We start from the raw sequence: 72089 nt of genomic DNA, 5'->3' as shown, positions 1-72089 counted from the left end.
TCAGGTTAATTACAGAGACAGCCAAGAAATAGATCAGTCAGAAGCATGGTTCCTCATGGAGGCCCTTCTGCCACTCATAGTGGGTTTTGTGTTTCTCCTGATGTCTGAACTGTAGAGAAACATTGGAAATAAATATATTTATCAGCTAGAACTGCATGCACTTGTCATGGAAGAGTGGACACCAATTTGAATTGACTAACATCCTTTTTATCCTGGGATGCAGGGGGATATATTTCCCCTAGTGACATAACATACTTTTTGCACAGCCTAAAATAAAAAGCACATGTTGCATAAAGACAAAGTGCACCAATTTCTAAGCTATCAAAGAGGAAGAGTGACCAGGCCAAATATCTTTGGCTAAATGCAGGAATTCAAAGCTAAGTACCGCGTAGAAATGAAATGCCAAATTTGTTGTTGTTGCTTGTAGTTTGTTAAAAAAGAGGAGTGTTGTAGGCCAGTCTCAGTGGGCAAATCTAACTTGGAGGTTTGCTGAGCCAGTGAGACTTGCAAACACACATGGCAGCCAGCAGAAAGGAGCTGATGGCTTTTGGAAAATCATGCCTAAGCAGGAGCATTTCAGTATCTTCTGAGACAGGTTTAAAGGGTGACCACAAGCAAAGCGTTCAGCTCCTAGTTGCTGAATGTCTTTATTTAAATTGCATTGGATGCAGTTCCTTGGATGTGATGGAAGACTGAGGTCCTAACCTCCTGTTTTAAGGATTTGGGGTTTTTTTTAAACCAATTTTGCATTTCATGATGTCCCAATCTTCTTACTAAATTACTGTCAATTATACTCAGTCAAATCCTTTGGGACTTTTTCTTTAACCACTTCTGATCCAAAGTAAACGCCCCTGGGAGAAATTAAACGCAGCAAAAATATTTGTCTAAACAAGCATGGTGGGAGAAGGTTTAAAACACACACTGCACTTGCTGGAGCTTCTCAGGATTGTGAGAGCTGTGAAAAGTAGCTAAAATGACTAAATAGGTGTTTGCAACTTAGTTTTTGTCAAAAACCACCCAGTCCTGTAAGTGGAGGTATGTACAGAGAAACTGTTGCACCCTGAAGAACAGAGAAATTAAAGGCTTTTTGTTTAGAAAAGAATTTTGAATTATACACAGAAACCTTCATATGGTATGGGTTTAATTCACGCAATTCTAATTTTAAACATAATCTATGAGCCAAGTTATAGATAGAGCTGCTGGTGCTGAAATGTTATACAGAGAAAGGTCTGAAAGAAGCTGATACTTCTGTGATAATGCAGCTTTGGATACTTGGGTATTCTTTCCATTTCTGTTTTTACTATGCTCCATTACCAGTAAAATATGCAAGTGTCATTCCAGCTTTACCGTTTTTGAAATGCTACTTGAGCATTGTAGGAATCTTTTGGCAGGAAAAATGTATCTTTCACAGGAAATTCTATAACTATCAAGATAAGTTTTTAAAATATTTTCTTTTTCAAAGAAATGTGAATCAAGCACTGCTCTGCAAGCTGACACTCTAGAGGAAGCAATGAGCCTGAGCTGCCTGAAAGCAAAGGGGAGAGGCTACAACTCTTTAAATTTGCGGTTATCTGAGTGCTTTTCTAAAAGGGACTTTAATTAATTTGTATTCTTGGAAATACCATTTTCTAGGTCAACACTGGAGGATGACGATGTTGCAAAAAAACCCCTCATTCTTCTGGGGTAAGTGGCAGTCCTGATGTGGAGATGTGCCTGACCCAAAATGAGCTGATATCCCCTCTTCTGTCTGACAGCAGCTCCCTAGAAGTTGCCAGCCTTTGGTATTCAGTTACTGCCACAGTGTATTTGACCAGGTGATCCTTAGAGACTTGGTGTTTAAACCCCTCGACCATCCATGCCTTGAGTTTTATGTTATTCCTACAAGCACCTCAGATGTAAAGCACCTCTGATATAAAAAGAAAGTTGGGGTCTCTCTCATCCATTATGGGAAATATTATCTTTCAAAGGATGGGCAGCATTTACATCCTTAAAAAATCAATTCAAGATCAGAAGCAATGACTTCCAACACTATTTTTCTTTCAAGATTTCAGTATCCTGAACCATCAGATCTCACCTAGTAACGCTACAGCACATCAACTGATTAGTCTTCTCTTCTTTGTTCCTAGGTAGCCTCCACCGAGATCTTAAGCTGTATTTGCTTTGGGTAAGGTACCATGCTATGCCAATATTGTTGTGTGGGGGACAATTTTCTGATGTTTGATTGCCTTGGGTAAGACATTTTTGGTGAATCATTATACCAAAATGCAGAGAAGGTAACTTGAGAAAGATGCTTATGTTTCTGTAGCACTTTGCAGCAGATGTCTCCTATTTACTGCTTTATTTTATTGCTTAATGACTGGATCTCAAGTAATTGAACAATTTGACAGATATTTATTTGTAAAACGTGATTCATTTAGTCAGACATTGTGAAACAGTTTCATGCCAGTTCTAGAGATTTTGGTAGAACTTTCTAAAGATGCAAACATTCAAGTAAATTGCTCATGTCAATAGCACATCCACTTTTTACTGTTCTATACTGCACACAAATATTTGAGTTGACAAAAAAGCGCTGGTGAACAGACTACAGGGACTTCTGAACTTTAATCAACCACAAGCACTGGCAGGGTTCAGAAGTAATTTCCTAACTATGAATCACCTGCAGACAATGAATCACATACTGGAGAAGATTGCCAAATAAAACAAGCCATCATGTATAGCTTGCATTGACTGGACTATGGAAAGGCCTTTGATTCACCTAGCTGAAAGAGAAGCTGTGATGAAAGCACTGAAATAAAGGCATAAAAGAATGTAGGAATCCCAAACCACATCTGCTAGCAGTGAATGGCGACATTTAAGTTCGACAAGGAAGATAAAAGAAAGCGAGACTAAGCAAAATAGCAGGCAAGGAGACACTATCTTACTGGAAAAGACTTGCCTGGAGAAGAACTTCAGAAAGCATTTCTGGGAAGAAGACCTTAACTTAACTTCAACCATATGTGTGAGCTCAGATTTCGACTGCAATGGAGCAGTTGTCTTTTCTGAAATGGCCAATGATCTCCGGGTGATTTTTAGGGGAACTGAAACGTGGGGATAACAGGGAAGACAAATGCTAGGGGAAGGCTGAGGAGGGAAGGCGCTCTCCCAGCGCCTGGTCTCGTGCTTGCTGAGGCGAACAGAAAGCTTCTCCAGGGATTTCACAGGCCAAACTCCTTCTGTGGAAGAAAAGGAGTTAGGTTTCCATCTCTCACAGAAAGGGGCCAAGAGTTTGGGTGCTAACACAAAAAAGGACGGGATCTTTTATAGCATTTTTCAGAGACAGTGCTGAATAAAGGGATAATGAAATAGGAGAAGAAACCAAAAACTTCCTGGAGACTGTAAAGAATCATGCATAAGAGTAAGTCCTACCACAAGGAAAAGAAATAGAAGAAGGAATAAAATTTACTTTTTTAATATTTTATTCCTTATGAGAGGTATTTGGCTGTGTTTTCCCAAGCAGTGAGACAATAGCTGGTAAAGCAATGACAGCGGAAGCAAAAAAACCCTGCAATTATCTAGACTTTGATGATTCCCCTCTGTTTGTGCCAATATTCAATAAACCCTCAAATTGCATGCTGTAGCAGGAGAGTGAATTTACTGCAGCCAAAATCATATGAGTGCAATGAATCAAGACAGCCTTTCCGCACTGCTCAGGTCTGGCTCATGTATTATGCTCCACATACTAACGTATAATAAGAAAAAAAAAAAAAAAAGAAGGTAAAGCAGAATTTCAAAATCATTATAGTAGCTACCAGCTAATGGAGAGAAACCTGATGCCAGCTCAAGGGTGTCATCACTGGTACCTCTGCCCAGCAAGACCTGGTTTAGCTCCTGCTTGTTTCTTGGCTAATCGAACAGGGAATAATTAGGTAAAAATCTGAATTTGCTCCCCAACACCAGCCCAGCAAGGAGCTGCAGTAGCCCAGTGCTTGGGCTGTAAAGAGTACTCTTACTTTAAAGTCATCCAAAGTTACTTCCAGTCGGCGATGGGTTCTTTTCTTTAATTTGTTTTGAAGAAAGTCTGATCTGAGCAAGAGGGACTGTGAGCACTTCCCCAAGCAGCCACGAGAGAGCACCCGGCAATTAGGGCTGGGAGGGCTTTGCACTGCTCTGCGAGGGGAAATAAACCACCAACAACGCGGAGAGAAACCCTTCGCAGGATTCCCTCCTCGCCTTACACTCTTTAAACAAAATTGGAGTCAGGAATGCAAGCCAGGGTTAACTAAACCCTCGCTACTTGTTTTGAGTTGTAAGTTGCTGCGAGGTTTAGCCATGGATTGGTGCGGCGGGGCGGTAGCTGTGAAATATTGCCCCGGTGCAGGGGAAGGGGGAGTTTGTCCCCTGGCTTATGATATTCATGTTCAGAACCAAAAGGCTGCCTAATGACTGCTGGCAACGTCGACAGCCATTTAGCGGCGGCTAGCTTTTTACCTAAGTTGTCCATTTTCCTGTGTGCTGAATAATACTCAGGCATCGGCTGATCAAAGAGCCTGCCCATGAAATGCAGCTGAAATAAGTTTTCCACACTTTATTTCTCACATGTTAGATACATTGGTACAGACAAGAACTGTTGTGCGTACAAGCAGGCACGGGGAGGGGGTCTGCAGGGAGGCAGGAGGCTTGTCCATCGCCCACCGCCGTCCCACTGGGGCACGTTTCTGATGCTCCCACAGAGAACTCCAGCAGTCCCAGCAGGCATTAAAGCCTCAGTTAAGGTTATACCTTTGTTTTCGAAGAGCTTATGCCAGTTTTTACTCTAAGGTTTGGGGTAAGCTAGAAAAAGAAGAGAAAAATATAATAAATAATGGAATATCATTTATGTAGAGGCTTCATGTTCCTGGACAGTGCTTTCAAACATGCTGAATCGTATTAAAGAAATGCAGGAAGCTCCGCTCCTAAAAGCTCAGATCACATATGAATCATGTAGTTCACGAGGCACATGTTTACTTGTGTGGTCACTGGGGTACATATTTTTGCAGACATGTAAGAGCAGATCTCAGGCTGCAGCCCGGGTGTGGGTCCGAGGCAGAGTGCCCAGCCGAAAGCTGTGATGTCCGAGGGGCTTGATCCTGTCCCGCTGGTGCTGCCAGCGCTGCTGGTGACTTGCACACCTCTAGACACATGCCTCGACTGTGCTGCAGTGGGGCTGGGATCTGTGTCCCCCCCCCTGGCTGGAAGGGGCACAGGTGACACCCTGCATGGTGCAATAAATACCCTCAGTAAAAGTGCTTCGGCTCTTTGGTTTCAGCTGTGGGATGTCCCTGAGTAAGGGCTCCAGTCCTTGATGGGAGAGATTTTTTTGCTCCCAGGATTGAGTTTGGGAATGCTTTCTGTTGAGAGGAGGAGGAGGAGGGAGAAGGTGCCTAAGGCTGAAGGGTCTGTAAAGAGAGTTTAGTACTTTGCCGCACGTCCTCAGAGGCACCTAGATCCCCATAAGAAGCCTCTGGAAACACCAGCCCTGCTCCCTGGTACTGTCGAGTTGGAACCTTTCAACTGGGATAAAAAACATTTTTAAAAACAACAAAGTAATTAAACGCCAATACAGCCCTGTGTGCTTTTTCGTATTTGGCTGCCCCTTGCAGAGACGCTCTGGCTCCAGCCATTCAAGCAGTTTCCTATGACTTGACTTCAAAACCAACAACAACAACCACCAGTTCTACCACGCGCTGGTCTGTGCTGACCCCGGTGCAGGGGACACACACCCCACCTGGGTGCAGGCACATGGACCCCCCCACACCTTTCAGCCAGGGGTAATTTGAAGTAATTTCCTTATTCCCAGGACTAATCACAGCCGCTGGGGTTGCCACCGGCCGTTTGGTGAGCAATAAACACTATCTCCAAATTGCATAAGTATATGTGCAATACTTATATATAAGTACTTATTATTATATGCAATACTCAGATATAGATATTGTAGGTATATAAAATCAGAGAGGAATGAAAAGTGGCAAAATGTGCAAAGTCACGTCTGAAACTATGTCAAGTCCACGAATATTCTCAGTCCTACCCTTGGAAGAGTCAGCCCCTAATTTTGCTGATGCTTCATTCCTGTTACTGTGTGGAGTAATACTACTTAAGTCTATACTTAGAGAAAGGATCAGAAAAAAAAAAAAAGATTCTTAATACTTAATAAAAATGTTTATGTAAATATAGTCAACTGACAGTGATCAGACTGTTGGTTCAATACCAGGTGCCACAAAGTGTACCAGAAGGTGCTTTGAAGGACTCCCATAGTGTTTAGTGGGGCAGTGGAAAAAAAAAAAAATCTCCATGTGAAGTATATAATAGGTCTATTTCTCTAAATAAATTTGGGTTTATTGATGGACAATAACAAACACCATGTGGTGGTGGCACAGGGAAAGCAGTGCCAAGCAGTCAGTGCTCAAGTCAGATTTTTCACAATGTTTTCTTGCTCCATTCATTTGATTATCCTAAAGTGTTTTCAGAAGTTAAAATTCTTCCTCTGGTATATCTTGTATCCAGTAAATGCTGTTTATATCAATGGTAAACAAATCTTAACTGAATCTATACAACTAATGTCTAAGTTCAGAGAACAAAAATAATCATTCCAAAAAGTGTTTAAGGTGAAATCAAGCTAGGATTGCAAAAGGCTGGTGGAAAACATATTTTGATGGTGTGGGCTGACAGTCAAGCTGCTAAACCCACCTTCTGGATCTGTTTTAGGAATTGCTTATTAATCACTTCAATAATAAACAGAGAGATTAAGAACATGCAATAAAAGAAAATCCAGTGGATATTTCACTTGATATCCTCAAGCACGACACATTTATTTCATTCAAAAATTCTCTGCTGTTGACTCTGTAATGTGACTCAATGTTTACTTCTGTTAATGATTTTTAGGGATCTTTCATTGGCCTTTTAATGATATAAATGCATTGAGGATCTGTGTGACATATAAGGGTTCAGTTTGTTTTTGAAATGTAAACAATATCAAAGGAATTGAAGTTATTATTATATCTTTACCAAAGACCTTCTGTATGTCCTTACACACCAAAAACATTCTACAATAACATATTAATGACACATAGCCATGGGTCTGATGCTGCAAAGGAAGCAAAGGATTTTACTTCCATACGTGGCTTCGTTTATGTGCTTCAGTGTTATCAGGAATGGTCCCAACGGTGGGTGCTGCTCTTAGAGGGTGCTGAGCAATTAATTACTTTCAGGGCTCTTCTGTAGTGGACACTGACTACTAAGTGGTTACTAGCTCAACCTCTGAAGTGTGGGCTTAGCAGTAAATATGCCTGTTTCAACTTTCCTTCTGAGGGAAATGTCATGGTGTATTTAATGTTTGCTTTAATTGCATTTTAACCCTTTCTTAAACTCATGTTACACTGGGGACTCCAGCTGCTGGGGAGAGATTAACCAGAAAAGTGCTCACGTGTCATTTGGAGAACTCACCCAACCCTGCAGAGACCAGGGGCTTAACAAGAAACAGTTGGTCCTTAAAAAGGTTCTCATTTCTGCTCTGAGCTAAAAATTACTTCTCACGGCTGAATTTTGAAGCGAGCGAATAAAACGCAAGGTAGTTAGTTATTTCTTCAGTCTTTAGAAAAGAAGTTAGAGTGGGTCCTTGCAGTTTGTAGATACTTAATGCTTCCAGGATTGTTTTAAGATACAATTGTTAGGCATGTTTTAAAAAAAAAAAAAAAAAGATCTTTCAAGAGCTCATTTCCCAGAACAGTACCAGCCAACAGCCCTAATGGGCTCACACCACACAACAATTGTTGACTAATACTATGTGCTTTGCAAAAAAAAAAAAAAAAAAAAAGAAACAAACTGTTATATGTTTTTTTGTTGAGATATATTTAGAGAGCTTTCTTATTGTTAAGAGCTTTAGGAACAATAATCAGTGGTATGTCATTCTGGTATTGTTAGCAAAGTCCTTTCTATTGAATTTTCAAGATGTTGTAAAGTGAGATTATGTGAGTAGCACCTCTGGACACTTTTTCCCATCATTGTGTTGGTATCAATCGCTGACTTCCACTGTTTCTCCTGGTATTAAATGAAAATGTTGTTTCCCACTACGCTGATTGGAGGCTGTATAATGCATGACATAACTGATAACCCTACTGAGATTACACATTGTAGGATTCGAACTGCACGAGAAATTTGGACAACAAAGTAGGTGGCCACTTGGACTGGGAGACAAAGTTTGAAAGAAAAATGTACGGGGATCATTGTTTCAGCTGAAACGAAGAAACATTATAAACGGATAATTTATGAGGCTGGTTCCTCAGGTTTTGGAAAAAATGCCTTTTTTTTTTTTTTTTTTTTTTTTTTCTGTGGGGAGAGGAGCTAGAATATATTTTCCAAGGGCAAAGTGCTGCACTAAGACACCCCAGCCTTGCTCACCCCCAGCAGAGCTGTATTAGAGCAGAAGCCCACACCCTGCTGAGACTCCTGACATTTTCCAAAGAGGAAATATTAAAAATTCAGTGGCAGAGTGGAGGAGGAGGAAGTTATGCTTTGGAACTAGCAGTGAGCTGAGAAAGCCAGATTTTTCAACTCTATAATAAAAAAAAAAAAAAAAAAGTGAAAATAATGAGAGGCTTTGAGCTAGCTTCTGTATTACACACACCACCAGTATCTGAGCAACGTAAAGAGCGACATAGGGAGTTCCCTTATGGAAGTTTTTGACTGGTGCCGTTTCCATTACACCATGGCAGGTTGGTTTGGTTTTGCACTCGTGCCTCAGAGGGCGGGTTTGCAGGGGTGACTGAGCCAGTCCCACACCTCTGTGCCATCCTGCACGATGCTTCTCCCCCGGCACCATGGCAAATTTAGGCTGGTTCAAGATTTTGTTAGGGTTTTGGGGGAGGATTTACCCCAGTCCCTGTTCCTGCTTTCCTTAGTTTTTCACACAGTGACTTTCAACTTTGCTCCTTCCTAAGCTAACAGAGGGTTGCATGTGCAGAGTTTGGCTCATGACTGACACAAGGGGGAAGGTGAGGTCACTGTGGCGTCCCCCTCTCTGGTCTTCCTTACAAGCAGTGAAGAAAAGCATAGAGATAATTCAGTGACAAGTCATGCTCCTGCCCTTCAGCATCTCTCAGCCTGGTCTGTGTGCTCAGCTGGGACAGGGACAAATTCAGACCCAATTCTGGCGTTCCTCAGCTGGTGGGGTGTTAGGTCCAAAAAGTAGTTCTTGATCGCCCAGTCAGAGTTTTTATGGACGAGTGTAAAGCTGGAGTGAGTTGCTCCATGCAGTGGTTAAGGTTTTAATAGCTCTTAAGTAATAAAAACAGCAGAACTGCTTCCAAAAAGAGTACCAGGGAATCAAGTCTAAATGTAATAAAGGTCTTTACTTCGTTACAGTGGATTGAAAAGTGTTTTGTGGCTTGTGGTTACGCAGAGCAGAGGGTCTGTGGATCCTTCAGAACTAAATTTTTATTACGGAGTTGTGATTGCAGCCAACTGGACTTCATATCTCTGGGCATCCCCTCCTGAGAAAGGATAGGTGTGTGTCGGTGTGCAAGGTCTTCATGCTGGTCCAAGGGTTTCAAAGATTATTCTCCTTTAAGATATAAGCCAGGAGAAGCTCGGTGCTAGAAAAGATCCCTGGTCGTGCTCAGACTACAGATGAGTTCAGGAGCCACACCAGACAGGTGCCCAACAGGTCTAGCATCAACACAGGAAAGGGGACAGAATTTTTAGTAGGTCCTGTTGTGACAGGACAAGGGGTAATGGTTTTAAACTTAAAGAGGGTAGATTCAGACTAGATATAAGGAAGAAATTTTTTACGACAAGAGTGGTGAAGCACTGGAGCAGGTTGCCCAGAGAGGTGGTAGATGCCCCATTCCTGGAAACATTCAAGATCAGGTTGGACAGGGCTCTGAGCAACCTGATCTAGTTGAAGATGTCCCTGCTCATTGCAGGGGAGGGGTTGAACTTGGTGACTTTTAAAGATCCCTTCCAACCCAAACTATTATATGATTCTGTGAAAGCGTTGGGTACAATAAAACACCTAGTTCCATAATTAGGAAGATCTAAATCATTAAAATATTTGTAAGAATCAGTTTTGAATGAAGACTGTTAGTCTTTGTCCGCCAATGTGTTGCTTTTGTTTGGATCATAGATGGCCTGAAACTGAGTCTGTTGCTAGGATTTTCAGACAAATCCCACTGAAATTCAGGAGGGGTCGAATGCTTAAATTCATCACCGTATCTCAGCTCAAGCCTTCATTTTTTTTTTTTTTTTTTTTTTCTCTATTCTAGTGCATTAGCACTTCAGATGTCAGAAAAAACTTTATTTGGGGAGTGGAAAAAGACCTGCAGACAAGACAAGAGAGCATCCTTGGAGGATGCTCATGCCAGGGCTTGCATTATGCGGGTAGAGGATGCAGCTCACCACCTTTGTCTCCTGTGATGATAACTTTAATGTAGGAGGCCACATGGTGAGCTGCTGGCTGGGCACCCTGAGCTGTCTTATCCACCGCTACTAAAAACTCCCAGTCCATCTGTTAACTTTTTTCCAGGCAATTTTCTAGCAGGAGTTTTTTTGCCAGCGACCCTTGTGAAGAGAGAGACTGGCCGGTGTGAGGGTGGGCGCTGGCCTGGACAAAGGGGCTGCTTTGCTAAATGACCATGTCATGCCGCTGCATACCTCAACCCAATTAGCACAAGACTGCCTGGACCTTAATTGGGCCTGACACGCGCCTGTTGAAAAAGATTCCCCAGGAATTAAAGCGCTACTTCTCTAGTTTGAGTTGGCTGGTGATGCGAAACATGACACGATTTTTGAGAATTTTCTGCGCTTACCATGAAACAAATATGCCACAGGTATCAAGCAGGCTTTGTTTGGGGGCTATAATCATATTACAAATTGAACACTTCCACATGTGCATGCTGGCACATCTACCCTCGGCTATCTCACATGTATCTGCCCCAAGGTACAGATGCTGAGGTCTTGACATAGCATAATATAGATCTAAATATATTTTCCAGATTGCCTTAGCACATGCTAATGAAAATGAGGAGTAATGGCCTGAAAGAAGCAGCTGTTTAAAATTTTCCTCAATCCCAGAAAATCAACTTCTTAATTACTGATAATTTAAGCATCAAAATGACCACTAACCCTCTTCTCCCACTAGACTCTCCCAAGCTGGGAGGCCTGCTTTAAGACTCTCAGGCAAAACTTTTTCTTAGAAGTGTAGCATTTCATCACATTTCTTTAGCCTTTCTGGAATTAATTAGTATTAAAATAAAGCAGGAAGAAGGAGGGTGCTTTCTGGAGGTGCCTTTCTTCAGACCCTCCATTCAGACAGAAGGAGCAGATACTGCTAAAGCTCCTACCCAACATGTTATACAAGACTACTTTTGTATTTCCACACTGTTCATAATAAAAGGTTCCCCAAATTTCCCCAAATGGATTTATAGATATAAATAGCTTCAACTGGCATTAAAATACAGTCACTCCTGGATATAAAAAAAAAAAAAAAAAAAAAAAAAAAAAAAAAAAAGGAGGCTCTGCTTCCAGCATGCGGTGGCAAAGGGATCTGTGTTCAGTCTGGTTTATGGCTGTACCCAGGGGAAACTGGCCCCAAACAAAATTTAAGCTGTAGTTTTGGGAAAAAGGCTTCAGTCTTGCAAGGCGTACCACAAGTTCCTGAATCACTGCATGCCAGTGAGGCCTCTCTTTGGGGATTATTTCAGTATTAGTCTGATTAAAATCTCAATTCTGGGAAAACAGTAGATTTTTCTGAAAATTGTTTTCCTCTAGCAACAAATGAATCTGATTTGGGGGAAAGAAAAAAGGAATACAGTATTTTAATATTACTTTTTAGGTTTTATTATTTGATGGTCTCCCCTTCTCCCTCTCCCCAGACTTCATTAAGTGACTCTGAATTGTAAAGCTGAGCCTTTCCTAAAGCTGGCACCATTTTTTGTCTTGAACAAAAAGGTGAATTAATTGAGCTATTGGAAGCCACACGCTAGGTATACTCCCAAACCTACACAGCCATTCACTGGGATGGTAAAGAGGATGGGTTTGGCCAGGCTGCAGAATGCATTTTTCTTATTAATTGGAGTCCTGGCAAGGTATGCAGGCTTTGACATGGATAAAGGGTCATCTGTTTGGTGCTGGATGCCTTTGTTTTGTTTAAATCATTACCGGAGACATCTTTAAAACAAACTTGCTCTTCCACTGACCAGCAAAACCAGAAACGAGACTTAATATAGCTGGAAGGCAGCAGCTGACGGCAAAACAATCCAGGAGTTTGCAGCAATTCTCTGTACATCTGAGCAAGAGGGACCTGACAGAAAGTTTTAAAGGTCAAAACATGCATGGAGCAATGGGCCAAACTGAATCGCTGAGAAAAAGCAGCCTTGCAAATGTTTTTATAATAACTTCCCTTCCATTACTCCGCAAATGTGGCTATTAACGCAGAAAAACAGCAGGGCTGACACGGGAACAGTGACTCGGACCTGCAGTGCTATTGAGGAACTGGGCCAGGGTGAAATATTGATTAATCATCTTGTCATGCTGGTGCTTTGTTAGATTCTGTAAATAGGAATTGAGGTGGTAATACGCAGCTCCTTTGTCTAGTAAGGCTGCTGCATCACATGGGAATGATTTGTTGACTTATGGAAAACTACTACAGTGGGGTGAACAGTAGGATGATGCTGAAATAAGTTGAAGGCCTTTTTTAAAAAAGTATTGACTTTTTTTTTCTAAAAAAAGAATCACTGTAGCAGAAAGTCAGAAACATCAGCCCTCACTTAGCAATCTGTTTGCCTCTGGACAAGTGCATCTGTGTGGTCCATCACAGAGGGTACGACACAAAGAAAAATGATCTGATTTTCTGTTCATTTGGGGGATGAGATGGCTAATCAAATCTGGGTTTCCTTTTCAGCTGTTCCTCTGGGTGAATAACTCTGCCACTGTGAAAAACCAGTGAAAATCAAGGTCATGGTAGAGTATGTACATGGAGTTGAAGGAACCCTTGTGATATGTTTCACCCCATCCGCTCATCACACCCCAAAGGCAGCGCTGCTGGATGGGATACTTTGACAAGAAAATACAAAGCTCAAGGCCCCAGGATTCAAGGAGGTGGTGGCAGCCGCTCCCTGATGGTCAACAGACCTGGTTATGCGCAGGTTAAATTAACCCTAGGCTCAGCTCAGGGAGTACTTTCCCTGACAGTTATATGATGGGAGTGTGCTACTGTAACCCAGAACATTAAACCCAGGAGAAACTGTCCCACCCTTTCTCCACCTCCCCAAACCCCTTTCATCTAGGGCAGGTGAGGGCAGAGCTGATAAGAACTGTCATTGCATCAAATTAAAGGGGAAAACGATCTGGAAAGTTGTTTGCAGATAAAACTTGACTTGATTAATCTATTTGTTCTCTTTATTTGGCAGAAACCTAAAACCAAGTTTCACGGTGACTTTAACGGCACTAAAAATAATAGCCTATTTATGCAATTATCTGCATGTACCTGACCATTGGCTCAGGCCAGTGAAGTGAGTACAAGAACATGCACCCAGGTTTTACTTTATCTTTTTTTCCAGGTGTGGTTTAGGCTTCCTGGATGAAAACTATCGGCCTGTAGGTCTCAGCTTGCCATCAACCTGAGCATGAGGCTCAGGAAGCACAAGCCAAAGGCCTGTCCTCACAGGGTTTGGATTCAGCCCTGCCAATGCCCCTGGTGTTATATGATGGTTATAAAACAAGTCAAACTGTAGCTGGGCTGAAGACAAGAATGACCCATAAAGGTTATTCTGAAATACGATTTAAGGATCTGGTGAGCTACAAGAGGTCTTCATCTCCTGAAAATGTCTGAGAGAGGAGAACCCCTTGCCTTTGGCCTGGAGACAACAAGGCTTACATCTTTGGAGGTACTTTTGGCTTCAGTTGAGCCAGATTTAACCAAACCTCCTGCAAATAATATTCCCTGAATGTGCCTTTTCCACTGGATTTAATATGCAGTTTGCTACTAACTGCCCTGGGTTACTGATACCCAGCACTGTGCTCCTTCATTGCTTACTCGTGCCAGCTTGCTTGCAACTGGTGATAGCAATCCTTGGTCCTACTGCAAAAAACCAAGACCCCACTGTGTGCCACATTGACTCTATCATCAAGTCACTTAAGCTTGAAGTTAAGCCCTGTGCAGTAGCTGCAGAGATCAAGCTTGGCCAGGGGTGGCAAGCAGAGACATCCCCACGGACTTTTCTCAGACCTTCTATCTCTGCTGATAGAAGGACAGTAAATTGTGCATTGCTTGGGCCAACGGTGACTTTTCCTGGACATCCCTCCTCCCACCACTCTGCTGATTGTCCAGAAGAAGCAGGGCTTTGGACCTGATTTTAAAGGGAACACTCAAACTAAAATATTCCAGTTTTTTTCTTTTAGATCCTAAAGGCTTATTTCAATGTTTGGCTATTAGCCAGCCAAGCTGGTGCTTCCCAACATTGTCCCCACAAGAAACAGGCAGGTGCATCACCAGTCCGAGCTCAAGGCTCCACAACAGCATTTGTAGGTGACTTTGCACCAATCCCTCCTGTAAAATGAATGAAATACTTCCCTTTTCCAAGGTAGCGCTTTGAAGCTTAAAGGACTGATCTAAAAGCCTCCAGTGGTTTATTTGAGAGACTCTGGACCAAGCCCAAGATGCTTCGCAGTGCCCCACCCTATGGTGACCTTTATCCTCATGACCCCACAGATACGGTCTTTGCTCCCCAGACTGTAGATGAAATACGCCATTCTTGCCCTGACCCAAACACAAGAAAATAAGAAAAAAGATCCCTTTAGTTTTGTAGTCCTTTATTTTTTTTTTTTTAAGTTGATCCTCCCATAGTAATGTACTGAAATGCGTAACAGTTACATTGTACAAAGCATTTAAAGAAAGTACCTCAACTTGCTGATTATTTCAAAATGAGATTATAAACAAAAGGAAAAATAAATCTGGTCCCTCACTAAAGGCCAAAAAAAAAAAAAAAACCCCAAAAAATAACTGAATACCTTCCGTTATTTATTTAATTTTTTTAAAACATAAATTTGGAACACTTCATCTTACAAATAGGATTAACATGAACATAACATCACACAAGCTCGCAGACAACCAGCATAAAATATTGGGTACAGTTTTTTAATCAGAAGAATCATGCTTTCATGAAGAAATTATAACTGTTTATACAATCGAATCAATTTACTGTATTACAAAAAAAACCTAAGTCGCATCTATAGTTATTTAGTTCATTAAAAGGCAAAAATAAAAGAGGAATGTAAGAAAATTTCAAACACTGTTTTGCACTCCCATATACACAGATCAGTTCACCTCACTTTTTTTTGAAGTACATGGGTGCCTTACATCTTAACGCAGTGGGGGACTGGAGCAGTGCTGTTTGTTACAGGAACAGTGCTATTTTAATCAACAAACAATCGTTTGCCAACAAATAAATACATGGTACACACAACACAAAGAAGAAATTAAAGGGTAGGGGGGAAAGGAAACAATACAACAAAATAGTGACATGATTGTCGAAAATTAAAATCTCCTTACAATGATTTGAACTAGTGGTGCTGTCGATGAACGCGGTGCTTTCACGGATTTATCTGGATGATTTAGCTTCTTGGAGTAGTGAACATTCATAGTTTACAATATACACAAGCCTCTTATGTATTGTTTCTCAGAGTTCTTTTTTTTCTTTCTTTTTTTTTTTTTTCCTTGTTTTTCCTTTTTTTTAACAATGCAGTTGAGAAGGCAAAAGAATTACGGAGAGAACAAAATATTCCCTGTTACTTCTTTCTACATTTACGATGGATAGTGTGCATTTGATAGAACTAGTTTCTTTCTTTGAAGGGCTAAAATGCATAAAGCTTTAATGAAGAGATTTGTACACAAAAGCAACTGTTCCCAATCCTGTGTCAAACTATCTTATACAAAAAGAAAATCAATTCAGTTCCTACTTTAAAGGAGTGCCCATGTGTGTATCAATGCAGTCTTAACCCTTTTGCCTCTGCCCCTCAAAGCCGGGTGAACTGGAAGACACTTTTTCCCGGCCCCAGTTTACATAATCCACTGAAACTCTTTTTTTTTTTTTTTTTTTTTTAAAGTCGCATTGATCCTCCAGAAGTCAGCAGCTGCCTTTGCTGTGCAAAACAAAATATTGAGAATAAATAGTTTCTTTCTTTTTAAAATTATTCAGTTTAAGGTCACCGGACTTTAAATGAGTGACCCTGCAGATTTATAAGGCATTCTGCTCAGCAGTCTTTTAAATAGTCATATATGAAAGAGCCATGCTACTGGTTTGGACTTGGTCCCATTCTCGGTAAGACTTCACAATGTCATACATGACTGATGGATTGAATGGCGCTGGATTCTGCAGCGGCTCTCGCCATACTGTGCCACATATTGGGAGAATTGTGGGATGCAGAATGAAGGGAGTCCTTGTCGGAGAGAGAAAGCATCATCGCATAGGCCTGGACAGGGAAAGAAGAAGGACAGAGAGGTCACAATCCTGCAGTGCAGATCTCAGCTTGGACCCGTGCCACCACGACGCGGTTGGGGGATCATTTAGGCTACAACCGCTGTTCTCAACTTATTTACAAAAAAAAATCAAAATGCATTAGGTAAAACCACTGTCAACCTTTTCACTGACACTTGACTCACTAATAGTAATAATAATTTCTGCTTTCATCTGGCTTCACGAAGCTCTAAGAAACCTTTGATAGTAGACAAGGTCCCAGAGTCTCCTTTGCCTTCAGATTCTTGGCACAGGAGGCTCTTTTCAAGAGCCTGAGGAATCACATTATCCCTTGGCTGGTCCTGTATTTCACCAACTACCACAATCTCCTTTGCTGACATTTTGTACATGCATATTCTGCAGTTTTTAAAACAGGAATTTTTTAAAGGGACTAAGAAGACCCATTTTAATTAATGGGTTTTTTTTAAAAACAATAAATAGCACTAGAATATCAGTCTAGTTACTGTTTTAAAAACATGCTGAGGACCTAGAGGCAGTAACATCGAACAGACTATAGAAAAAAATACCAAAAAGCCAAGAAAGCCAGAAAATTGAGTCATATCCCTGCAAGGCTGCAGCTAAACTCCACAGCACCAGTGTGACCACGCTGGCTGTCTGAAAGCAGAGTGGGACTATTTCTTATCATAGCATTTCTGTGAGTGGCAGACAGGAACAAAAATAGCAGAAACAAGTAAGAAAATCCTCTATTATCGGGGACCAGAGCAATCCACCATGTCTCCCGGGTGTGGTGGGAGCACAGCGGGAGGCTGGGACAGGCTGAGGTCTGTGGACATGGAGCACAGCCCTGTCTGACGAAGCTGAAACGACCCTGCCTGCCACACACTAATAGTTTAATCCTTCGGGTATTTGGCGACAATAACTTTTTAACTGAGTTAAGCTTTTACCTGGGATTTGGATTTCCTGTACAACGGTTGTTTTAGGTCCTCTGGCAGCTGGGAAGTATTGAAAGCTGCCAATTCAGCTTCACTATATTGATTTTCTTCCATTTTCCTCATTTTGAGGCTATCTGTGAAGTGCCTTATATGGTCCAAAGCTGAAAGTCCAGTCTTATTATACTCCTCCTCTTTATACCTACAAAAACACCATGGAGGTTTTAATGTCAATTAAACGAGCCTCTCTGCGTTCCCTTGTCCTCTCAGATTTATACATCTGAGCAATTTCCCCCTTTTTTATGTTCATAAATCACCTTGCCCTGTGGAACTGTGATCCTGAAATAAAACAAATTCCCCTTTCTTTTCTGAAATGGAGAGGGTGGGCAGTGGGAGCAGGGGAGGGAGAGGTCGTTTCTCTCCTGGTGTCTCCACAGCCTTTCACAAGACCATTACGGGAGATCCAGGTCGGTTTATGGAGCAGATAACGTCTCTGCCATGAATGTTTCCTGTCTCACCCAGAACCTGACAATAGCTCCCCGAGCACAGTTATTTTTCCTCTAAAGGGCTGAGGAGACTGAAAACAGGGCTGGTATTGACCCAAACAGAGACGCATGTTGCTATCGTAACTGGGAAGCTGGCTGCTTCGGACCAGTTCCCACGGCACACAGTTTGGTGCTGGCACTCTTGTATGGTTTATTGTTTTTATTCTGCATATCGGGCACACCAATACTCGGAAGGAACCAACCTGCCAGGGGAAGCTTTGCAGTTCATGTCCAAAGTACTCGTTTCCTCGTAATCCTCCTCTGGAGTCCCCTCGTGCATGTCACTTGTAACAGGCTCTTTGACGGCTTTCCCTGCAATTTCACTCTCTTCATCTTCTTCATCCATCATTACTTCATCTTCTGCCTCTTCGTCATCCAGCAAATCTGAGTTCTGGCTGGCTACCATGGCTTTTTCATCCTTAAAGTGGCTGCCATTCATTCTGAAAGTACCAAAAACAAACCCAAGCAATAACCACCAGTTAGGAAAGCTCCTCACCAGCAGATTGTTGGAGGTAGATCTGAAAAGAATCTGTCCCAGTAGAATAAAGTGATTTCTGTATTTATATCTTGTTTAACTTCAGATATTTCGGCAGCATTGGAGAAATTCCACTCAAAAATCAGTGGGACATTACAGTACCATCAGCATGGGATTTTCCCGTTATCCTGCTAAAACTACTGTTCTAGCTAAACTAATGCTCAGATATCTATTCCAAATTTTCTCACGCATTATTTCATCTCATGTTTCCAATCATATGTGTAGTCTGGGCGAAACAACTCATTGCCTTTTAACAGAAGTTGTAGGGGCCAAGAAACTCTGAAAATCAGATCCGGCATTTTCAAAAATGACATCCAATACCACATTCAGAGTTTTACAATCAAAATTACACGCATAATTAATTTTGCACACTACCACCCATTTGGAAGCCATACTACTTCACTGAACGTATGGATTACATACATGGGAACCTAAGGGACTTCAGCTGAAGACCTGAAGAGTGGTCTGCAATATTGCCTCCACGCTGAACTACTTTATTGACTGATTTGAAGGGTAAGAAGTAATGAAAAGAAAGGTCATATAGCATTTTAAGTGCATTTATTCTTATTAAATGAGTAATTATAGCAATACGCACACGGAAAACCATTTGGTCTACCCACTGGTATTGCGTTGTCCTTTGCTTTCAGACAATGACTGCTCTTAACTACTTCCTATGGGATTTTATCAAGGACGTAGTACCCATGCTGAAGCAGGGGCTCATTTGCTAATGGCCTTAACCCTGTAGGGTTCTGAGCATCCGCAGGTACATCGTATTAAATGAGAACTAAAGAAATTTGGCACCGCCGCATCAACAAATGCATGGCCAGAGGTACTAGTGGTGTAAACGGGCTGAACTCGGTGGAGCCGCGTGAATTCACGCTACCAGTGTATCTCCTCCACTGCGTTACGTAGCACGGAGGCCTTGATTCATCTATTGTTCTCATTGTGCAAAAGGTCCTTACTCTTCCAGGAATACAGTTATAAAAATGGAAACTTTATTGTCTGTCTGCAGTTTGGTTTAGACTCTGTGTGCTTCAAACTGTGCAGGACAATATGGAATATACCAAAAGTTTGAGCAAGATAAGGATGAGCCCTAGCAGCGTACTTGGCATTTAGCATTTGACTCGCTGTTGTAACAGATGTACTCTCTTATGGAGCATACACAAGTGAAAGGTAGTTTCTTGTACATAATAGAGTTCCATCTATTTTCCAAGCAAATTCCAGCTGTTCGTCACAAGGTTACTATTGCATTAGTAAAAAAAGCCAGGAATGGTCTGTTTAGATCACAGTATCAAAAAATCTGAGGCCGTGCAGAGATCGAGAGAGCTGAAGCAGCCACCCCCCTCTAAGATAATCAGAGCAATATCTCTTTATCATCTTTTATTTAAATAGGCAGAAATAAGAAATTGTTGAGCACAGTTTGGGCTGCCAACTTGCTTGTTATGCTCAATTGAGGCTGCTAGAAATGAAAGGGAGATGGACTACAACCAAAGTAACAAAAGCCATGTGATTAAGAAAACAGATTCTCTAATTATGCTTTCAAATGCAGCAATTTGCCAGGGATAAAATATCCATCAAGAGCAGTCTGAAGTGCCAAATTTAGAAAGGAAACACTGCACAACCCAGCAACCTTTCCACTTTGCTGACTTCCTGTCAGAGGACATGTTGAGACCAGATGTGCAAAGAAAAAATCCCAAGTCCTCATTGCCAATCAAGATGGAATGAAATTTGAATATGCATGTAATCACTTAATCCAATACTTTTGTGGAAATTATGTTATGTCCACCATTTTCATCCCTTCACAAAGGCATCTGGAAATTGAGCAGACAATGAAGGTTGTCACCAACAGTAAGAAATGTTTGATGCTGATAATGTAATGCCAATTTAAAAGTGCAAATAATGCATAATGCAAAAGCAGTTTCAAAGAAATATGTATAGCTGATGTATGTATCCATGCTACAGACTTTTGTGCTTAGCTGTATTTTTATTAGCTGAAAATATTTAGAAGTGGTCTCTCTTCTGTTAGTTCAGAAAAATTGAAACACTCATATACTTAATAAATCTTAACAGGAAAAAAATTCTCACTGTGGACTACCAACGCCTACCCATGGCCTCACGGGCTTTTTGCTAGTCAGCATCTTTCATGAGATTGAGTTACTTATGGGAAAGGACTTCCCGTTAGAAACTTTCACTTGATCCAAGAATTCAGCTTAGTCTACTTTATTAATTACACATTTATATTGGATTTAAATCGTAAGGCATTCTACATTTAGCCACAGGATGTAGAATTCACCTGTTCTGCTGTGAATGTTAAAATGAGGGAGTTTTTCAATAGACTTAAATCAATGACGAGAACTTGAAACTGAGAGCTCCTGATACAAGGAGAAATGTGTTCATAGATGAACCTTCTGTCCAGCATCTGTCACTGGAAATATGGTTATGCACAAAGGGGAGGGAATCAACACATTTCTTTTCATAAGACACCGAGATGAACACCGAAGCAATCAGATTTCTAAAATAACTCTGGCTCCAGACTTCATCAAAAGTGAAAAATCGGGCTTAATCTGGAAAAAGAAGAATGTCACCTTTTGAAGTCAGATCAGTTGCAACTCACCTCTCCTCTGAGTTTCGGGGGGACTGATTGTTGTGGTTGCTGTTTCCAATAAAATTCCTAATTTCTGTGAAGTAAGAGTCTTCCTTGTCGTCTAGGATTGCCCCTGTGCTTTCCAGTTCTGAGTGAGGTGAAGATGTTGCAGTACCTTAAAGCAAAACAGAGGACTTCTGTTGTTGTTCCTTTACATTTTTTATAGTTAACCATTTATATAAAATTGAAATTGAAACAATGGTTAAAATGAGTGAGAGCCAGAAAAAGTTGGTCAGTTATCCATTGGCTTTTGGCCATAAAACCAGGAATTAGAAGGGAAGTATTATCCATGGGCTAAGGTGGTTTCCAACCAGAACAACTGCTTGCATGCTGGGTGCCATTTCCATGGTTTATGATCACTTTTGCCAAGTATCTTTTACAACATCTCCCTCTTGTTCCCTTCAGAATTCAAGCCTGTCGGTCAATAACTGTGTTAGACCCATGGCTAAACTGAGCAAACGGAACTTCATTTTAGCTACTAATTATGTAGTTTTGCTTAAAATATGGGGCAGCCATTGATGTAATCACCCAGGTTCGTTAGCACTGAGAGAGCAATGACAGACGTCTCTGAGCACTGAGGAAAAGACAGCTCTGCACTCCCTTCAAGTACCTGGTTACTCCCAGTGAAGCAAAACGTAGACTGAAAGGACTGCAGACAGGGTTTTCATTAAATCCGGAAGATACCTAAACCAGACCAATGACATCCACTACCTGCCACTGCCTTTGCTGCTGCTGTGCAGTGACTGATTTGCTCTGGGGCTTGGGAGGCACCATTACCTCCATAATAGCTAGCGCTTTTCAGCTCCTGACAGTGGGAATATTTTAGAAGGTGCCAAGAAAATCTTTTAGAGTGCCCCCTGAGACTCTAAATCTAGGACTCCTATTGAGAGCCAAGTGATTGCGGAGATGGGATTAAACCAATTTTCCCAGTCTGTTCTCAAAATGCTATGGTTGGCTTAATTAAAGCCAAAAGAAAAGACATCATCCAGTAGTATTAAGATGTACAAGGGTAGAGTTTACGCTGGGATTTTCAAAGCACTTTAAATGTCAGCAGAGCTTAGGCACTTACATATTTTCCAAAAACCCACCCATCAGAGCAGACGGTGCAGAGCAACGTGTGCCTGTTGACACCCGGTAGCATCGAAAGTGAACGTGCAGTCCCTGTGTATGAACGCTGGTGGTACATAGGGCACACACTGGGCAGGGAAAAGGCATACATACCAGACATGTTCCCATTCTCGTGCTTTTTTAGATGTCTGTCAAGATTGGTTTGTTGGCCAAAACACCTGTCACACAAGTGACACTTGAATGGCTTCTCTTTATTGTGGATGTTACGGACATGCCTCTGCAGGTTAGAAGATATGCTAAAGGATCTGTCACAGTATTTGCATCTAAAAAAAAAAAAAACCAAACACAAAACATGTGGGTAGCAAAGGGTTTGTTAGTAGTTGGAAAAGTAAGATTTGCCCTAAGATTCACGAAGCACCTTCTAGGTCCCGCCTCAGTACCCAGCTGCAGTTCCTTGGTCCCTACTGGGGCAAAACCCTCCCTGAAATAAAGACGAGTAACTGGAGAGCTATACTCTTGGAATGGAGTTGTCACTTCTACGGTGGGTTTTTTAGCTTTAATTCAAGTTAGGCTTTATATTTTAAATACTGCCATTAGGAATAAGCATAGTATTTCAGAGTTAATGGCATCAAATTAGCTAAGGTAATTGATTCCCATGTTTTCAAAACTGTTGCACGCAAAGTTAGGAAGTTTGAAAACAGTAGAGCAATAACTCTATTGTTTCATGTGCTGCCAATACAATACAATTAAACACTTTTGGAAAAAACATGAAACAGACCTCTTCTAATGCTCAAATAAGGTAAAAATGGCTATTTCTTTTCCTATTCTAAATTATACTCTGTGATTAAATCTTTTCTTGAGGAATTAGCTTGCTCGATTGCTAATCCCAGAGGAAATTCGGTTATCTTGCAAAAACCAGCAATAAACAATCCCAACCTTTAATACTGTGCCAATGTGAGTAGTTTAGTCTATCACTCTGGTACCAGAGGCATCAATTTTCATACTCTGTAGTGATTTGGAGTCCCTAAAGCCTTTACTGTATTGCTCTTTAAGCCATTACTAAGTCATACTATAACTATTCCAAATTCTCTGCCTGGCAACTAGCCAACAGTCTTCACCACTTTAGTTTTTCAATCTTTTACTTATCCCATGCTTCTCTTACACTTGTCAATGATGTCAATTTTTTATTTTTTTTTTTTTTTAGTGCTGAAATCGTCTATTATGCTACTAATTGCTCATGGCTTCTATGTAGTGGACGGGTATAACACGTATCAAGAACTGCCTTCAATAAAATTAGATGTGATTCTCATTTTCTAAAGAGACTAAAGGCAAAAACTATATTGTTTCCTCACAAACAACAAGCTTACTCTGCTCTTTACAGCTCATAAAACGCAGAAATCAGTGCATTTGTTTTACTGGAACATGAACTGGCTTCTTTCCAGTTGATTTAAATGAGTCTTTCATTTTCAATAAGGTAAAACTTCTACACACATTTCTGCATGCAACTGTCCTGGATACAAAATCACATACATATTCTTATCAACAAGAGAGTACACCCACATGGGCTTCGGTTAAGCAGACCTCAGAATGGATCCAGTTTAGACAGGAAACAAATAAAAACAGTAATGCCTTTGCAACCAGGACCCTTCAGAAATCAGACGATTGATGAAACACCCAAATTCAGGCTGCAGAAAAATTTAGGCTGCTCTTACAAAAAAAAAAAAAAATTTTTGCAAGGGAAAATATGACCATAAACCCTATGGAAAATCACTTCAGCCATGCTGGTTCAGAAGTGCCAGCTATCCTGCAAGGCAAAGGTAAGACTTGCAGATGGCACGCGGGCTAACTAGGATCAAAACCTTTCCCCATCTCTGCTGCTCCAATGCTGAATATCACTATCGAATGCAAAAAGCCCTATTTGAGACCAAAATACAATGGTGCATCATCATTGCCAAGGAGCGAGCGCTGGAGCTGGTAAGCAAGGTTGTTGAACACCCATTCCCTTGCTTTATTCACTTGATGACACCGCAGACAAGGGTAAGGGGTTGAGGTACCTATAGGGCTGCTCTCCAGTGTGCGTCCTCAGGTGACGTGTTAGGTTTGCAGATCTCGGGAAAATCTTGCCGCAGTATCTAGGATAAGAAAAGGTTCGATAAGACAATGCAATCTTCAATGGCTTCATCCCAGTTTGAGCTGCACTGGATGCACAGCCCAAATTGAATCATTAATATATGGTACTATTGGCATCGCTTTGGTGTAACAACTTTTCAATAAAAGCATTCAGCAAATGTGATTGACACACACACACACACAGATAAGAACGGGACTGAAAATGCTAGCACTGACCAGCTCTTCTTGTGCACAAGAAAGAGATAGGTGATAACATACCAGTTTTAAAGATCACCCCAAATTCCTAAACTCCCTAGGTGATTACTGGTCACATTCGGATTTGGAATCAGGAGAATCTGTTATTAAAGCCTTGGATTTCTGCCTCCATGTAAGCAAATTTCAAACCTTTCAACCAATTCTACGTGTCAGCAAATGTGGCATCATTCTGTGCATTGAATAGGATCAGAGCAGACAAGACTCAAAGACCTAATCCATCAAGGTATGTTTCTATAACAACATGTCTTGAAAGAAGGTGACATGTTTTCAAAAAGATCAGATAAACCGATACGCCAGTGTCAAATGCCTGCGCATTCTGGAGATGATATAGAGACCTAAATAACGCAATTTAAAAACCATTCTGCAAACTCGATAATATGTCACAGGAAAAATAATGGCAAAAAAATATATTATTATGACCCTCCCCCTTTGTTCAAGTAACAGATTAATATTCAGTTTGTAATTGGCCCAGTTCTATTAATGACATTCAGCCCATTTTTGCATGGGGACGGTGCACGCACAGCACTCTCTTAAGTGAATGAGGATGGTGGCTGCTCCACGTGACAACTTTGAAGATTGCATCCCTTCACTTTTAACATCCCATTTATTTTTTCACAACGTGATGTATAAGCCTTCAAAATACCCACACAGCTAATTCTGCTCTCCTCGACAAAGCTCCCATTCATTTTGGTTGCACGTACAATGACTATCTTCATTGTATTCATTGTAATTTTTTTTAAGTCTGTACACATAAGTCCTAATAAGTCATATATTTTATCACTGATCCTTTTGGATATTAAAACCAGAAGCCTGAGAAAAAAAATATGTCTGTAGTTTATGATCAAAAAAATCAATAATGAAAGCACATTTGTGCATATGAAAGTGATGAGAAAATTTGGAAGAAAGAACTGTTTATATAATAGTTTCCACCTCATTTATCAAACTGGTACAGGGCAAACTCTTTGTTTCATAACACCAGTAATTTAATAAATAAAGCCCAAACCAAAACACTTCCCATGTTTCACTGGGCACAGAGAGCCCTGAAAGACCCACCACGGTCCCCATCAACCGTCCGAGCAGGGGGGATTTTGGAAGCCCAGGAGGGCAACGTGGGGTGACCTTGGGGCTACCTGCAGGTGTAGCGCTCCTTGCCCTTGCGCAGCAGGGTCTCGGGCAGGGCGCTCGGTGGCGCGCGGAAGTTGAACATGGATGGCACCGATTGGATCAGCTCGTTGGCCTCTGGTTTCAGGGCGCTAAAGCTCTCCAGCTTTTCGGCCATGTTTTCTATAGCTGACATCTGCAACAGAAGATAGCAGAGAACCCGTCATGGTGAATACTGCTTCGGCTTTCTGACCTCACTGGAAACCCAAAAAACAAAGAACATACAGAGCCAAGAGGAAAAAAAAAAAAAAAAAAAAAAAAAAAAAGGAAAAAAAGAAGAAAAGCAAATGTAGAGTTGCAGTCTCAAGAATTATGGGGCAAATTAGGCAAGGTGGTGGTCACGATGTTGTCTCACTTGGAATAATGCCCATAACTGTTTATCTGCAAGGTCAGCACACAGCAGAACTCCTGTCCTTATTGCTATAAGGGAAAGCTGCTTCCACACAATCTAAATCAGCTCATGTTCATTTCTTCTTATTTTTAAGACTCAGCTTCTATAAAATTCCAGTTTATGCTGTCATGCTCTCTGAGAGTATGCATCCCATGTACTGAAACAACTGCCTGTTTTTGACCAAATCAACAGAAAAAATAGAGATCCCAACAATAACTGAATTCCTACAGTTTGGGGTTTTTAAGGACTTGCAGAGGACAAATATTGCAGAGGAAACCTTACAAACACTCTAGCTCAATCAAGGGCTTCGGTAAGCCAGATCCAGACAGGCTCCATCAATATCCCAGCCACATCCAACCATCCAGTCCAGTCTTCTTGCCCAACACAGTCAAAGATTATGAGATAAATCCATGAGAAGTGAAGCTTTGGTGCTATATATTTACACTACCTGTTAGATGCCTATCCTATTTTTCTACAACCTCTTAATATTCCTGCTCTACCTTTAGTTGCTTGTAAACCCTGTGTACTTTGGGATGCCTTCACTCTTGGTTAGCTGCCTGTAATTTTCAGGGAGTGAGGATTAAATAGTTTCTGGAGAATGGTTTCCTTTAAGGTGTCTGGAACTGACCATAAAAAACCCCTGCTCCCTCCAAAACCTCAAACATTGTCACTTTGGAGAGTTCAAGACTGCTGCTGAGCCTACTGACAGGTGAGAGTAACCATCTGCCTCTTCGTAACACCACAGACAAGTGGAAAAAAAGAAACTCAAGATCTCACCTACAGAGCATGAAACCCACAGCTTGAGCCCTGTTCAATATCTTATTTGTAACAAAGGAGGAAATTATACAAAAGACAAGATGTTGAATGCTCCTTAGCTAATAATACCTTTACAGTCCATTCTTGAAAATCCACAGAAGACTGCTCTGATTGTTGGGATTTTAAAATTGTATTTTAAAGGGAAGAACTGCATATTTGTTGGGATTTTTAAAATCTTATTTTAATGGGCAGAACTGCACGTTTGTCTCCTGGAATGACTATTCACATGCTGGTTAGCTCTGGCTTTGGGCTGGGTTTTTTATCCCTTTAGCCTGTAGCCTGCCCTCTCATTTCATGCTCAGATTCCTAATGCTGAGTACAAATTGCAATGTACAGGGTACCACTGCCAATTTGCCAAATGTCTTTCATCAAACACAGTGGAAAAAAAAAAAAATCTCAGAGGGAAGTCAAGATACATTTACTTGTCAGACAACAAATGTGAAAGCATTGCGAGGCAGTAGGGGCTGTAAGCTCTGGGGTTTGATTCATAATCACTCAGCTGCTAAAACATTCTCCACAGATGCAAGTGGACAGCACATTTGTCAATATGAAGGATTTTGACATGTACTGATCACAGGCATGAGATATGTAATGATGATGCTGCTGGGAGAGGAGGTAATTCTATCTCAGCACCGAGATGTCATTATCAACCCATACAACTCAACATTACCATATATTTCTTTTTCTATGACTTCATCTTTTTCTTTAGTCAGAATTGATTCTTAAAGCTTTTACAATAGTCTTTCCACTGCCTTTAATTCCTTCTAATTGTTCCCTGAAAGAATTCATTCATCTGTTCTGCAATTGCGGAAAATAAATTGTTTGAATGAATAATGACCTTTGGCCTCCAGGCTGATTAGCAGCGACAAGACAGTGCATGGGTTATGATAGCACATATTTATGGTGAAGAATAATAAGGGCATTGAGAAGTATAATAAATGTTTTATTTATGTATATTTAATATTCAAGTCAGTTTCATTATCTAGTGGTTTTAAATCATTTTTGGATCACCATTTCTCATGTACATGGTCCTTTATGGTAATATATTAAAGCAACTATTTTCCCTTTTACATTTAAAATGGCTTAGTCATGCTTTTTTTTTTTTAGTTCTTATTTCCAGGATTTTGCAGAAGAGAAATTGAGACTGATTCTTCTCTACTGTACGGTGCTGCAGATCAGCACTACCTCCAACACTGCCTCCAGGATTACACCAGTCCCAAAATAGGTATGAAATCAGCATCTAATCTTAAATCCCTCATTCAGAGGAAACACAAGCACTTCCAATTATTTTAGAGTATTACTCGCTTTCCAAAAATATGTTTCTCGCCATAGGAATGACTATTGCGGGGTTTGTTGGTTTTGTTTTGGTTTTTTTTTTAAAGATTGATCTACGTAGTTACCTGGTATGATTTAGATTTTCCAAGAAATACACCGACAACAACGGGAAGTGCTCATCCCTAAGCCTTTGCTGATATGAGGTGGTGTCATCCACCACTGTTAGGATAATTATAGTCGTTACTATCTGCTGGACATAGGGCTCACAAGAACCGAACTGGGGTCTTTTCTTAAGAAGTCCTGGAGCTTCTGGTGCTTGAGGCCTTCAGGAAGCAATTCCCTATCATGAGATGGACACCTGGGCTGAACGGGCTTGTTCCAGCCTATAAAATCCTGTCAGCTCAGACCCATAACAAGCTCTCAACTACCTTATACGCAGGCAGACAGCCCCTGCTCATGAGTCTACTTGCAAAATATTGAGTAATATGAAACCCGGGGTTTGTCACACTGAGGACTAAGGCATCAAAACCAAGCAGGAATTATAAACCTGGGACACACTTTCGGGAAGCCAGTAGCCTGGTCTCGAGCAGTGGCCCCAGGGGATGCGCAGGAGGGCGGGCAAAGGACAGACCTTCTCCCCAGTGTCTTCTCTCACACACCAGCAATGAGAGGTGCAAGAGCCTTAATTGGAGGTTGCATCTCGATTGTGGTGTTGAACAGCCATTGGTGGCTGCTGCTCCCATTCATTTGGCTAAACCCTTTTCAAATCCATTTATATTTTTGTCAAGGAGAGTTCACCAATTTAATTAGGTGCATATGAAAAGATACTCTTTTGTTCCTTCTAAGCCTTTTGCCTCATAATTCAGCTGGGTGCCTCTCATTTTTTTTTTGTATTGTTAAAACTAATGAATAACCATTTCTCATTCAGGTTCTGCTCACCATTCATGGTCTCACAGAGCTGGGGCACAGCTCCCTCGGGCATTTCTTTTCCAAGCTGAAAAAATCTAAATCTACTTAGTCTCTTTGTATGGAAGCTGTTCCCTACCTCTGATCATTATTGTTGCACTTTTCTGTGTCTTTTCTAATTCTACTATGTCCTTTTTGAGAGGGACTTCAGCTGTATTCAAGACCTGAAGGCAGCATAACATAATGATATTTTCAATTCCTTTCTACTAAGCACTCAGATGATATTTTCATAAAACTATCAACTTCAAGATCTTTTTCCCGAATGACATGACTTAAGAGTCACACTTTCCCCTCAGTATTACCGGGTACTTACTGACATTGAGTTTTACTGCTATTTTAATCCCTGGTGACTCAGCTTTCTGTGAATCTTCTGCAAAATCTTCATAGTCATCTTTGGATTTAGCTATTCCCAATAAAGAGTTGCAAACTTTGTTCTCTGCCTGGTCACACTTCTTCATATGTCATTTACAGACATAGGTCATAGTTCAGATCTCAGTGACACCCCAAGGTGGACTCACTGATAAACTTTGATGATTGTAAAAATCACTAATTTATTCTTAACCTTTTTTTCCAAGGTTTCTTTTTTTGGACTAATTATTAACCCAGGGGATGACTTTCCCTCTTCCACAATGAAACTCCCTCTTTCAGCTGAAATAGAACTGAAGTAGCTCTTACTCCTTCAAAACACCATTACGGCTGATTGAAAAGCAAGACTTGCCTCTGTAGGAGCTGTGTTGACCATGGAGATGCTACTGGTCAGAAATCCACCAAATTCCTGGAGCAAGCTGTTGGGAGCAAGCTCTTGGGAGGTTAGGTGGGTGCTTGTGGTCACCTCCTCCTCTCCAGGAATGATCCCTGGGGAGCACCAGTGAGGCAGGAGTGCGGCTCGAGCTGCTGAGCAGCACTTCTGGGGGGGGTCTGCACCCCGGCTGAGCACCCAAGGGCTGTGGCAATCCCTGAATGGGGATAGGGAGGAAGGCACAGCTTGACCCCAAGGATGGGATTAGTGTAATTGCCATGTCCATAGAGAAAGCCCTCCGTGGAGGTAGGAGAATGAGAAGATCCTATTACATATTTTACATACAGCTATTGCCTTATGGACAAATCATGTCTGCTCCTAATCTGAGGTCAGTGAATGACACTATTTTATATAGAACAGTAACTTTTGATTTACATATATAAGAGTTGTTGATTCTATCTGCGTCCAGATGTCTGGAAAAGGAAGCAGCTTTCCCCCACCTCCCTCCCGCTCCCTGAGAGGCTATTAACCTCCTACTGACGCAAACTAATATGCAGTCACAATTCCCCAGCTCCGACTCAAAAATGCAGACATTACCATAATCGGCTAAAACAAGTATTTATAAACATTTCAACGGGCAAGATATCATCAGCAGGGGCCTTGAACATTTGTCTTAAAATTTATTAACCAACAGGAGAAAAAGTGGCATAAATAAAGCAAAGGTTTGCTGTTGCTGCTTTTTAAGAATAACCTGATGATATGAAATAATCTAGCAGACAATGTCATGAATTACATGACCTCATGTTTTACAAACGCGACTCCTTTATTGCTATTATCGCAAAAACAACTGACTTTATGGCCGTAACTCATGGGAAAAAAAACTGTTCAAATGTTTGCTTTCTATTTTTACTAGTGTTATTTAGAGAAATCTTGAAAACCCAACTACTAAAGCTCAGGATTTCTTCTTCCCCATAGTTCAAATTAGAATGCTTTCTCTAGAAATCTACAACTTGTGAATTTGTTGTCTTGAAACTGTGTGTATTGGGACATCCAGCGATGGAACTTGGCTGAGCTATATTCACGTCCAAGAGACCTATCACACGTGGCTGAACTTTATGAAGCAGTAGCGAGAAAACTCCTGCTGATCTGCAGTATAGTTCCAGAATAACTCTATTTGTATTAATGCAGTTGGTGGGGATTTAGCCAGTCTAACAGAATGGATCATGTTCTAAAACAAGCCCCGTTAAAAAAAAAAACAACAAAAAAAACCAACAAAAAACCCCACCTCTGTTAATGCACTCACCAGATTTCATTTATTTGTAAAATTATTTTAATTATTTACAATGTTTTCCCATAAAGCTAATGTAAATAGTGTCTGACTATAATTACAGAACCTCTTTATAGCAAACCTCTCTTGATGGGACCAGAAGTGGATGAAAGAGTCTACAGACTAAATAAATCGTGATCCGTTCATGAAAGAGTGTTGCCCATTGATTTGCCCTATAGGGTTCCTGCCAAACAATGAAAAACAATCTCAAATAATATTGAAATATATGGCACATGCAACTGTGAATTGAGATAGAAAGGCTCGTGTGACATATTCAGACGCCTCAAGATGAAGATTCATCCACGAATCACCATCCTGCTCTAGGCACTTCATGTTTTAAATACCTATTTCTGCTGCAGCCACTCAAAGCACTAGCATGGCCAGGAGACATAGACTCACAAAAAAAAAAGCAGGATGATGGAAATTTGAGGACCAAGCCAATGTCAAGGAAAGCAGACAGAAGAAACAGGCTGCACTAGGTTTTTCAACTTCCCAAATATGCCCAAGAGCAGCCACTTTTCCGAGAGCAGAGGATTCAGGGTGCCTGGGCCAAAATGACAAATCCTACCATGTGCTACACTGAATTCCCTCTACTGCAAAGAAAATGTTTGGGAACCACGTTTTGGGCTCTCCAAGTCTGGCATCAAAGCCTACCTCCTATCTGCTGAGCTCATTCAGCGCCTATGGGTGCTCACAGGAGTCCTTTGGCGCCTGCTTAGCTCCTTCCATCTCAGGATGCTAGTGCACCTTTTGCAGCTGCATAAATTATCGCTTTACAGGAATAAAATGGGATTAAAAGCCACATGTACACAAAGCAAACGTTCATCGCTGCTTTTGAAGCGTGCCATGGAGGCACACGGAGCAGAGCAGGGCTACGGCCCTGTCTGCAGGGGCAGCACCTCTGAGGGCTCCTGCGCTAGCCCCGTGCAGAGACACACGTGGGAAAGAGTACATGAAGATCTCCGATCTCATTTTGTGAAATTCTGGCTTTGTCTTGTGAAATGAGTCCACGTCGCACTGCGAGGGATAAGCGAGAGTGAGTCAGGACCCGAGCCACAGCCGCTGGCTCCAGCTCTCTCCTCTGAAGCCCGAAGGTTGGGAAAAATCTGGGACAAGTATTTATGGGTTCAGCGCTGCAGCTGAGGAGCCAGCAATGTAAGAGCAAAACACGGTGTTATTTGAGTTGCATCTGCAAAAGCAGTTGCTGTGGCTCTTTTATTTTCATGAACAATTTAGATGTATTAAAAATAACATTTTTTAAAAATAGAAGAGCAAGCTCCAATTTATCCCATGGTATGAAAAGCACAATTCCCATTCGCATAAGGGGGAGGATGTAAGTATACACACAGGAGAAATTTTACCCAAACAGAGCAAATAAATGGGTATTTTATTTCTGCTTTAAGTACAGCAATGAGCAATTAAGCTCAAAACTTCAAAGCTATTAAAGTGACTAACTCCCACTGAAGTCAATGTGAGATAGAAACGTGAAGTCCTCTGAGGCTCTGTATTTTAATGTCTTGAATGCTGATTAAATATTTATAACCATTGCAATCTAACAAGATTTCAGCCTGAAAATTTCACTGTAATCTCTGAAGGAAACATCTTGGAACAATTTCAGTTAAATATAAACAAAGACTGTGTTCTGAAACCCTCACTCAGGTAAAGCTCCCATTGCCTTCACCAAATAAAACCAGCAGGATTAGGTAGGTAAAAATAAAGCCAATTTGACATAAGAAGATATTTATCTGCTACAGCTACAACACTCTGTAGGAAAGCATGGCATGCTCCATAATTGAGTGGTAAGTTATCTTTCATATTATATTTTTCTTAGGCAATTTATTTCACAATGATTAAATCAAAAATATAAGCAATGAACTTACCCAAATTCTTTGATCAGGCAATTGGAACTGGGAGCAAAATTGAAACAAAAACAACACATTATTCCTGCACTGGAACCCTCATTGCAATCAATCTACTAATTAAGATTTTATTTAAAGATACTAACTAAAATGTTATTCTGATGTGTTGCATCGGGATAGTCTCTCCCTAAAAATGCAATCCTTGTAATGGCAAATTATTGTGAAATACAATTAAATGATCGAATTTTCATAGCTTTTAGGCCACTGGCACTGGGAAGAATTTTGCCCAGGCAGAGACAAGGTAAGGACTGCAGGGTTTATGTCTTTAATCTCTACTTCAAAAACCTATTTTAAAGATCCATCTGTTAGCTGTCGTATTAGCCAGTTAAAAAAATTTAATTCTTGCTTCATCAGATGGCAAGTTTCAGAAATAAATTCATCTACAGAAACATAAACTTGTTGGACACAAACAATAATTTTGTTCATATTTTATATATAAATCCTGCAGCAGAAAATTAAAACTTGTGGTGCACTCCACACTTGTACTTTTACAGGGGTGAACAGGACTATAAAGGAAAAACAGCTTTTCTGCAAGCCGTTCCCCAGTCCTCTATAAACACTGCCAAATTCTGCCCTTGCAAACAGAAGACTCCTTTCTATTAAAGTCAGCGAGAAAGCAGATTTTGGCATTTACTCTTTTGACAGGACATGTGATGGTGGTTTAGGGCTTTTTTTTTACAATGTATTAAGAATGCATGTTACACCCATGACCTTTGTATCCATCCATCTCACACCAAGCTAAAGACGTTAGCCCTAGAACCTAGGTAAGAGATAAAATGAAAGCCAGTCTTCACCATGGATTTTTCTTTTCTATTGCACAATGAGAAATGTGGAGGAAAGGGTTTGGCAACGAGGGCACACAACTAGCCTTCCCTCCTGACAGAGGGTGCTGGCTCTGCCCCACCTTGGCTGACAGAGCAGTAGGGAGGTGGCATCCGACACCTCCTGCTCATGCTGATGGTCTTGGTGACAGCACTGGGACCTCCCTCGGGCACCAACAATAGATTTAACCAACTCTCTGTGAAAAAAGATGAAGGGTGAAATCCCAACACCCTGCCTTCTAATGGCAAAATGTCCAATGTCTCCATTCCACCTGCATGCCTACAGCATCCTCACCTAACTCCCAGTAACCCTCCTTCAGTTCCCCATGTAACTCAGAGCCATACAACACTACAGAGAAGAGTATCCAACTCCTTCCCTGCCCACTACAGCCAAACTCCTAACAGTGCATTTTGCCCAAATAGCCTCCTTTCCCACTCACCATGTCACCAACCAGACCAACCTGTGGCAACACCTTCAGAGCATCTTGAATCCAGCTTCACTAATCGACATCAATTGACAACTTTCTGAAAAGCCAGCTACCACTAAGCAAAATAATAGCTTCTACTGTCGATACAGTACCTAAAATGCCCTCATTTAAATATTTTACTATTACTTTACAGCACCTTAGCTGCTAATAGAATCACTCCCTCAATGGAGAGGAACCAGCCTGGTTTTACACCAAGGGGACGCAAAGAGGATCGAGCCCATTTGTGTGTTTGTGCATTAGTACCATCTGCTGTGAAATGGGAATTTTTACTTGTTGCTTTCTAACTTGGGCAAATAAGGTAACTCAGCAAGAGATGCTGAGCTGCTATGAAATCTTGTACATAAATAGTAATTTCAATACTTCATGGTTCTGTCGCTTCCTTCAGGCACTGGAACTGGGTGATTTTCTGCACTGTCCATCCATACAACAGCATTATGTTTCTGTGTCTGCAACTACATATGCCACCAGCTGCTCTTCCTAGTTCTCCAGAAGTCCCATATTTCAGAATATATTCCATACAATTTAGGATATAACAACTGTTGACTTCACTGAGAGAAAAAAAAAAAAAAAAAAAAGGCAAATGGTGGCAGATTATTGACATGATTTGCCCAGGAATTCAGAGGAAGCTGAATCAGAGACAGCAGCTCCTGGCTGTGCACTTAAAATAGATGTATGGGGTGTCATTATTTGGATGAGCCTACAGTCAACAAGGGGTACAAATTTGAAAATACCATAGAGCATTCTATTTCAGGTATCAGATTTAACCCAAATTTTTAGCAAAATCTTCTTAGCAAAGAGGATGAAGATAAAATGAGGCTGCGCACAGTTTGCACACAGGTCCTCTTTCGGTACTACATATACGTTGCAGTTGTTACACCATTTTAGTGACACCCTCCTAAATTTGTGTTATTCCACAAATAAGTAGCAGGATTATGGCCTATAAACAAGACAGCAGCCCTCTCATATAGCACGTCTTCAGGTATGAAGGAGCAGGGATCCTACAAAGTCACTGCACACTCTATGGCCCACAAAACTCTATGGCTACCCAAAAAGATGGAGCATTTGCATTATGAGACTTGAAAGCACTGCATGGAAGGTTTTATCTCTTTTCTAGGACTCCTTAAATATTGATAGCTAGGATGCTCAGCTTTGCTGGCCCAACTCTGAATCTACATCATCTCCTTGTAGTCGAAATATTGATTCCACTATAACGGCCCAGAGCATGGGAGAGTGCTGAAGAAGACACGAATAGCTGCAAGTGTTGGTAGCTACACTACGGTTTTGGAGGAACACGATTCTAAAACATACATGTAGTTTGAATCTGGCTTCCTCTATAATCAAAACATGTTGTTTCATCTGCAAAACATCAAGAAGCTCAGAACAATGCTTATGCTTTTCCACCACAATGGTACAGCAAAAACTGTGTGGTTTAGGAAATACAAAAATGACTAAGACTGCATTCATTTCTCTGCACCTGCTTTGAAGGATCAACAGGCTTGTTTACAACATCAAAATTCCCAAAATACTTACTTGTGGATGAAACAAGAATCCCGGGGAAGGTCTCAAGTATTTCTCTTTTAAAGCTTCCAGTGGGTCAGTTAACTTTCTTTTTTCTACTCTGTAAATGTTAAAATTAGATTTGCTTGTGATGAACCAGTCTCAGATATTAATAATTATACAGCTAATCATGTTTAAAATAATCAATTATACATCAAGTAATCAGAGATAATGGTAAAAGATAAGGAAGTACAGTCAATTCATGATTCCTGTATACAACTGTGGGAAGAAATCAGGCAACCGAGTGTGCTCTCCACTCAGAGGAGAGGAATTCAAAGCAACAGGATCCTTGAGCAATGGGTTCCTTCTCATCTGCTCGTGTGAGATATTGCAGCCACCATCCTGGAAACCTCCCCACATGCACAGCAGTGTACAAGCAGGGCAAGAAATGCGGGCTTGTAGGAATGCACTGAATCTGATAGGCCAGCAACAGACTGCGATCAACTCGTGGGCATTTAGGCAGCGAAACACAGAGCAAATTAATTTAGAAGCAGTGTGGAAATTTGAGGTTTTTGCTTCTTCCGTTACTGATGTGTAGTGTTTAAGGGACAGATCCTGTTGTCTATATGTAGATGTAACTCACGGCAGAGGAAGGCTCAGTATCAACCGGCCTTGTGTAACGCTGACATAATTTGTATTAGTTTGTAATGCCAAACTAATTGCTAGATTTCACTAGTTTGTCATTCAGGACCATAAAACACAGATCATTATTGCCAGTGCTTCAGGCATTTAAAATGAATATGACGCAAAGAAAACCTCTGGTCTAATAAAGATATCAATCTGGCATGAATAAAACTATCTCAGTAAACAGCATCACATCCTGTTTCTTCATAATGCATGCTTGTTGTCTTATGTGAGAGCATTCTACAAAAACTTTGCCCATAGCATTTCTTTTTCAGATATAGTAAGAAATTAACATCATTTACATGGCAGTAACTTCTTTTTTTTTTTTTTTTTTAACAATAGGCTTTAAAATCAGTCATTTATATTACAGACAAATATTTTTATGGCTAATATTTCTCTAAGCTAATTTAGATGCATTTGGCTGGTCACAGATATATGAGCAGAAAGGCGAAGGGCAAAGAAGGGCTGACATACACAGGCCACAGGTGAAATTCAGATCCCAGTGAGAACCATCTCGGCACTACTGGGAAACACAGAGGGATCAGGATTTTACCACGGGTTTTTAAAACCTCAGCTCACTGACAGTGTCTGCTTGTGCACCTGTCAAAGTCAACGACAAGGCTCCCATTGATTTTATAAGGTAGATCAGATTAACTAGCCCACTGGTTAGGCTTTGTACATGCAAGGACATTCCACCTTCAATTATATTAATGAAACGCCCAGCTAAATCAATCCAAATCAGTGCAAGAAAAAGGCAGAAATCACTCTCAATTTACATACTGTTTATACACCTTGGGACAAACTTGCTTCTTTGTTGTACTTATGAGATATTCCCATTTAATTCAGGTCTACTAGAAAGGTGGTGTCCAGCTGGCACCCTGGTGAGATGCTCACTAATTTCCAGGGTGAGGCAGAGGCCAGTAAAGGCGAGTGGGCAACATTTTGGAAGAAAAAGAATTTGGGGCAAACCAGTGATGTCAAATACACAGTAAATATATATATATATATATATATATATATATTCAATACTGATGCCAGTTTGTTTCTGGGTAAGAGAATATGTTCAACTTCTGTATGTCAAGCTACACAGGTTAAACTAACCACTCACTGCAATGAGGGCAGCCATGAAGACTCACTAATTGCAGCATTACCAGATTCAGGGTTTGCCCTGAGCAGCTTGGATTTGAGGTGGGGTGCACAGGTTAGCATGTAGCCTGGGCCACCCCATGTCCCAGTGGTGGGATGACACCTCCAGGGACGGTGGGAAGGGGACGGGGTTGTCCTGCATCTGCAGGCAGGTAGCCCTGGCAGACCTAGATGACCGTAGCAAAGGATGCCCAAAGGCAGCAGACAGCCCATTACCTGTAAATGGGATCCATAAAGAACGGGGTGGGCCTGGCGTGCTGTAAGGAGGACTCCGAAGCTTTCCTTTGCTCGAGGTCGCCTCCTTTCTTTTCTCCAAAGACGTGGTTTTTCCGAGGCTCAACTTGTTTTGTGCCACTGGCTCGACTTCTGCTGCCCATGCTGAGATCTAGAGGCTGGTCCTGGCTTGCCGCAGAGGGGGCTGCTGGCTTTGAGGGTATGGGAGTAAGTGGCTTCTCCTCCTTACGCTTTATGGTGAGGTCAAAGGGAGACTCAGAGCTTCCCTTTGGGATCTTCTTTATTTCACTGGGTGATTGGGGCTCCACTTTCAAGGGTAACGGTCTCAAGTCTCTATCAGGAAATGGATACATTGATTGAGAGAATGCTGGAAAAAACGGGAGGGGAAACATGGAAGGGTAAGGTAAGGCTCCGACTTTTTTGTCTTGCAGCCCCACAAGTCCTGTTGAACCAAAGTACTTTTCAGCAATAGAAGCAATAGCCTTTATAGAATCATTCACCGCTCCTGACACCGCAGTCTGCTCCTCTAAGGATGGTGAGAAAATGGAATGATTGCTGTGGTCTTTCTTATTATTTATTGAAGCCAGGCTCTGCAGAGAGCTTACTTTGTCTTTGAACATTTTACCATTTTCTTTAAATTTCTCTTTCTCACTTTCAATGTCACTTTCCAGATCAGAGCCCGAGGTGGTTTCCAGGTCACTGCCACTGGGGGTACTGACATCGTCAAGGTCAAGGTCACTACTCTCTGACTGGTCACTGAGTTTCTCATGCGGCCTCTCTTCAGAGGACCTCTCTGGTTGAAGCTCCACTGGCTTATTCTCCCCTACTGATGGTTGCTTATTTAGTGCCTTCAAAATATCCTGGGTGGCTGGCAGTATCTGAGGATTTGTCATGAGGGGACTTTGGCTTTTGTTTGTCTGATCTGCGCTTGGTAGTCCTTTAACAGGAGAACTAGTAGGTAGCAAAGGTGGCCTGTGGTACAAGCCTGAAGGAAACAGACCGGGGAAGCTAAAAGAAAATCCAGGAGCTGTTGGAAAGGTAAGACCAGCAGGATGCCTATTGGCTCCAAAATAGTCAGCAAGGCCCGGATTTGCATGATTCATATTAACCATGGACGTTTTATCCATAGCTGGGGTTCCAGGAAGTGAAATGCCTTGGCCAAAAAATCCTCCTGCTGCAAAATGGTTCTTGCCCTCACAAAATCTCCTGTGTTTATTTAAGGAAGACGTAGTGCTGAACATTTGTCCACAGTCTTTGCACTTGATTTGGGTTCTGCAATCAGCATGCATGCGCTTATGACGACAAAGGTTTGAAAATTGAGTATAGGATTTATGGCAGACCTCACCTGTATGTAAACAACAACAACAACACATCTCAGGCTTTATGATAATCGCCCCCACCCTCAAAATTTTGCAAATAACACAATTTTTTTACCCGCCAAATGTCAATTAGGAAGCCGTAAGGAGAAGTCTGGGTGCACAAATGTACAAAAAGCTATTGTACTCTTCCAAAGCAAGGCATCCAAGCAGACAAATGTCTAAAGACAGCACCAAAACCCACTCCAACAAACCAGAAAAGGTCTGAAAACACTAAAAGACAAAGTTTCCTTGTTTGCTCTTTGTATTGCAGTGCTGCACAGCCGGTACTGTTATTCTGTGTTGCATTAGCACCCAGAACCCCGCCAAGCGCCGGGAACCCGCAGTGCTCCTGCACAAGCGAGCACTCGTGTCTTCAAATGACATCCGTTTATGTCACTATTCACACATGGAAAGTTAGTCATTAAAATAAATATTTGCAGGACCAGACAGGAGATAGACAGATCTGCCTCACAGAGCTTTCATTCTGCAAGACCACAAGGATATGAAAGAGGTGAAGGAGAAGACAACCAGGTATTTCCAAGTGCATAACCTTATTAATAAACAACTTTTTTTTCCCACTTACAATTAAGAATTTAATCTCATGAAAGTCCAGGCTAGAGCCTGAGTAACCTCAGTCCAGTACTCCCATATGTCCAAAGTATTTCTATTTGTGTAATGCATACAGTCCCTACAGGTGCCTGGGATGCTGTAACTCTAAATTCCACATCTTAATAACTTTACTAGTCTTAATATTGCTTATTTGTCTCTTGCACATGGAAAAATTTACTGTATTTCAACAACAACTTCCTTTAAGAATGCAGCAGAATTTATTTGCCTGTCTGATGCTCAAAACAGCTTGATGGATTTCCTTTCAAACTCCTGTGGGATGAGAATAGCTTCAGCCTCACAAAAGCATCACTTGGAGAAAGTCTGAAACCCCAAGGGGGAGGAGATCTACCTTCAGCTCATGGGCCTGATCTAACCTGTGACACTTGGCAGGTCGGAGCACAGCTTCCAGCAACCATTTGCAGGAGGAGGAGGCTGAGAGCAGTTCCAGTGGTGCAGAGCGAGACACTATGAAGAGTGAATCACATCAATTAAGCAAACGCGATTTTGCAGGTCCCTGATTTTCTGGCTGCTACAAACCTTAGGGAGCAAATTGGGGCAGCAACCAAATCACAGGTCTGTAAGTTACAATGTGGTTTGGAAGAGAGTAACGCTCAGCTTCCCAAGACCTTCCTATGTCCCCTTTTGGCATCCTTCAGATGAGCAGGGGCATCGGGCAAGTCCCAAGGCTGTACTGTGTCTTGTGCTCTTCATTACACTAAAATTTGTCCATACCTCTGCACTACCTTGCTTCTAACAGTATCAGCTTCAGCCTTGTTTAGAAACAAGGCAGCAGCATTATCAGTAAGCAGTATTATCCCGCTGTAATAAATCCTTTTTTTTTTTTTTTCCCCCAACCAGGAAAAAGCATGTGGCCACTTTATTTTTATTTAATTTGTGTTATATCATAAGCTCTCATCTTTCACACATCAAAGCCACGCAACAATACACATTGTGTATTCTGAGGCCTTTTTAACAATCATTTTCATGATTTGAGACAGACTGACATAATTTACAATGGCTCTATTTTAAGCCTGCAAAGGAAACTGAATTGAATGTATCCCATCCTGCACTCTTGGTTCCCATGAACTGCAATCACGTCCTCTAACTTCCACTCGCACCGGGGCCCGCGCTAACCTTCCTGCTCCTCTAAATCTCTGCCCTTGAGAAACTTGACCACTTGTTGTCATCTCTTAACTGTTTACCTCTTCAGCAGGCTGCTTCATATCTCAGCAACAATGCTCCTATTGTTTGAGGTCCTGATCCTGCCTGATCCACCCGTTTTCCCTGTTCACGTCCCGTTGACATCCCCGGGACAATTCGTGGGGTAAAGAGTGCAGAATTGGGCCCAAACACAGGAAATTTGCAATGTGGTAATTCAGGAAGAATGTTTGTTGCTGTGTATCAGTTACTGTTCCTGCTGGAAATCTTCATTCACAAGGAAAAATAAGAAAGAAAAGAAAAAAATAAAATTAAAAATAAAGAAGAAAAAAGATGGAAGAGAAAGTAAAAAGACAGACAAGAAGGGAGAAGGGAGGAGAGAGGAGAGATGCTTCACTCAAGTAGGCTAGAGTGGCAAGCAGGTGAAAAGGGGTGGATCAGCACGGATTTGGTCTTCCTAAAGTTTTGGAAATTCTCCCTCAAAAACTCAATACATTATTAAATTATTATTCTCCATTAATATATTCAAAAAATCAACAGAACCAAGAAATATTCTACTCTGGAGAAAAGCAAAAATATGCACTTACAATTGAGAGATATCCTTACAAACTATGAAGTGAGATGCAAATTAACCATTTGACTAAGTATATTTTATCTCAGTTTTAAACTAAACTAAACCAATAATGGCAATGCCATTAAAAAAGGTAAATATTTATTATAACCTCAATCAAACGATTAGCAGTTCTACTGAGGACTTTACCTTTTTGAGCATAAAAGTTATTTTAAACTATTTAATGAGGCGCTACTTGCTTAAGGTGCCTCTTGCATTTAATAGGTAGCCTATTCAATTTATGGGATCTCAAGGCTGTCAAAGAAATTTTGGGCCCAGGTTCCAAGTCCTTACTCCCCAGAGCAGTCTTACTCTTGAGGACTGCCACCTGAAGCCTGGGTGTCACAGGGCATCAGTGAAGTGCAGAGGAGACTCTGTAAATCGATTGTGCCACCTCAACCTCTGTGGATATTCCCAGGAGACGGGACTCCTCAGTTCATGTTATAAGATCTACCTCTTTTTCATCACATGACTTTTATTTCCAAGTAAAGTTTTGCTTAAACTTTAGTTGATGGGGGATGGTTATCAGCTTTAATTGCTTCCACATATCAAAGCAACAGAAGCTGGGTTTGATTTCTCCTATTACACCTTATTACAACTTTTAAACCTCAGTGCCGTACTTTTAAGCAACTAACTTGTAAGAGAAGCTTTCCTCCTTGCAGCTTTTATTGCTCTACAGACCCAGGTTTAACACAGACTCCCAATCTGGCTCCCAAATTGCAAAAATTCATCTCATGCCTCTGCACACTCTGTACCGCGATTATCTCTGGACCCCAAATTAGCCAGCAGTTAAGCTTGCATATTTTCTGCTTATTAAAAAAATTACTGTAAGTACTATTTTGAATATGTTCAGTCTATTATGGCATGTGGTTTCTATTTGGAGAGGCTGGAGATTTTGTGAAGGCAGTGAGTAATTACCTTAGTGTTGGTGAGTTTTCACTCAAGCTTGGGCGGTGTACTGTAATAAGAGACAGTTGTCATAAACAGACTGGTACGAGTAAATCATGGTGTGTGGCCTTCTGGTGGAAAACAGATATCTCCTTTAGGTGACCCTACCTCCCTTCCATCGCTCGGCAAAGCCTACCAAACATGTGGTCTCCAAACTCTTTTGTTCTGCAATTACACGGCTGTTATTTGTAGGTTGCTCAATGGGTTTTCATCCCTCGCACTGTACATATGAAGAATGCCAGTTGCTGTTTTGATTTATCAGAATAAATAGTAACAAGGAGCATTTGAGAGATTATTTCATTTGAGAGGTGCCACTTACAGACTTTTAGATAGGGAATTGCAACAGGACCATCTCAAGACTCCCTACCTAGCCAGAAGTTACTGTTTTCTGATCATTATAATCTTTAAGTGTAACTATTTAACCTGTAATCAGGTTTAAAAATTATTAGTGCTATTTAATATTGGATCTAGTTACACATTTTCTCATTGAAGAAGCCCAAATCAAAAGTATTCTCTAACCCAATGGCAGGTATGCAGATTTCGCACAAATTAATCTTTCAAGCCAATACTCCTCCTCTGGAGGAATTATCTTAGCATGTGGCCGCCACTTTGTCCAGCTGTGGTGTTGATACTTTGGTAAATTATTGCTGAGAGCAGCAAAAGATTGGGAAGTTTAGCAGACAAGTAGGGGAGATGGTCACAAGATGCCTTTTAAGCCATAGCAGGTGCCTGGAAAGAGTGTGGTGGAGATGAGCACTACCAAGAACAATATTCTTAAATATTTTCTGCCTCTGCTTCCCTGGTGAAAGGAGAGAAAGCAACCTGTAACGTTACCGTGCACCCAGCTCCTAGCAGGCTCTGGCTCGGCAGTAAACACAACCCATGAGACTTTGAGGATTCGATTTATAGCCCAGTACAGAGTCAGGCCCACATAGAAGACAAGTTTTATTGCTGGAGCGGAGCAGCTGTTGGCAAAGATCTAATAACTCAATACTTAAATTTGGGGCATGCAAAGAGCCTCAAGGAGGGTGGCAAGCTCCTCCAACTGAAATTCACTGCCTCTAAGGTTTATTTTCCAACTCCTGTGCTGCGGAGACCCTGTGGCTCAAAATTAACTCCTAAAGCAAAGCAGCCTTACAGGTACTGCTGGGTCTCCCTGATTCCCAGACTGTGGTGGCAGCCACTGCCACCCTCCCCTGTCCATCCTGGCACTGCCACTTCCTCCCCTGTGCCAGCACTAACAGCCGGATCCAGCACAGGGGCTGCTGCTCGTGCAGTGGAGCAGAAAGGAGAGCAGCCACCTTGGCACGGCACAAAGCAACAAGGCTGCAGTCGCCGAGCCTGGCACGGCTCCTTCTTGCTAAATCTCTCTCCCGCCTTGCTCTTTGCATCTGTGCATGGAAAAATATCCCTGGGACAACAGGTACATTTATATAGCATACAGTGTCCGTCTGAAAAGGAAAATCGTATGAAAATAACGCTTTGTGTTAGACTACAAATTATCCAGAACTCATTTAATAACTCATAGCCCTTGTGAAACCAGTGGGAAATTTAAAGGGAGCACAACACAAACGCCTGCTTCCAGATTACGCTGCATATAACAAAAGAAATAACACTTAACCAAAGACGTTTAGTTGAAGACTTACATATAAAAGGTTTGACACTGCTGTGGATGTGTTTATGTTGTTTGAGGCCTGAAGAAGTGGCAAAGGTTTTGCCACACTCTGGACAAGCGTGAGCACGAGCCCCAACATGCTGGGAACGAATATGCCTCTGAAGGTTGCTGGGGTCCGTGAAAACCTGCTAGGAAATGAGTACTGATTAACCAAGAAACTTGGCTGCAGAAGAAGCCAGTTATTACAAGAGTCTTTTAAAATTCAAACCTTGGAGCTATTTGAGAGTATTTAAGATTAAAACCCTTGCTAACGGGTGTCAATGGGAGCTGTGCCGGCAGGATGGTGCCTCATTTTCCCAGGATCGGCCAAGTATTTGGTGGATCTGGCACCCCCTTTGCAGCCACTGCAGCAGATGCTTTTGACCCTGCCGTTAGAAATTGTGCTTTTGAGGTCAGGGACTTCACAGAAAATGAGTCAAAATGTGGCTGCTTGAAACCTCTGAGCATTACTGCAACAGAAATACTTTATAGAGACAACTGTGTGCGTGACAATGAGAAATCCTGTACGCGACACAGTCCTAGAACCCAGGGCTTGGTCTTACAAGTGTCAGCTCAATATAAAATTCCCATTATTGCAGCAAAACTACTTAAAAACAAGTTAGTCCTCATGCAAAAGGCTCAGGCTTTGGGAATCTGATAAAAAGCAACGCAGAGGACCACATCCTATGCAAATAATCTACACACCAAGTCCTGGGCTGGGAAGTTGAAAGAGATTCTCTAGAGATGAGATAGTTGCGTTCACTTAGTACAGGATAGAAAAATAACATCTTTATAAAGTAGAAGTGTAAACCCTTGAGAAACCATGTGGAGCATGGCAGAAGCCCTGTGCCCTCCTGCATCCCAGCCCCAGGCACCCCCACTTCCCTGCTCCCATGCACCCAGCAGCACAAGAACCGCCGGGCAGCCTACAAATTCACTGTACCTTGGCACAGTTTTCACACTCGTAGTGCTTCCCACTGTCATGTGACATTTGGTGACGTATCAAGTTGGACTTCCAGTTAAAAGCTTTGGGGCACTGGTCACACTTGTACTCCCTTTCCTCGCTGTGCGACAGCATGTGCTTCTCCAGGCTGCAGAAACAGGAACAGGGCTCAGTGAGGTGTCCCACACACATAGGTTTATCAGACAGCAGACCACATAATTACAGAAAAACAAAACAAAACAACCCAAAAAAAGCCCCAAAGGCCCAATCCTGACAGACCCAAGTCCTTTCAGTACCAGGTTCACCCCACCCAGGAGACAAAACATCCTCCTCCCTACCAGAATAACACACCCTCTTGTGTTTTGACAGGCCACCTGCAAATGCTCCAGGAGATGCTGCTGCCATTGCTCCCTAAGGAGATAATTTCATACACCTCTCAGTATTTCATCTAGTAATTCTTTCCTGCAGTCTGAATTATTTCTACCTTATGAATTCCCATCTAAACAAACCCTGGATCCCACCACCTGACATAACCCCACTCCTTAGATTGGAGTCAATTTTTCTTACAGCTGGAATAGATGACGAATAACTCCACTGGAGTAGGACAGGATGAGCATAAAAAGTCTCTAAATACAGTAGACTGCAAGTGAAGTTATACTTGATTATTATTAACTGTATTCAATTGTGTAACTATTCATTTATTTCTTAGTAGTTTATTCAGTCTATTAGTAGGGTATTCAATCTTCACCTATTTTCTGTTGCACATCTTTGAATTCATTTTCATCTCTGAATTTTCTGAATTCCTGTTCTATTTTTCATTTGTAGCAAATATATATTTTTAATCACCTGTATTGCTTGGTCACATACAGAGTTGTAAGTCACGCGATTGCTTGAGAAAAGATCACTACATAATGTAAGAGTGGATTCATAGAAAAGCCACTGGAAATTGGGATTTTTAGTCTGGGATGTCAAACCAGCTCAATCTTTCCTCATGTGAAGCTCCCACTGATCTCTGCTGAATCAGTGGACAAAACCCACTGGGTTTACATTTGGGTTGTGCAGCTGAAACAGCAACCTCCATTCTCAGCCACAGGGAATGGAAATGCTTTCACCCTGAGATGCTCTTCTACCCTTCTCAGTCTCCTTCCTTCAGGGGATAAAATTAATTCTTGCTTCCCCTCCTAATACTTCTATAACAATTGACTCTCCATCATACACTGGTAAACAAATTTTTTGTAAGACCTAGACAGACTCCTGTCCCCGCTCCGGCACCAGCTCCCCGGACACCTGCCGCAGGTATGTGATGTGCCATCAGCACTGGGCAGTCCTGGCCCCAAAATCTCCATCTTCCTGCTCAGCTCTTTCTCCATTTAATTACACACACCCTCAAGCATGGCTCATTCTGGCCTTTTGTTTTATATAATCTGGATATAGCACACTCCAGTACTTTTTTGCTGTGAACTGTCTTTGTGGTGTATTAGCCTTTCAATAATTCAAGAGTTCGGAGAATGACTGCATTCTCTCTCATTTTTCACTCTTTCTCACAGTATTGCCCATCTATTTATGATGACTCGTTCTTTGTTTTCTGCCCCTTCTCTTCAATATTTAATATTTTAAGCTAAATTTACATTTCCTCAATGATTCCCATATGTTAGATATCGTACTCTGGTTTGCAGGCAGAAAAGAACTTTAACACCAAATAACTCACAACATGGAAAAATGTTACAGTCCAGACTCCTGCCTCACCCACTGTGCTACAACCCTTTTGACTCGATCTACCTACATCAGCCCTTTCAAATCAATCAGATTCAAAATTAGACACGTGGAGCCACATAGGGCTCGACATCAGTCGCGGAATAAGACCTTGTGCCTGCACAAATTCCCACTCAGCGGGGTTGACCTGGTATTCAGGGAGCAACATTTGGGACATCATGTTTTAATTTTGGTGTCACTAATTTTGCGGAAGTGTAAGGATCGGGTCATATGACACGCTGATCTGAAACCCCCCGCATGATGCTGAGCCACCTCTGCTCCATCAGGAGGAGTCTGTGTTTTGGGAGAGAGGGTTCCATCTTGCAGAGCCAGAAGCACCTGAAGCATCCAGGAGCAGTTGTTCAAAGGGCGTTTGTCCACAAGTGGGTATGCACAAACCCGGCCTAACCTCTGACAGACACCACAACATCCTGAATCATGGACTAGCAAAGATTTCTGTGAAATATATGAACCCACCAAACACTCTACATTGGCAAGTTAATATTTAAGGGGCATTTAAACAAAATTTAAGATTTTGAAGCAATGCAAATACACTGCTGTCCCTAAAAGGGCTCTTAATAGTCACTTAGGTAGTGCCCACACAACATGGAGAGGAAATAAAGACACTGTGGGAGTGTGGGAGCTGTGCTACAGACTCTGGCTGAAAGCAAGAGATACCAGCCCAGGTCTGCTGCTGACACAAACCAGCTTCCTAAGAAATGCATTGTCTCATCACAGTGGAGGATCTGGCCCAGGATTTTGCTGTTGACATATCTCAACATTACTATCAAATGTTGGCTGAGGTCAACCTTGCCCCAGTCCTCAAAGCATTAAGATGTGAATCTGCGAGGGATGTGCTGCAGAAGTTCCAGTTTACTCTCAAGATCTTTCAGTAATTTGCAAAATTTGCCATAACCTGCACCATAATATGATATTTTAAATAGCCACAAAAATTACAGTGACAGGAAATATGCAAATCAGCATACAAAAGTCATACTTTCTGATACTACTTTATGCGTATTTCAGGTACATATGCACATGGGTCTATCTGTTTCAGCAGACAGATATACATTAAAAAAAGATGAACCCCGGTGTTTCAAGACAGTACAGCTATAAACATGTACTAACATACAGACATATACATACTAACATCTAGAACCTGCCTCTAACTAGCACGGCTTGTTTGCAAAGACAAAATTGGTAGCATCAGTGAACAGCACTTGGAAATGTTCTAAAGTTATTTCTACCTAAAAATAAGGAGCCTAGACTTAGTTGATCTGAACTGCAATCACTCCTCTGACTTCACTGCAACCAGCTCAATTCATGCCAGCTAAAGATCTGATCATCAGAAGATCCAGTTCTTAGTTTAAGGTCCCCACTAAGGAATCCAGTACAAGGACCAAATTTCTGATTTATTGAGACTCCATTGCTTTCTATGCCACAAAACACCAATTGACACAGAAGTCTTATCCTTCTTCATCTTCGGTTTGTATAGAAGATGAAGGTATCAGATTCTGCCCTGGGTGACGCCCTGCACGATCTGACCGAAGCCATTACAGAATTTGCCTCGTTTGATTATGTTTTAAGCATCTACTCCTACCTTTGTAAGTCTGGGAAGACTTGATCACACTCTTTACACTCCTGGATTTCATGCACATCCTGAAGGTCATTCTCATTGTCAAGCTTTTTCTGGAAGTCCTCCTCCACCATGGAGAAGGCAGAGTGAGGTGTGCTGCAGGGGAACTTCTGATGGTCTACAAGCTCAGCCTTGGACTCAAAGAGCTGGTCACAGTCCTCACAGCGATACTGGCGCTCCTCTGGAAGACAAAGGGGTTGGACACAGGGAGGCCACATCAGTTTTCAGTCAGTTTTAACTACCATCCCATCAGGAGTTCGATGACAGGGTGGTTAAATAAATGGCTATTCAGTGAAAAAGAGAAGAACCTTAAAAGAAAGAAGGATGCCTTAGGACACTTTGTATTAATGCTTTAATTCTACAATGTATGACTGCAATACTACCGGTTAATTGCCTGGGTGACATTCAACAGGGTTCCCTAACACTGGCTTAGGAAAAAAGTCAGTGTGTTTATGTACTATCCTAAAGGGGGATATACAGGGTCTAAACGGATATCCAGAGGAGGCTGCTAGTCTCTGCATTTCTGAATGAGGGAGACCTACTTAGACAAAAACATCAGCACCAAGAATAACCAAAAGGGTGTTTATAGAGTTTTTAACAGTCTCTTCATTTCCATTAGCATCCTTTTGTAGCACCCAACCCTGTTCAAAATAAGCCAGAAACACATGAAGATGGGGTAATGAATGCAGAGAGCCTTGCTTTAAGTTCCACAAAATCGGTCAAGTTTCTTATTGAAAACAAGTGTAGAAGATGGCTAGAGTGTCACTTTGGAGTGAATAATTGCCTTCCATTAATTCGTAATTCCCACAAAACAACAGATTATCTGAAGAAAATCCCAAAAAGCTAACTCAGAGAAGAGCATCCCAATGTATTTTTTTCTGTTGGATTTTCTACTGATGGTCCATATGAGAAACCAGACACCCTGGTGTGGCTCCAGTGTTACGTGCCCTGCAGATATAAATGCCCAGGAGTTCTGAGTCAGAAAGGCACTGAGGAGTCTGGCTGAAATCTTAAATATATGTAGCTGGTTGTTACTTGACAGTTGAGTTGATCCAGCGAAAGCATCATAGGACTTTGTTGTCCACTGACCGCGAGCAATACTTGGGCTCAGTCTGCTGCTAAATTAGCCCTGTGGGACATATTTCTCCATGTAATTGCAGAGATTTCCTTTGGTTTCATTTATACAATAGGTACTTGACCATAGGGACTAGGCATGGAAAACACTATGCCTGAAAAGGGGGACATCTTTAGTAGCAACTAAACAAAGTTACTGGGGGGGGAAAAAAAAAACAAACAACAAAAAACAGACACAAAAACAAATGACAATGAATGAATAATCCCCACCATTTTTTTTAAGAGAACAAAAGACACTGGTCTAAATTTACAGACAGTTATAAGAAAGTGCAGCCCTGGATACATCCTGCACTGGAAAAACTCCCCAAATCCCTAAGAATTTCTAAAACATCCAAATTGGCATAAATTGCAACCTAATGGGCATCAAGCAGATACCCTATACCCAGTCCCTGCTGTGGCTGTATAACCCACTGCCCAACAGGCAGCAAAGCAAAAGGAGCTTTTGGAGGTGGGTGACAAATCTGAACAACAGCTCAGGAGCTTCAGACCCAGAATCTGCACATCGGATGAGCATCAAAGGAGCACAAGGAGGAAGAATGGCTCAAATGTTCTCACAAGTGACAACAACATTAACAACCTGAGATTTTTTCTTTTCAAGATGACAGAAAACCTGTTTGGCTAAGTGACAAAAAATAACTTATAATCAGGGTACATATGTCCTGCAGGAGCAGGACAGCCTAGAGATAAGGACATGGACTCTTGTTCTCCTTTTGCAATACCCACAAAACGATCACATTTCAATCTTGAAGCCTTACTACTGCCCTGTTACATCTGCAGACCTCTGTTTCTGCTAGGGGGGTTCAAGTAAGTGAGGATAAAACCTGAACAGCATTAGGAGTATAAGGGATGCAATGATGAGGAAATATCAACAGTGCAGACTAGAGTTCATCAGATTAGTGGCAAAGAATGAAACATCAAATGAAGCAACATTCAGCTGCATTCAAATACAACACTGGATGAAGCTCTACTCCTGGTTGGACCAGGTTGGAATGATGGAGCGATGAAGAAAATAAAGAGAACCCCCAAATGCCAGCGTTGGCATCACTTCTGATAGCAGACTCACCCTTCAGTGTGACTGAATGAGCTGTGATAATATTAGTTTATTCACTGAACAGCTTTCAGAGAAACAGGAGGGCAGAAGACAGACAAATACAAATGTGGTCCAGCTCTCATCCTTAGCTGCAGTGAAGCCATCCTAGGTTTCAAAAGGATTCCAACAGAGAGGAAATTTCCCTAGTTTTTTGCTTAATATCAATGATATTTTCTATTAGATTACACAGTAAGAAGTGGCTAACCATGAATGTCCGGAGCCATTGTTTCATGTGAATAATCTTCACTCTTCATGAACAGTAAGAGCTCCTCTCCTGGTTCAATATCTGCTACCACTCTGTAGAATATCTGGGGAAAAAAAAAAAAAAAAAAAGAAAAAGATAAAGCAACATGACTACCAAAACAGGTAAAGAGACACAAACCACTGCTGGTGAGTATTACAGGATCAAAATCATGTGGCCAGACCCTGCCCTGGTGTGGGTGCTGGCTGCTGTTTGCTGGAGAGGTGCTGGCTTTGACTAGGGCAGGTCTGCTCCTTCCATCCACAAAGCCATTGGTGCTTTGGGCTCTGTGAGGATAAAAAGGACGATTGCTTTCAACAGCCTCTGCTGCAAAATGAGCTGCGTGATGACTGCAAATATCAGCAGCAATTTGCATGCTTAGTTATACCAAACCCATGTACAAAGTAGCCATAAAATGCATCCTTGAGTGATCCACGTAAGGGAGATAACTCCTGTCGCGCTGGGAAAAGGTACTAAAGCAGATGTGAGATGTTGCTGATTAAAGCACAGCCATCCAAACCCCCTGTATCAATCACCTGCACAGTCCTGAGAGCTGTGAGGTGAGAGGCTTATACAAACCAGCGTGCCTGGTTATCCCTTAGCTTCAAATGGGAATCAAAGGAAAAATCGGTCCTGGATGAAGAAACACCGTGAGCAGCCTGGTGGTGACCCAGGCCGGTGGCACCTGGACCCCTGTACAAGTGACATCAGGCTCTGGGAAGGAGCCTGTCAGGGGTGCAGGATACTGCGTGGGGGCGAAGGGGCGGTGCACCCAGAGCACCGCGAGGCTCTGCCGAAAGGAAATTCCCAAAATCCATCCGGCTGATTTCTGTCTCAGCAGGAAATGTGAAGAGCACTAAAAAGCTCCACAAAGCAGCTCAAATAAATATTAGTAACTTCCTCAGGCCTTGTTAAACAAAAACACATGACAGCTATGTTTCCTATGCTAAAAAATGATGCCTTTGCCTTTTCTCAGACAAGTATTTTTAAAGGTTTCGCTCTCAAACTCTTAACTCTCAGTACTCATTTCAGTGCACTGGGAGACAGGCAGACAATCACCCCGGCTGTTTAAAGTCAAACCGATGCATCGGTCACAAGGTAAGCAGGGGTATTTAGAGATATGTGGGTATTTTCCTTGCCCGGTCACACAGGAACCATCACCCATCGGGTGGCCCCGAGAGCCGAGCCCATACCGATGTCCTCCAGGAGGTGGCCGTATAGCCTAATGGTTTCTTTCTACATAAGCAGCCTTTGCCCACAGATACGAGCAAAATACCTAAAAATAACGAAATAAGATGCATTTCCTCGGATTTGTTTTCTTTTCTTTGCTTTGTCCCAAAAACCCCTCTAGAGGAGGTGTGCAGAGGAGTGGTGGTGGAGGCTGGAGGGGCCAGCTCGTCCCACCACCCCGATGCTCACCTCTCTCCAGGTGCCAGAAGTGTTGGCAAAACATACCGGGCACAAGATACTCATAGCACAACCTCCTTCTTATGACCAATTTCCCTCACAAAACCCAGGAGAAGGAGTTTATAGGCAGCCTGATCTTCCCAGGCTGCACCTGCCTACTCTTCCAACCACCCTAGTTGAACCATCGGCTGGGTCTGGTTGGGCTTGCTATTTTTACCCCTTGTTGAGGGGCTTTTGAACTCCACCAAGTATTTTGGAAGGCGCAAGGGGGAAAGAGAGCCATGAGAGAGTCTCGTGCACGTCTCTCGCAGAGCCGGGTGAATGCCTGGTACCACAATCCCCTCTGGAGCTGATGCTGCCATTGGTGCTGAAGGACGTGGGGCTGCTGCGTGGGCTTCGGCATGCTGGGGATGTAGCTGGGGCAACGCAACTCATTTGATCAAAGACTGAAACACTTTAAGTGAAGCCAGCTTTTAACTCCCACAAAGAAATCTAATGTCAGCACCGTATCCAGTGAATACTTGCTTTAAGCGATGCTTGTTTTTCCTTTTATTAAGATAAATGTATTGAAAACTGGCTTTTTTCTTCCAGAAGTATAATGGCCTCCAAACATCTGAAAGGGAAGCTGCAGTCCCATCTCTGGAAGATCAGCCTGGTTGCTGCCTGGCTTTGGGTAGAAATAATATGGGTATGGCATTGCACCCTGACTGGAGAGACCTGCAGACCTCCCTGCTGCAACAGCACCCACCTCCCACTTCGGGTGGGAGCAGGATCAGGCCCAACCCGTGGCCAGGTTGGGATCTCCACCATCTCAGAGGGACCGTGACAAAGCTCCTGCTCTGCCCAGGACAGCTCGGCCCAGGACTTGCCTCAGTGTTCCCAGGTTTTGTCACACTAGGGTAAACTCAGCTGTTCTTCTGAGGTCAGCGGTGCATCCACAGCAAGGACAGAACAAAAACCACAGTGAAGCCTTCTCCAGTATTTTTCCTGTCTCATCAAAGGTATTTTGATAGACCTTTTCACCTCTCATTGCAAAGTGAGCGCACATGGACCATACACAGGCATAAAGAGGGTCTTGTTCACCAAGCCCTGTGCTGGGGTGCATCACATCTCTTCAGGAAGCCCTGGTACGATGCAGCATCTTTCTTGCAGCTGTGGGACAAATCCCTAACCAGGGTGTGAACTCTGTAACCAACTATCCTGTCTATGTATTTGAGAACACCGAGATATCAGAGACAATTAAGCTACCCACCAGAAACTACCTTGCCAGCCTCTCTGTACCTCAGCAGGGAAACAAGACAAAGTATCCTGAAAAACTCCATGTTTTAGGTTGAATGATTTTTCTGTATTTTGCATCTCAGAACTAATACCCTCCAAAACAAGGTCCAAGTGAGAGATTTCCAGCTCTGGCATTCTGACATTATTATTATTATTATTATTATTATTAAAATACTAAATAGTTATTATTAAAAATAGTTTTTAAAAATTTCTGTATGTACAAAAAAACCCCACCTGCACTAACAGTTTATATACCAGATTGAGTTCCAGTGAGGAACTAAAATAAAATATATTGAACTTTAAACCAAAACGATTGTGCAGGTAAATTTAACCTGATTTTAACAGCTGTCCTTATCACTTCATGTGAAAAGCTTTTTTCTCACTCTTCTCACCTAAAACCTCCTGGTTTATCTTGTCTGAGAAAAACAAGCAGCTAACTGTGTCCCATGGAAATCAACTACATTATCCAAGTTTTTAGGCAGCAGCAGCTTACTGGGGCAGACGGCATGGGGGTCCTGCAAGCCCCCAGATGGGAAAGCTCATAAATTACCCCCCAGCCCTGCAGGTCTCCTCCAGGCTGCCCTTGCTTTGGCAACAGCAACCTCTAGCGCAGGCAGCATTTTTTGTATTTGGAAACACTAATGTAGAATAAATGGACTTTTAAATTGTAAAGCCTGAAGATTTCTTAGACACAGCCCTGACTCTACTGCTAATGAAAGCTTTATTTTCTGACTATCATTTCTTCAGCCTACCAAGCCCATGGCGTTACCTGATTCTCTCGGGTTAACGTGTGCTCTTGACTCATGAGTGTGCACCAGATCAGTCTGCCTCAAGAAGTATAGGAAGAGCTGTTGCACGGTAGAGGAACGACCGGGAGGGGGAAAAAAAAAAAATAAAAGCAAAGTCCAGATGCGCATTTCACATGCCCTGGGATCAGTGGTGTGTGACTGCAGTTTATATAGGAAGAGCAAAATCGGATCCAGATCTGGAAACACTTTCAAAGTTCAGGGGGTCTAAGGTGGGGAGAAGTTGGGGGAGGCCTAACTCATCAGTCCTCTGTGCCTGCCTACACCGCAGGTCATATATTTATGCTACCGAGCAGAAATAAAAGCTCCCAAACTGCAAAGCCGTAAAGGGAAAGGGGAGGGAGGAAAAAAAGGAACACACACAATTTACTTTTAAATGGATGAATAAGGCCTCATTGTTATGAATCCCAGTTTACTTTTCCTGGTCAGGCACTTGAAATTTTATTTATGCTTAATAGACTGCGTTTGGCATGTGTAAAGATGACAGAAGTGTGAATTATGAACGACCTTCAACCTATTCAGGAAGTTGTAATAATTGAAATAATAGCGAAAACGCACTCCCCGCGAGCTCGGCCCGGGGCCGCGCGCTCGGCCGCCGCCGCCCACGTGCTTTGAAGTACCCCAGGCATCCCGCCTGCCCCGGCGAGACCCCCACCGCTCTGCCCCGACCCCCCCTCCGCCCCCGGGAAGCTTTAACGGAAGGATGCCGGTTTGGGGAGAAAAAGTGACATTTCAGCTGATGAGAGCGAGCAAAGGCACCAGCTGCTACGCGTGCATCTGTCATGCTCAGCCCGTAAGAGGAGCTGTATTCCGCTGCATCCAACAGAACTGAATTCCTGTGTATACAAGAGCTTTGGAAAACATGGCATGTGCCACAGCGCTGCCTGGGAAATTCAGATTTTAAGGGCAGGCGAGAGATGCTGCTCAAGAGTCAGTGCTGTTTGTACTTTAACCCTCCAGGCGACGCACTGAACTTACAGCCGGCACCACAGGTGACTTTGTCCTGACCCACACTGCTGCAAGAGGGAGGACCATGTGGAGGACCCGCTCTGCATGGGGCGGTGGGAAGGAACAGAAGACCCCAAAGGTGGAGAGCACCCCGGTGAAAGCCTGGTGAAGGCCACCAGCACCCGCAGAACCCTGCGCTGCTGCTCCTGCGCCAACATCCAGCGCCTGACACGCTCCAGGTCTCTGCCATGGGCCGTGGGCATGTCTGCCCTAAACAAAGCACCAGCCCCATCTCCCGGCCACTTTGGGGGGCTCCAGTGCACCAGAGGGGAGCATGCCCCGAGCTGGGGCAGGAAAATGAGCATCTGGAGAGGTGGCTTGCACACTGCCAACTGGCATTTGCCTCCGCGCTGCTTTGGAGCAAGAGTGGAACTTGCCTGAAAAGCAAAACAAATTAAATTTCCAAAACTAATAATAAGTGTTATGTTCAAAGGAGCTCGATCAGAATCAGGATTTATGCCCCCCAGAAAAATAAGAAAGGCGAACAGATACCTAACCTCACAATGAGCCATAATTAAACATTTGATGGGAAAAAATGAAAGAAAAAAGTCGCAACAGCAAAGCTTCTATTTTAGCTCCTATGATGAACAACTTCTGCAGCTGGAGAACTGTATGATGAAACCTGATCCAGTTTCTTCTTGCCATACTCAGGCAAATGATAAATTGAAACGAACTTGAGTTTTTTCAAGGGCTAATGTAGAAGAGTCCTTCCCAAGCATGAGGCCCAAAGAAAACTTGAGCAAAAATCACAGGCAAAATTCAGCAAGTGTCTGTGTGGAAGTGGCTGCGAGGGCAAGGGTGGGAGCCCAGTGGGGAGGAGAGGACCCTCCCCTTCACCCTGCCAAGATGGTGGGGGAGCACCTCAGCATCAGGACTGAGAACCCCTTCCTTTCTTCTTTCCAAAATGCCCCGAAACTGCCAAAGCGGATCAAGCAGGAGGTGCTGGAGAGAGCATGCTCTCTTGAAATGGCACCAGGAATCCCCATTTTTCCACCTTCTGGGGTAAAAGGTGCCTCCTGCTCCCCTAGAGTGAGGAGGGAGCTTCAGGATGTCCCTCTGCAGGGCACCCTCTCCAGCATCTCAGGGGCTGCAGGCCACCTCCCCAGCCATACTCATGTCTTATTCCAGTGTTGAATTCTAGCCTCTGTGAAAGCCCTGGGTCTGGGTGAGGGGCTGTCCCATCCAGCCGAGCTGCTCTGGCCCTGCAAACCTGATGAGGCGTCACCGACCACCGACACCAGACCACAACTTCCATGCGACCACCCATTCTCCTGAGGTGACCTCACCACACAGTTATCTTCTAACTTCTACCTCCATTCATGAACCACGCAAAGTATCGAGTGAGTTGCAGCCTTATCCTGGCTCTGTGGACATCTATAATCCTCTGTACTCTTCCCAGCAAGCATATAATTTGACAGCTCTCATCACAAAAAGGGCATTTTTGCTTAAGGAAAATGTGCCTTACCACTTCTATTAAACACAAATTGTCAATAAAAAAGCTTACCACTTTGCAGAAATGGCAACAACTAGTTGCCAGTTTTGGTTGTAAACAATTTCCTTTAGGTCACGTCAGGACAGGCCAATGCCAAGAGTGGTAACACCACCAGTGCATTAAGCTCCAGATAACACCAGCTGACGTAGAGACAGGGCAGGAGCTTCACGCACAGCCTCAGCTCTAGATGCAGTAAGTGGAAAATCACTGCCAGCCCTAAGCTAACACGACCCCACTCCACTGGAGACAGATTTTCAGTGGGAGCTGGATTAAGCTTTATTTGCTTAATAAACTAATAACTCATAGGAAGAATCATGGCAGAATAGGGCCCCGTATGAGCTCAGCGTGTGTGTGCCCTCCTGACCCGCAACAGCCAAAACCTTAATTTCACTCTCTGACAACAAAGCCTCAAAACTATTCCTTAAACACACAACTTTTGCAGGTGGCTGTGTCCAGGGCTGCCGGAGGAGTCTCTGCCGTTTGCTGCCTGCAAGCTGCCTGACGCAGAGGGGGGGCAGCGGCAGTAAAATCTGAAACATGAAGCTGTGTCTGCAGATTAAAAAAGTTTGTAAAACTTGTAAGATGTGATCAGATCTGGTGAAACCTACAGCAGTAGGTTCACTGGTTTAAGTTTATATCACTGACATCGGGCACATTGTTAAGAGTGCAATACTACTGGTTTTTCTCCCATTGCAGTGGCATATACTTGAGTAGAAGGAAAAACACAAAATGCACATAAAGAAGAGCCTCAAAACCCTATTTCAGCACACACAGCAAACTGAAACCTCCGTAAACTGATCTTGAGCCACTGTGAGTTTTTCATGGATAAACCAAGGGAAATCTTCAGGAGCTGCTTGGCTGAGGGGGAAGAGACCTGGAAGCTCAGAGCAGTTTCACAGCATTATGTAGCTGTACCATGTCAAGAGTTCTGCAAGCAATAAGCAAGACAAAAACAATATTCAGGAGTTTTAACTTCAACTGCTACCGACTGCATTTCTTAAAAGAAAAATATTAAAAAATATATATTTCTTATAGCTTGAAGGTGACCGCGATCCCAGACTGAAAATGTGCCTGGAACGTGTGACAGCCCCTGATGTGCCACTGCTATAGTCACTGCTGTATTTGCAACTGCACTTTCATTAACACATATATTTAAAAATAATGCTTTTACTGGGATGACAGTGCTGCCAGAAAGCCTAACAGGGCTAATCATTCTGAAGTCATTAAAAAGTTGAACTAATAGATGTTTAACGATAACAGAGAGGAGTTGTCCAAGTTAGCAGAAACTGGTGTTGAATCCTAACTAACTCTGAGCTGAAAAAATGCATTCCAGGGCAATAACAGTGACAAGACTCTGCAGCTCTGCACACACTGCAGTCTCTTTGGGGGAAGGAAAAAAATGAGAGCACCCTGTTTGTGGAATTTTATTATTCATATACATCTTGAATTACATACGTTCAGGTTAGATTGGGTATGACAGGAGATAATAGGAAGACAGCAAAGAGAAATCCTAGATCAACCTCATTTGAAATTAAAAAAAATATTAAAAAATGCAGCTTTTAAAACCCTACTCCACCTCAAATCAAATGAAACATGAGTTGCATCCAGCGTGCATGTTTTGACTGCATCCCACCATTATTGAGCTGTTCATCTTAGCAAAGCTCATTTATACAGTCATAAGAAAGAGCCCAGGCCTTTTGTAAAGTTGATCCTAAGTGATGAAACCTAACCTCAACCGTGAGTCAGGGGGTGGGGTGGTATGTCTCTGAAAAAACTCCAAGAGAGAAAACAACAAAAAAAGTTTTTCTTTCACTCTTTTTGTCAAAGACAGAAGGTAGAGCTTAGCAGAGCGACTAGATTACACATCGCCCTGAGATTCATCTGAATCCTGCCTCAAGCAGTCTGGGAATCATACCTGTCTGTCAGTCAAGCTTGAATTTAGTAGCATAAACTTGTGGGCAGCATGAGGCTGGGAGCACTGGCAAGATCTTTTACCTTTTCAGGTACAGCCCAATGTTTGCTTGTGAATTTTACAGATGAGTTGAAGCAATTAGAGGTGAACAATTACTGCTGATCGAGTGTCTGTGCCTCGGGAGGGAGAGTGTCTCTCGTAGAGGGGATGCTCCCCACGCGACCAGGGCTGCTGAGGCACTTATTTCTGGGGGAACCAGGAGGAACTGGGGTGCTCCCCGCACACCTGCAACCATCACTGGCTGCGGCTCCAGCAGAGCTGGGGTCTCCTGTCCCAGTTGCGCTGCATTGCCTCTGCCCTCCAGCTCTAGCTTCGACCACTGATATATGTCCTCAGGCTTCACTTTTTTTTTTCCTTTTTTTTTTTTTTTTTTCCCTTTTCTTCCTTTTTTTCCCCCTTTTTTTCTAGGAGCTGCAGAGGCTGAGTGACCCAAAGGCAGCCCCACGCAGTCTATACGCAGGCACATATGCACGCTCAGTCTTGACTTGCATTTGTCACTCCTTGTACACGCACACGTTTGGCCATGTAATGTCCATTTCCCAGTTTGCCTTCCTATTATATTTTATATTACCTCTGGTGAGCTTGTGCCAGAAGAAAGCAGAAGGAGGAGCTGTTAGAAAGGCTTTTTCGCTTTAAGATTCAAGAGCACATTTTTAGCATTAACTTTTTAGGCTCTGGTCATAAAACGTTGGAGTACGCGGGCAATTTTGTGGGTAAATGTACAGCGTTTCCAGAGGGCCAAATGAACAACAATCTCTTGCTGACAGCGCCCAGCACAACATGCTACTTGAAAGACAACCAGTTCTTAATTTGCAAATCTCAGCAACAATAAGCTATAAAAATATGGAATTATGAACAGCACGATACTGTGCAAAATAAATAACAAGTCTCCAGTGAATGAAAGAAATTATTGGCAGCAGTACAGCCACCATTACCAAATGTCAGAAATGTAAACACTAAAAAAAGAGAAAGTTAAAAGCGCCATAACTTTCCTTCCAAAAACGTCAAAACGCGGGTGCGTGTCTGCGTCGCAGAGGTAGATGCTGATGTTTCAGCTTAACGTGTATTTTCAGTTGCAGATCGCCAACACCAACGCAAAGACAGTAAGTTGCTTTGACCAATGCACGTGATTCCACTTCTAATCTTTCCTAGCTATGCCAGCTCTTATTAAACAGAAAATATTTTAATTTGCTGTTTCCATTAATGTATATAGTTTCCTTTTCATACCACTGTTCCATAAATGTTCTGCCTTAAGAGAATTTCTCATTTTTCAGTGTAAAGCATATTTCAACTTGGAAAATGTATTTTGCATTTACTAATAATCTTTATGGTTTCTCTAGCTAAACCAGCTGCTATATAAAAAAGAAATTATATCTCAGTTGGCTGGTTCATTCTGCGTTACGTGTGCTCAGGGCTGAATTGTAAAAGTTGAAAATTAAAAAAATCCTCTGTCATAGTTTCTGAAAAAGTTATTTAAACCAGTTTTAATCAACCATCTCACATGAGTGAAATACGTAACGCCGTGCTGGAAATAGCAGGCTGTCTCACGTTCATTTCCTATACGTAAGGAATTTGATTAGAACGAATGATTTCTAATTGAAGCTTTGTGTCTGGTTGTGATTCTTCTTTCAATACTGTCAAGTCAATTAATTCAGCTAAAGATAATCTTTAACGTTCACCTGATGCAGTTAATTAGGTGGTGAAAAATGAAACACCGATTAATTGAATCGAACCTTATGTTGCAGGTAGCAAAGTTTAAACTGGAAACAAGAATTTACAATCAGTTGTTGCTTTGCTATTTTAGATATTTTACTTTAAAGCAGTATAGCTTTCTTAACCTAACTTCACCCATTAAAATATTTCATAACGGCATGTATTATCCGCAGACTAAAGCAAACCTTGGTTTAAGAAACACCTAATAACTCATCAGTATAACTGAAAACAAAAAATGTTTCACTGCGTCCTTCCCCTGCCTGTCCCAGCCCTTCTTCCAACTTACAAGGACAAGTAACGTTTCAGCCCAACAAAGAGTGGATTTAAGTGCAAGAAATGAAAAGAAAAAGAAAACCACTGCAGATCCTGGTTCAGCATACAAGTAGTACGAGTTCCAGCAAAGTGTAGGGGAAGGCATAATAATATTCATGAACGCGTGCATTCAAATTCAAAGCCCCATACGTATAACTACATTGGCAGCATTATCAGTTTTGTGTCTTCCCCTCCACTCTTTCCATTAATTTTACATTACAGCTTCTGATCAACTCAACGGTTTTACTTAGCGATCCAAGTGCACTGGAACAGGAGCCAGAAAACGCTGCTAATTCAAAATCAGTAAATATTGCCTTTGTATTCCTGAGAAAGCACTCCCAATTTTTATCAGGTACAAGATTTAAAAAAAAAAAAAATTTAAAAATTTATGAATTGCACAACAATGTGGAAAAATATAAAATTCACATTACATATAGCCCATAATCAAAATTATTCTGCTCTGCGTTTCACATCTGTGCCTTATCTTTTGCCATAACAGCAAACAGGCCAAAATCTGTTGTGAATTGCTGTTATTTTTTTTTCCATTGACACCTTAAAGTTCCTTAAAAAAATAAGTCCGGAAAGTGAACACCACATACCTGATCACTTATCTGACATGCAACAAGGTTGTGCTGATTGTAGCATCCAGCAAACTTGATATATTTGAGCCAGTTTCCTACATCTGGTTGACTGGCATCTATGCAGAACTTCACATTGCAAAACTCATCCAAGATCTAAAAGGAAGAATATGAAAGAGTAAATCTTTCTGTCGCTGTCTGGGCATACTAATCAAAAGATAAATCACAGGTTTCCAGATAAACAAATGGATAATAATAATAATAATAATAATAATAAAAATATAGGCATCTTTATTCAGAAATACGTTCCTCTGGTGAGATTTTTTTTTTTTTTCAGGAATGGTCAGATTCCATACATAATAATAAAAGGACAATAAGCGTACTGAAAAATGTCTTGACAAATGTTTACATGTAATCGAGATGTTGTCTAATTATTGCTAAGACACACTATGCTAATTTAAGAGGGATCTGATTTTCTATGCATTCATCAGTGACTATGTTTGAAATTATGATTTTAATTACATATGATTTTGTCAGGGAATATAATAAAAACTATTAAAATAGGTGGCGTTGGCATCATTTGAGGTTTCTGTTTTGTTTCAGGATTAACGTTGCTTGCAGCACCCACTTAGTCTTTGTATTTGTTACTCTGAACCAAACTTTATTTGGTAGGCAGAGTTATTTATCTTGTTTTAATATTACACTTCCTAAACAGCCCTTCTGTGCAACGCTTAAATCATTCCCCTTAATTGAAGCAAATAATAGAACTCCCTATGCCAAACTAAAGAAAATAAATGAAAAACAATGTAAACACTCATGCAAAACATGGCAGTGTTCAATACATACCAATAAATGGTTCCAATTATGCAGACAATAAACAAATATAATGAGATTGCTTGCGGGCAAGCTAAAGAGGATGTTCTAATATTATGACAAATGACTAATCATTACATATGACTGAGTATCAGTATTTATTTGCAAGCTTCACCACCGGCCTATCCTAAACTTTCGACAGCATCCCAGGGAGCTCCCTGCTACATTTGTAACTTCTCCGCCTGAGCAACGGCAGCAAAACCACCCGATTTTATTCGCAAAAAAAAAAAAAAACAACTCCTTAAAACACACGCCCCAAACGACAAGCAAAGGCAGGGGGAGGCAGTTTCCCCGATGGGAAACGTTTGTATTCACGTCCAGCCCCACAGCACTTGTGGCCTCCGCGCTGAATGGCCGGGAACCCCGGCATTGTCTATCAGTTAGTTAATGAAAACCCGCGGAAGTTTCCTATCAGGGCTCACAATGCAGCCCCAGCCCGCTCCCGTTCATTAATTAAACGAGCCCCGCGAAAGCCTCTCTCCCCGCGGGGGCGGCCGGGCCCGGGGGCAGCCCCAGGTACGGCGGTCGCTGCCGGGTCACCGCCCCCAGCCCCGCCGCCCCCCTGGGGCCAGGATCAGGCTCTTTTTTTTTTTTTTTTTCCCTAGGGGGGGTGGGGGTGCCGTCCGCCCGGGCCCGCCGAGCACTGCCCCGCCGCAGCCGAGTGTCTCCTCTCCTACCGCGCAGCCTTCCCCCCCCCCCCCCCCCCGGAAAAAAAGAGGAAAAAAACCACCCCCAAAAACACTGGCACCCCAAATCCCGCGGGCGCGCAAGGCGAGTTCCATCCCCCGCGGGCGCGCACACTGCCCCGCCGCCCGCACCTCTGATAATTTTTTGGAAGTGGGGGGAGGTGGATTTTCCGTGGATTTTCCCTTTCAAAGCAAACCCCGCTCTGCTCCAGGAGGAGGGGGGAAGGGGGGGGGGGGGGGGGGGACGGCTCACCCCCCCAACCCCCGGGGAAGCAGAGGAGGGTCTGCCCGGGGGCCGGCGGCGCGGCGGGCACCGACGGGGCAGGGCAGCCCCGTCCCGCGGGGCCGTGGGCAGCGCCGCCGCCGCTCTTACCTTGTGTCGCCGGGAGCCTGCGTGGGCAGGGAGGGGGGCTGGGGGGGGAGAGGGAAAAAATATCCTTCAGGCGGCTGGAAGCAACATCTTGGCGTCAAACGCGGGCGGAGGCCGCGGCCGTCGGGGTCCGGGGCTGCGGCGGGCGCTGCGCGGGTGCGGTGCGCTCCAGCATTTGTCGGGGGGCCCGGAGCGCCCGGCGGGGAGGCCGGGAGGGGGTTGCCAGCCCCGGAGGGCTCAGCGGCGGCGGGGCTCGGCGGGTTTCTGCCGATTCGCCATCACCTTCCCCTTTCGGCCCCTCCTGGTCTTATCGGCTGGCTTGGGGGGTGTGTGTGTGTGTATGTGTGCAAAGAAAGTTATCGGGAGAAGCGCGGAGGGGAAAAAAAAAAAAACCAAACCCAAAACACAAAACACAAAAGGAAAAAAACCACCGACCTAAAACCCACAGAACCCTCTTTAAGAGAAGGAAGAAAAAGAAAAAAAAAAAGAAAAAGAAAAACAACAATAAAAAAAAAAAACCACCGCACACCGCTCAACAAAACAAACTTCTTTCACTTCTCCGCCGGGGATGGGAGAAAAGTGCGCGTGGGCGGGCGGCTCTCCCCCTCCCCACCCCGCAGCCTGCCCGCGGCGCTTCTTCCCCGCCGCACCCCCGGGCAGCGCCCGGCCCGGCCCGGCCCTGCCCGCCCCCCCCACCCCCCCACCCCCCTCCCCGCCCACCCCGTCGGGTCCTGCCAGCCCGCCGCTCCCCTTTCGGGCACTGTCTCTTTAAAGCGGGGCAGCCCCGGCCGCGCCGGCGGCCGCCCCCCCCCCCCCCCCCCCCCCCCCCGTCCCGGGCGGCGGCGGCGCTCCCGGCGCGCTTAAAGCGACAGCGGCCCCGCGGCCGGGGGTCACCGCCAGGTCGCGGAGGAGCGGCCCCGCCGCGGGGGCTCACCGGCAGCCCGGGGAGGGAGGAGGGGGGGGAGGCGGCGGCCCGTCCCTCCGGCCGCATCCCCCGCCCGGGGCCGGCGGGGGGCTGCCGCGGCGGTGCGCGGTGCCTCGGGCCCTCGCCGCTCAGCCTCTATTTATACGCCGGTCGTTCCCCCCCGCCGCCGCTGCCCGGCCGCTCGCCCCCCGCTCCCGGGAGCGCCGTCGGGGCGGCCCCGCAGCGGGACTGCGGCTGGCGGGCAGCCGCGCCGCGATCGCCCCGACGGCTTCTCCCGGCGCTCCGGGAGCCAGCGCGCCCGGCTCGGTACCCGAGTTATTCTCGTTATCGCCGTCTCTGTGGTTATTAAATAATAATTTTTAATGAAACGCAACTTTTTTTTTTTTTTTTTTTTTTTTCGCCCAGCCAATTTCCCAACGACCCCGTTTGGTGCCGCGGAACCATCGCCCCGTTTGCCGGCGCTTCCTAAACGATTTGGTTTATTTTTTTCCGCCCACCCCCCCTCCACCCCCCCTCCCGTATTTATTTGGTAACGAATCCCATGAATGGAGCCGGCGGGAGGCTGGGCTCTCCCCGCCGGTGGGGGCAGCGGCGGCAGCCGGGCCCGCTCCCACCCGCGGCCCCCGGGCTCCCCCCGCCTTCGCCAAACGGCCCCGAAATCCCACCGCCACGCAAAGCCGCAAACCGGCCCGAAAAGTTGAGCACCGGCCGGGCTAACTACGGCAAGATACACGTATATATGTGTGTTTTGGGAAAGAGAGAAGAAGAAAAAAAAAAAAAGAGGGCTGAAGTGTATCTTTTATTGCACGATCCAGAAGTGCCACCCACTTTTTTCCTTTTTTTTTTTTTTTTTTTTTTTTTTAACTGCAGATATATTTTTCAGACGAAAAGTCGATTTTTCTTTCCCGGGGGGCCGGGGAAGGAGGGCAGGGGGAGGGCGAGAAGCCGGGTGACAAGAGATGATGATTAATTCGTCTCAGCGGCCTGTTATCTGTGACATTGAACTGTTATTTCAGATAATAGCTATTGTTCGAGGCCGGGAGGGGAGAAAAGAAGGGGGGGGGGGGGGGGGGGGAACAAAAAACAAACCAGCCCGCACGCGGTGGTGGTAGGTAGGTAGTACAGGAAGAAAAAAAAATTTTAAAAAATTCCTTTGTCAATAACCTCAAAAAACCTGGTGGGAGATTCCCATAGCACCCGGGCCTGAGAACGCGCCGCCCGCCCGGTTTGCCGGACCATTGATTTCCTGCCCTCCCTCTGCTCGCCCATTGTTGGAGATTTTTTTTTTTATTATTATTTTTTTCTCTCTCTCTCTCTCTCTTCTTTTTTATTTTTTTTTTTTTTTAATTTAGCCATAAATTGGACCGGCTCGAGCTATGAGCTGTTCTATTTTCTTCCTGTCAGGATGAGGGATTTGTTTTATGATGCATTGTGTATTAAATACAAGTAATCTGGGAAACTGATTGCTCGAGCCCATAGGTCTGATCACAGGCCCCGATAGGAGCCGGAGCCCCCCCTTCCCCCCTCCCCGCTTCGCCACAAAAGGCGGAAACGCCGGTGGATAAACAAAAGGGGCCTCCCGGTACCGGCAGAGCGGGGCCGGCCGGCACCGGGGCTCCGCCGCCGCCACGGCGCACACCGCCGCCGCTAGGTGGCGCTCGCCGCCGCGCCACGGGCCGGGGCCGCCGCGGGACGCGCCGGGAGCGGGAATGGGAATGGAACGGGATGGGAGAGGGAATGGGAATGGAATGGGAGAGGGAATGGGAATGGAATGGGAGAGGGAATGGGAATGGAACGGGAGAGGGAATGGAACGGGATGGGAGAGGGAATGGGAATGGAACGGGATGGGAGAGGGAATGAGAGAGGGAATGGGAATGGAACGGGATGGGAGAGGGAATGGGAGAGGGAATGGGAATGGAACGGGATGGGAGAGGGAATGGGAGAGGGAATGGGAATGGAACGGGATGGGAGAGGGAATGAGAGAGGGAATGGGAATGGAACGGGATGGGAGAGGGAATGGGAGAGGGAATGGGAATGGAACGGGATGGGAGAGGGAATGGGAATGGGATGGGATGGGAGAGGGAATGGGAATGGGAGCGGGAATGAGAGTGGAATGGGAGAGGGAATAGGAGTGGAAACAGGAGTGGGAATGGGAATGGAATGGGAATGAGAGAGGGAATGGAAACAGGAGCGGGAATGGAAACGGAAACGGAGGCAGAATGGGAATGCAATGGGAAGGAGAGAGGGAATGAGAATGGAATGAGAATGGGAGAGGGAATGTGAATGGAAGAGGGAGTGGGAAGGTAAAGGGAATGGAACAGGGGTGGGAATGCAAATGGGAATGGGAGCAGGAGTGGGAAGATGAATGGGAGTAGGGATGGGGGCGGGAGGTCTGCAGCTGCAGACCTGCCACTGCCTCTTTTGAGAGGGGAACACCCTGGTTTTGTTCATTCCCCTTCGGCACCGCTCCTGGCAGTTCGGCTGTACCCCGGCCTCCGAGGAGGAGGAGGAGGATGGGGAGGAAGGCCCATGCCTCTGAGGTGGAGGGGCTGGTGGCAGGGAGCGGTGAGAGGCGTGGGGGGTCGAGTCTCGCCTGGCCGCCGGTCACGTGAGGGGACGTTGGAGCTGCACACACATATATATTTTTCTTCTTTCAAAGCAAGAATCTTTTAAACATATCTGCAGCCTTTTCTCTCTCCCCTTGGATGGTTTGGTAGGCGCTTCAAGAGGCCCAAATATTTCCACAGGGTCCCTTTTGCAATTGTTTATTTAAAATAAGTCGCTATATTAGTAGAGGCAGCAAGGAGTTAGTACTCGAGTCTGCTAGTAATTCCCACCAGGCTGTAAACTGATGCCTCTTTTAAGCCTTTAACTTCATGGTCGTCCCAGAAGTAAAAGTTCTCATAATGGAGACCCTATGGGCATCGTGCATTCCAGCACATCATTAAAGCAAAGCAAAGCAGCTCAGCCAAAGCCAGATGAAATAACTACACTGTCCACTTTTAATGGGCTTCCTGTGGACAAACACTGCAGAGGACAATGGTGAAAAATCAAAGTTGCTGGCGATTTTTTAAAATACCGTAAATGTTCATATTAGGCTTAATATCATCCTTATGTTTATAGAGCAAGCCACTTCATAACCGCATTTTTAAGTGGGGTTTAATGTTATATTTCTCAAGGTGACTAAACACAACATTGAGCATCCTGACTAACACTGCGGTGAGTGTTTAAAATACTGGGCGAGTGTATCAAGCAGGGAGAGAGAAAGGAAAAGCAAAGCAAAATAAACACACGGAAAACAACTGCCCGCCAACACATCCAAACACTCCAGGACAGACCCAGGAAAACAGCAACAAGCAGGAAAGGCGACACAATTTCTGCATATTAATCCCTCCTGCCCTGCATTGCGGGTATCAACTTTAAAAAAAAAAAAATAAGATCAAGAAAATACATAAGTGTTGCTGCTTATTTCAGGGTGAAGAGCCGGATCTCTTCCAGCCCACGTGTGAAGGAGTGGTGGTGGACATCGTGGTGCTGCACAGCCCCTCGCACTGGTACCCCGTCCCGGCCGCCCCTCCTGCCCTCACACACTGCCGGGCTCGTCCCTCCCGGCCAAAAGGCAGTTTTCAAGTGAGGGAGAGGAGGAGGAAATTAAAGGTAAAAAAATGTAAATAAAAAATTTCCCTTGGTCTGGAAATGGGCCCAACTGAAAGCATGTTAATCTCCACCTCAGTAATTTGGTTCTTCTGGAGAAGACAGAAGCCCTGCTGCTGTGCCCTGCACTTCATAAATCACGTCTTTATGTGGACAAGGTCAGGGCACCTAACAGCTCAGACATGGGCCTTTGCAGTGGCTCGGAGGGCTCCGGCATGTTTATTCTCTCACACAGATCTCCGAGGAGCAGTCCAGCACGCTTCTAATTACTTTTGATTATTTTCATTTGCTCGGGTCAGGCTGGCTTTGCCGGCACTGCTGGAGGGTGGGTTTCCTCCCCCCGGCCTGGCTGTGGGACCCAGGGGGATTGGGGCTCTGCTGCGCCCAGCACCCCCTTCCCCAAGGCAGTGCGGGGCTCTGGGGTCCCCCAGGGCTCACCCCGCCAGTGGAGGGGGATCCCCTTCCAGCAGCTGCAGGGTGCAAAGCCCGAAACACCTCCGAGCTGTGGTGGGGACACCCAGCTGGGCTGTCCCCCCATAACCAGACAGTAAGGGGCATTTAACTCTCTGAAATGAGGAGCGTGCAGAAAAGACACACACCCTGCACCAAAAATACCAACTGCCTTTGGGGAAAAAAAATAAATGACCCCGTATCCTTGCAAAAATTTAGAGTGGTGCATGTGCAGGCGATAAAAAAAGTTGAAGGACCTCTGCGACTCCTGTGGGGACGGGGCTGTGCTGGGGGAACTGCAGAGCATATGCAGCCTCCAGCAGCACATGTTTAGGTCCCCTCTCCTTCTACCGCTGTGTGAACCTCCCCCCCCCCCCTCCCTGGCACAGGGCTTTATTGCTGGGGTAAATACATCCGTACAGCCAATGCACGGCGCCCACATGGAGCAGATGCATGTCAGGTGCACACAAGTTGTCCCCCAGCACTGGTAGCACCCAGGTGTGGGTGCAGCTGTCCCTGTGCTCCCACGGGCGCTGCTGCCTGCTTACACCCCCTCTTATGGTCTGGAGCAGCCACGAGACTGCTACTGCCAGAAGCCAACTAGTACTCAGCAGAAAGGCTCCACTTTTTCTCTCCTAAAAATAGCACGTTCCTTCTTACCCTGATACAAACTTGACAGCCCAACTCTGCTTTCTCACCTCCCATTGTCCTGGTGTGAGCAAGGTCCCAGCAGACCCGCTGCCCCCACGTCCCACCCAGCTCTCACATGTGCAAACCCGTTGGTGTGCCCGGTGCTGGAGCAGGCACTGCTGCGTCCAGGCACCCACACGTGTCCATCCCATCCTGCCGGTGGGGGTCTCCCTGCGGGTGTGGGTACTGTCATGGCTGATTGTTGAGGAGAAACTTCCTGAGCAGGGGCTGCCAGGTGGGAAGGAGTTTTCTAGTCGGCATCGAGCCATGCTGCCAGGGTTTGAGCCTGAATGGTTTTGGATCTTGGGTGTTACTGCTGAAATCGCAGCAGATTTACCTTCTCCATCAGTAAGAAAGATGTGAAAACGGGTCAGTGACTAGTATCCAGCTGCCTGGGTGAATTTGCTCCTCCAATGGGGAGGAAAGCTTGGAAACCCTGTAGAAACTGCCCTTCCTCGCAGCAGGAGAAGATGTTACACCTTACTGCGAACAAGCCATGGCCCTCACAGCCAACCCCAAAACATGGTGCCAGGGGATGCTGTGCTGCTTGTCCACCCCCTGCACAGGCAGCAGAAAGGGAGTTCCACCAGGAGAAATCGCCTTGTTTTCCTCCTCCAAATCTTCCCCCAGGTTTCCCTGCCAAGGCGCGTGCTCTGGCGCTGGATGTTGAGCACTGTTGCTGTTTTCCTTCGTAGTGTTCATTACTTCCATTACAGAAGAGTCTGGAAGCCTCCAAATCCAGCCAGGGCCTTTCTCGTGCTCAGGGTTACTGCACCCGCAGGGCGAGACAGTCCCCGCCAGGCAAGTTTGGCACCAGCGTTTGCTAAGATAAAAGTCAGGGGGGAGGGTTCGGAAACCTGCACTAGCTACCTCATTTTAACACCTACTAGAGACGGGGCAATTTAAGGCTGAAGCTGATTGATGTGGGTGCCGGCCTCCCATCCACCCAGAAGCTGTGTGTTTTTCTGTGCTTCACCTTTCTAATGTTTTGAAAGCAAGCCAAAATTCTGGAGAATCTGGGAAACTCCACTGGTGATGCCCTTATTCTGCATCACCCCCCATATGTTGGGCAGCATGGCAGGGCTCTTTTCTCTCTTAATTTTCCAAAGAGTAAAAGACCTTCAGCATAGGCCTCTAAAACCTACCAAAATGACCAAAAAAAGTCCAATTTAGTTTTTTTCTAGCACGCTCTTCTTCATCCTTGCTGAAATACAACTGAATAAATCTATATTAGGTTTGTGCCAACTCCTGATTCCCACAATTTGCTCATCCAGAGATTGAGCAGTGGGACACTACAGATGGAGGCTGTATGTGGGGTTGCCAGAGGCTCCCACCTGATGTAACCACTGATAGTCTGTCTGGAAACACAACTTTGTGCAAAAGTTTTTCTAAAAATGAAAGAAATCTAAAAAACCCTCCCTGAGAAGGCACCATAGCCAGGAGGTAGAAAGCACCGTAAAAGGATTTTGCAGCCTTCCTTTGTATGTACATGCATAAGAATTTAACAGGGATCCCTTAACTATTCATATCTTCCAAACTTTTAATTTTCAAGCCTTCTCATTTGCCAACTAGTCTGAGGGCCTGCTTTGGAAGACCTTTTCCAGCCCCAGAGTCCCTCACTGCATTGGGAAGAGCTGGGCCTGAAGGGTGTGGGGCAGCAAGCCCTGTTGTCTATGCAGAGTCTGACAACAGAATTTGCAAACCAAAAGAATGGAAAAGAAAATGTCAAAGCAGGGAAAATGCCAGGCCAAAAGGGATTGGAAGGGTTAAGCAACAGAACTTTACACTACAAGAATTAGTGTAATGCATAACAGGTAATTCTATTTTAATAATCAGTTTTAGGAGCGACTGGCTATTTTCAAAGCATTCCTATTGTAGCCAAAGTTTTAACTAGGCATACAAGAGTGGACATAAACACCTGTGGACTTTATAAGAGTAAGAAGCAATTTATCACCCAATAAAAAGTCAAACACTCATTTTAAAATTTTCAGGTTTGCATTTGCTATTTTAAATGTACATGTGTGGATGGTTCTAGCGGCGGTTCAGAGGAGGTGAATACACATCCTACACGCAGAAACACACGTGCAGACAGCCAACATAACCAGCTCCCTAAGCAGGGAAGAAAAACCTGCCGGCAAGCATCGCTGTTATAGTTTCATCCCACCTACATTTCATGTTAAATCTGTTGTGATCATCGACCAGAGTTGTCTAAAACCTAAACTAAACGGGCATTAAGTCAGCTGGCATATGAAATTACTGCAATTCGATTTTCAGATAAACCACAAAACTTGATGAACTAACATTGTTCCAGCTGAATTAACTCATCATCCTGGGAAAGAGAAGGTTGCAGAGGAAAGCAAGGGCTCTAATAGCGGCGATTAATCCTCCTCCTATTGCAAGGAACTTGCTTATGAGTGGAGAGATAGCCTGTTAAAGGCAGGCTAAGGATCCACACTGCTGCCCTGCCAAGCTCTGACAGTAACGTTAGATATTATTTACATGTGGGTAGGAGAGGGAGAATTCTTTGTTACGGGCTCGTTATGAAACTATAAATAGGTTAAAATCCCTGTCAACAGTTTGAGTCATGCTTGGTAGATAAATCCGCGGACTGAAATTCAGGAATGCTAATTTATTCAGCTGGTGGAGGAACTTGCAGGGTTGATCCTTATCCCATACTCAGGCAATCTC

At 43.6% G+C, this 72089-nt stretch overlaps 1 protein-coding gene across 6 annotated transcripts; it reads right to left on the bottom strand.

Annotated features, from left to right (window-relative positions):
* Window positions 1-15007: 15007 nt before the first annotated feature.
* MECOM (MDS1 and EVI1 complex locus) lies at window positions 15008-61909 on the bottom strand. Of its 6 annotated transcripts, none has more exons than XM_074912004.1 (15): window positions 61775-61909; window positions 51152-51254; window positions 48687-48903; window positions 45335-45482; window positions 44384-44540; window positions 38037-39399; window positions 36024-36111; window positions 33146-33172; window positions 25721-25887; window positions 24260-24337; window positions 22359-22528; window positions 21108-21252; window positions 18162-18398; window positions 17429-17615; window positions 15008-16479 (listed from the first exon to the last, which is right to left on the bottom strand). In XM_074912004.1, the coding sequence occupies exons 2-15, from the start codon at window positions 51198-51200 to the stop codon at window positions 16345-16347; spliced, it is 3168 nt and encodes a 1055-aa protein (XP_074768105.1). In that variant the 5' UTR covers window positions 51201-51254; window positions 61775-61909; the 3' UTR covers window positions 15008-16344. The 6 variants fall into 6 exon arrangements, with proteins under 6 accessions (XP_074768105.1, XP_074768106.1, XP_074768107.1 ...); XM_074912005.1 differs by having other exon boundaries at window positions 44384-44537; XM_074912006.1 differs by lacking the exon at window positions 33146-33172 and having other exon boundaries at window positions 44384-44537.
* Window positions 61910-72089: the final 10180 nt, after the last annotated feature.

The sequence above is a fragment of the Athene noctua genome, chromosome 8 (genome assembly GCF_965140245.1).
Source record: "Athene noctua chromosome 8, bAthNoc1.hap1.1, whole genome shotgun sequence".
Lineage (NCBI taxonomy): Eukaryota > Metazoa > Chordata > Aves > Strigiformes > Strigidae > Athene > Athene noctua.
Note: the sequence above shows the minus strand (reverse complement) of the source record. Positions and strands in the feature narration are given on the sequence as shown.

Bases quoted from the DNA above. Each gene is read 5' to 3' on its own strand.
- MECOM (XM_074912004.1), bottom strand. From the start codon at position 51,200: ATGAAGAGTGAAGATTATTCACATGAAACAATGGCTCCGGACATTCAT. The intron at 24,338-25,720 runs GTAGCCCCAAGG...TTCTTATCCTAG, and splicing joins AAGGAGCGCTACACCTGCAG to ATACTGCGGCAAGATTTTCC. The intron at 22,529-24,259 runs GTACCTCAACCC...TTTTTTTTTTAG, and splicing joins ACTGGAGAGCAGCCCTATAG to ATGCAAATACTGTGACAGAT.